This window comes from Capsicum annuum, chromosome 7 (genome assembly GCF_002878395.1).
Source record: "Capsicum annuum cultivar UCD-10X-F1 chromosome 7, UCD10Xv1.1, whole genome shotgun sequence".
Lineage (NCBI taxonomy): Eukaryota > Viridiplantae > Streptophyta > Magnoliopsida > Solanales > Solanaceae > Capsicum > Capsicum annuum.
In genome coordinates, this window is record NC_061117.1 from 195,527,177 (window position 1) to 195,599,265 (window position 72,089).

A 72,089-nucleotide genomic window follows, 5' to 3' on the forward strand; every position below is an offset into this window, starting at 1 on the left:
GATGATGGTCTTAGGGATGGGATAGGAAATCTATTCGAGGGATGGAATGCTGTACCAGAAGATTTCCCATAGTCCAGTGGGGTGAAGAAGATTGCACCAGGGAAGGCCTTGCAAAACTAGACCTCCACTCCATTCATAACCCATCATCCATCATGGTAGATGAAAGGGCAATTACTAATAGTTTTTCAAACCGGTGATGATCCGGAGGAGGCCCCGCGATCCACCCTTTACATCTCAAATTTCCTTTTCGTATTTTTACTGCTTTCAAAAGGAACGAGCTCGTGTTTGAGCGAGTCATGAGCCATATCTTGTAATTATCTCTCAAATTTCAATAAAAAAGCCTTCCCTTATTAATTTTTTTTTCAAAACACCACTATTCGTATATTTTATTATTATCTTGTTATCATATAACTTGGTTTGTTTGTTTATTACAGTAACAGTAACTCAAAACCTACCAATGTCATGTCATGTCAAAGCTTAGACGAATAAAATGAGAGAAATGATGATGATTGGAAAGAAGGTGATGAGAAATGATTAATTGAAGATATAGAGGATTTTGAGAACCGGGAGAAGCCCAACCTAGAGGAAACTGAAACATTCAACCTGGGAGATCATGATGAAATCAAAGAAACAAGTGTTAGTGTACACCTGGAGGAAACACAAAAGAGACAGCTCATTCACCTGTTGTAGGAATACATTGACGTGCTTGCTTGGTCCTATGATGATATGCTGGGATTGAGCACCAATATTATGTCGCATAAGTTGTCGATAAATCCTGAGTTTGATCCAGTTAAGCAGAAAATGTGGAAATTCAAGCTAGATTTAAGTCTAAAGATCAAGGAAGAAGTGACAAAATAAATCCAGTCTAAGGTTGTGGAGGTCACAAAATATCCGACATGGCTAGCCAATATTGTCCCAGTACCGAAGAAGAATGGCAAGATTCGAATTTGTGTTGACTATAAAGACTTGAATAAATCCAGTACTAAAAATAATTTTTTGCTGCCCAACATATAATTTTTCGCTGCCCAACATCCACATTCTCATTGATAATTGTGCAAAATATGAAATGCAGTCTTTCGTTGATTGTTTTGTCGGGTATCATCAAATATTGATGGATGAGAAAGACGCAGAAAAGATGACTTTTATTACGCCCTGGGGTGTTTATCATTACAGGGTAATGCCTTTTGGTCTCAATAATGCGGGTGAACATATATGAGGGCTATGCCGATAATTTTCCATGATATGATTCATAAAGAGATTAAGGTGTACGTGGATGATGTAATTACCAAATTCTGCGAGAGTTCGGATCATCAGACCCATCTGGAGAAATTCTTTAACAGATTAAAAAATTACAATTTGAAGTTAAATCCTACTAAGTGTGCTTTTGGTGTACTATCAGGGAAGTTACTGGGATTCATAGTTAGCAGGAGAGGCATCGATCTAGACCCATCCAAAATTAAGACAATTCAGTATTTGCCACAGTCGAGAACCAAGAAGGAGGTTATGAGTTTCATGGGCCTTTTGAATTACATTAGCAGGTTCATTTCTCAGTTGACAGTCATATGTGAGCCAATTCTCAAGATGTTGAAGAAAAATGCATTGAATGAGTGGACGGAAGAATGTCAGAGAGCTTTCGACCGCATCAAGAAATATTTGTCTGCACCGCCGGTTTTAGTTCCGCCCAGAGAAGGAATTCCATTGTTGCTTTACCTATCAGTCTCAGAAAAGGCTTTCGGATGTGTCCTCGGGCAATATGATAAGACTTGTAGGAAAGAGAAAGCCATCTACTACTTGAGTAAAAAGTTTACACCATGAAGCCAGTTACACTCTCGTAGAAAAGACATGTTGCGCTTTGACTTGGGCCGTACAAAAGTTGTCATTATCTGTCGTCATACACAACATACCTCATCTCGATATTGGATCCATTGAAGTATATATTCCAGAAAGCCATGCCCACGGGAAAGCCAGCCAAATGACAAATGTTGCTGAGTGAGTTTGACATTATGTGTGTAACTCAAAAGGCAATCAAGGGGAAAGCTTTAGCAGATCATTTGGCAAGAATCTGGTTTATGATGAATATGAGCCACTTCGAACTTATTTTCCAGATGGGGAAATTTTATTTGTACGAGAAGACATTACAAAAATTTACCCCGGATGGAGGCTATTCTTTGATGGGTCGGTGAACTTTAAAGGTTCAGGAATCGGAGCAGTTTTTGTGTCAGAAATGGGTCAACACTATCCGGTAACTGCTATGTTACGTTTCCCATGGACCAATAACATTGATGAGTCTGAAGCTTGCATCTTAGGTCTCAAATTGGCACTTGATATGGGTGTTTGTGAATTGCTAGTCATCGAGGATTCAGACTTGCTGATTCATCAGGTACGGGGAGAAGGGGTGGTAAAAAACTCTAAGATTACTCCTTATGTGGAGATGGTGCAGGAATTATGTGAAAAATTCAAAGAAGTTGATTTCAGACATATCCCAAGGACACAAAATGAGTTTGTTGACACTTTGACCACCATATCCTCCATGATTCAGCACCCAGATCAGAGTTATATTGATCCTTTGGAAATAAGCTTGAAGGAGAAACCCGCGTATTGTGTACATGTTGAAGAGGAGCCTGATGGAAAGCCATGGTATCATGACATCAAAAGGTATTTATAATCTGGAATATATCCTGAAGAGGCCAGTAACAACCAAAAGAAGACAATCCGGCGTTTGGTGCGAAGAATTATTTTCCCTTTTTTAGGAGGACTCCAGATTTGGGATTCTTAAGATGCGTCGATGCTGCGGAAGCCAATAAATTGATAAAATAAGTACACGCTGGAGTTTGTGAGCCCCACATGAATGGGTTCTCACTTGCTAGAAAGATCCTGAGAACCGGTTACTTCTAGATGACTATGGAAAATGATTGTAGCAGGTATGTGCAGAAGTGTCCAAAATGTCAGATACACGGAGATTTGATTCGAATGCCTCCACATGAGCTTCATGTGATGAATTCACCTTGGTCTTTCGTAGCTTAGGACATGGATGTTATCGGACCAATAGAGCCACCGGCATCGAATAGACATAGATTTATTTTGGTTGCTATTGACTACTTTACTAAGTGGGTCAAAGCTACTTCATATAGAACCGTCACTAAGAAAGTGGTTGGATATTTCATTAGGAATAGCTTGATTTGCCGATTTGGAGGGCCAAAATCGATCATTACTGATAATGGGGCAAACTTGAACAATCACTTGATGAATGAGATTTGTGATCAATTTAAAATAGTGCATCGCAACTCGATCGCATATCATCCACAAATGAATGGAGCCATGGAAGCTGCCAATAAGAACATCAAGAAGATCTTGAGAAAGATAATAAAAAATAATAGATCATGGCATGAGATGTTTCCTTACGCTTTTCTAGGGTATCTCACAACAGTTCGAACCTCCACTGGGGTGACCCTTTATCTATTGGTTTATGGGAATGAAGCTGTGATACCTGCTGAGGTTGAAATACCTTCCCTGAAGATTATTCAGGAAGCCGAACTAAGTAAAAAAGAATTGATTCGTGCTCGCTGTGAACAACTCATGTTGATTGATGAAAAGAGAATGGTTATCATGTGTCATGGTCAGTTATATTAGCACAGGATGATTCGTGCCTTCAACAAGAAAGTAAGAGCTCGAACATTTGAAGTTGGGTAGTTGGTTCTCAAACACATACTCTCTCACCAAGAAGAGTACAAGGGCAAGTTCACTCCAAATTGGCAAGGGCCGCACATAGTTCGCAAGGTACTATCTAGAGGGGCTCTGATTTTGTATGAGATAGATGGCCAAGAGTGGACCAAACCAATCAATTCTGATGTGGTAAAAAGATACTTTTTTTGAAAGACGTTCTTGTTTTTGTGTTTCCTTAGTTTATCTGTAATCGCCTTGTAATAATATATTTTATAATGTGTAATTTCCTAGAACCCCTTTCCTTTTATATACGAACTACGTTTGACCTGAATTCCTAAGAAAGGGATACGTAGGTGGCCTATGTCAGCTTCGGTCAACCCCTTAGGAAAATTTATCCTTTCCTTTTATGTACGAACTACGTTTGACCTAAATTTCCAAAAAGGGATACGTAGGCGGCCTATGTCGGCTTTAGTCAATCCATTAGTTTCTTTTTGTATATCCCTAGCGTAGTCTTGAACTATATTTTACCTGATTCCTGCTTCAACGGGATACGTAAGCGCCCCAATGGCTCGGTCATATAACCCCAGAAAATGGAAACTGGGGCAGAATTTTCGAGAAGGAATCTCAAAAATTCACAAGAGAAGATCAACATCCAACAAAGAGAATGCAGATCAGCAAAGACTTCAGATCCACCAGAGATGATATCATCTCAGACTACTTTAAACTGAGGTAGAAATTTTGAGAGACGCCTCAAAATTTCCACTAAATACTGGAATATATTTCAAATTCCCCGGCACCAGAGGTTAAAGCCAAACTCTTAAAGTCACCAGTTGTGACAAAGTCTAGGTGGACTCAATTTCTAGCTATGATAGAACTATTTGAAGAACCCTCCAACAATGATCATGAGTTTTGGAAATCATTTGTTGGATATAGTCAAAGCCACGAGGAAGACATTCGTTGAGATAGTACATGACATGACAGACAGAAATTTTCTAAAGCTTTTACAGATTCTTTCGAAACTATTTGCTAAAAATAAGACTACTTTTGAAAAAAAAATCTTAACAAATAATTTACTTAGTGATTTCCTGGGCGTCTATGAGAGCAGGGACCCAAGATGGAGGTACCAATGTGATGGGGCACTTAAAAGATGGCGAGGAGCAAATCAAGGATCAAAGAAGGTCAACATGGAGTAGTTTTATTCAAACTAACCATTTTTTTTGTGGATGCAGGGATTGATATACAAAATGAGCATTTCTTTCAAAAAATCCCCAAGCAAGTCGGGAGCTATGCCAGAGCATATAATGCTTAAGAACGGTATTTTTGGGTAGCTTAAAAATGGGTTTAATACCCATTTATCGAGGACCATTTGAATTGTCTCTCTCATTTCTTGAGATCATGAAGGACAAAGAAAGGCGTCTTCTTTTCTTTATGAACATTGTATTTAGAATTTTTCTAAAAAATGGTTGCTAGCAAAAGCGACTGTGTGTCTATTAATAGTTTACTTCAAGTACAGGTACATGTAGAAATCAAGACGTAGACAAACAAAATCAGGTGAAACTATTTTTTAAATTACCAAGAGGGTCATTTCATATCATTGCCAAGAGGGCCATTTTATATCATTGCCAAGAGGGTACTTTATGTTATTGCCAAGACGGCCATTTATGTCATTGCCAAGAGGGCCATTCATATTATTGCCAAGAGGGCCATTTCATATCATTGCCAAGAGGGCTATTTCATATCATTGCCAAATGGTCCATTGCATATCATTGCCAAGAGGGCCATTTTATATCATTGCCAAGAGGGCCATTTCATTTCATTGCCAGGAGGGCCATTGCATATCATTGCCAAGAGGGACCTTTCATAGCATCGCTGAGATTGCCATTTCATATCATCGCCAAGAGGGCCATTCATATCATTGCCAAGAGGGCCATTCATATCATCGCCAAGAGGGCCATTCATATCATTTGTTGAGAGGGCAATTTTATATCTTTTGACACGTAAGACATAAACACTGGCTTCGAGGATATCATTAGCATTTAATATCTGTTGACACACGAGACATAAATGCTGGCGTCGAGGATATCATCAGCATTTAATATCTGTTGATATGCGAGACATAAACACTGGTGTTGAGGATATCATCAGTATATAATATCTGTTGACATGCTAGATACAAATGCTGACGTCGAGGATATCTCATTATTTTATGAATCAACATCTGAATGCATCAAGAGCACATGATTTGAAGGGACGCCTTTAAGTCAGTGTCTAAAGCCGGATGGTATATGAGATTTCCTAGAAATTGATAATTTGAGGGTCATCTATAAGTCATATTATTTAAAATAGGATAGTGTGCAAGATCACCTATGAATTGATAGCCTGTAGGTTATCCGTAAGCCACACCAACATCCTAACCGGATAGTGTGCAATATCGCCCAAAAATTGATAGTCTGAAGGTTATTCATAAGTCGCAATTAAATTCTTATCGAAGAATAAGCGAGATTATCAAATTAATACATCCAAGGTTTCTCTAAAAGCCGCGTCATATCCAAGATCGATTATGTGTAGGATTACCCAAGGACTAACAATTTGATAGCTATCTATAAGTCATATTGTATCCAAGGTCAGATGATGTGCAAGAACACCTGAAAGCTAGCGATTGGAGGGATATCTATAATCCATCTCCTATCCAAGGTCAAATAATATGCATGATTTTCTAAAAGCTAGCAATTCAAAGGATATCTGTAAGACGCCTCGTACCAACATCAAATAATGCGCAAGATTATCCAAAGATTGACAATTTAAGGAAAATTTATCGATCATCGACTATAACCGAAGAGGTTATCATTCCATATACAACAAGTGATATAGGTAACCAAAAGGGTTTCCACACCAGCACAAGATTACACGGTTGTAGGGACCGTTCTGCATAAAATATCACCAGTGTCCACAAGGGCCACCCCTCTTTGAAGACATATTCAATCGATAAATGTCATAATTATACAATAACCAAGAGGGTTGTTGTGTTTGTTATTGCCAGTTATTTTATTCCAAATAGGTACATGAAGAAATGACTCCGTTTTTCAGGCCACAACTTACGTGGAGATATAGTAAAAAACTACATACCTCTTCCGTGAATTATGTTTATCACTAACACTTTTTGCTTGAAGCATTGTTGAGAGCATACGAGAGGATGAAAATCTCAAATCAAAAATCACAGGTGCGGACGATTTCAGGTAGGACGCAGCACAACGTGAAACTTTTTCTTAGCAGCAAAATAGGACATAGTCTAGAGAGAGACGTCAAACTCTCTGGACGCGAGCTAAAGGATGATCGCCACCACAATCCAACCACATCCCTGTTAGAACGAAAGCGGGTATTTTAGGATATTATTAGTCTCAGCTTCAACTCCGGGATATTTCTTAACTAAAGCCGAGGGTAACCTTCTCTTTCTTTCAAATTCGAGTGATAGGACTCCTAAAGTTTTGGAAATTATGCCCAGCTAAGTTCTTACCTATGGATGTGAAGAGCTCCACATTCATAGTTAAGAAGTTACAAGTCTCTTTTTCATAACTCGATAAACTTGTCACTCATCCCGAGCCAAAGATCGTCTGAAATAGAAGACTATCTTTTCTACCAGTCGAGTCAAACTACAAGCAGTCTGGTTCCCTAAAATCTCGGGGATATGTAGGCTGGGCTCTGTGTAGAAAATTCGACTGCATTCCAACCTCCCCCAAATCCCTTTATTCCCCAGCTTCTCAGTTTAACAAAAAACTCCAAACCAAGATAGCTGGTGAATTCTCTTAAAAATCGTGCTTAAAATCAAGCTTTATGAACTACAAGTGGCCTGAATTCTCATGTAACCTGAGATATGTAGGAAACCTGATACCGAGGTCTGGCCGTAACTCAATAAACTCATGTGAAAGCCAATCTCTTTAGAATTTGAATTTGTGATCGGACAAAAAATTAGGAACGTCAACCTCCCTTTGACTAAGGTTACTTGCATCTACCCTACCCAAAGGGAGGGGGCCATTGTTGACACCTAATTTTTGTCCTCCATAACTAAGTTTAATTCGAAGTTTCTTCAATTTTCAAATAAAATTTCAACATTTATTTTATCCGAATAATGGATTTTCAAAGTATTTATTTGGTAAATTGATCATTTTAAGTAGAGATTATATATTATCGTATTCAATTATACGAAATTTTATAATTTTGTTACTTAATAATTTATTTTTACAAAATATCGAATTTTAGTCAAGGCTTATCTTGAAAATAAATTCAAATGATTAAAATCTTGATTTAAATATAATTTGCTCTAAAAAATAATTTATTTAGATAAATGTTTGTTTAATTTTATCGAATCAAGAAGCTCAAGATTAAACAAGGTATTAATTCGTATCGAATCTGGATTAAATTTAGTCAATTTGACCATAATTGAAATCGAGTTTATCACAATTGCAATGTAATTGATCAAATTGATATCCAATTTGGTTAACTTTTAAGTAAAAATTGGCTAAAAATCAATTTAATTTGACATTTTTTTTTTAAATTATCAAATTTCTACCCCTGTTTGTTGGGCCGTACTTTCACCTAAGCCCAAATCTTAATTCCCAAAATGATTCAAGTCAGCGCAACAATTAAAACTTCACCATCCTTTAGTACAATTAAATTAACCTACCAACAAACCCAACAAGACAACAATTTTGAGTATCCCAACCCCTATCCGTCTGACCCGGCCCATCAATGTTTCCCCTTCTCCATTACAAGTGTACCAACAGCTGCATACAGTAATCACCAACGCACAACCAAAGCAATAAAAATTTGACCAAATCGACCAGATTTGAACCAATGTCAGCGATTCCAAATCGCGACAACAACCAGCCCGACCCGCGACCCGTTCTCAACTAACAATGACGTGTTCCCCATCTTTCCCCTCCCATTTCTCATAGAATAGCCTCAAATCTTCTAAAATATGGTGAGTTGGATCCTCCCAATGTTCAAATTCCAAAATTCTCAGATAGAGCTGTACGAATTCGTACATACATGGAAAATTTTGATTGGCTTGTGAAGATTATTCCCTTTCCACCAATTTCTATTGGCCACTTTTTGGAATTTCATTTAAGAAAATCAAAATAGAGGCACAGTTGGTTATGGTTTGGATCTTTTGAATTTCAAAAATAAACCCTTAATCCCCTTCTATAAGTAGCTCTCTTTAGAGCAAGAAAAGGGGATTTTTTTTTGGGATTTTGGGATTTTTTTCACTGGCCTCTCTTTTTCTTTATGGGTTCTCTTCTTCTTTCTATTTGGAGTTCGAAATTTTAGAGTCAAAAGGGGTTTGAAAGTCTTGGGTCAAAAATTCTTGGGTTTTAAATTTGGGTTGGAAATTCTTGGGTTGGAAAATTTGAGTGCGAAAATTTTTTTCTAAGAAAAGCTAGGTTTAAAAAGAGAGGAAAATGGGTCTCGTGAAAGAGAAACTTTCATTTAACAAAGATTTTAGTAAGAAGTGGTCATCTAATTCTAATTTACGTAATGACATCGAGATTTTCGGTGGTGGTGGAGTCCGACGTCAGTTCGTAGTCCTGTTTTACTTCTCTCGAATAGGTAATACCCTTTTTCGTTCAAGCTTTGATCTCTTCTGCTTCATATTGATCTTCTGTAGTTATGAATAAATTTTCAGTATGATTGTATTCTGGGTTGTTTGCTGGTAGATGGCTTCGATAGTCGTAGGTAATTATTGGTAGATTTTTGATTTGATACTCTTATTTTGTGTACTGCTTGTGGCTTGAATAGTTGGTTGCCTAGTTAAAGTTTATTGCTTTGACTGTATTTAATAGTCTTAACCTGATGTTGTTTTGGTCGTAATTGTTATTTGACAGTGTTTTATCTATTGTTACTATTGGATGGAGTCTTAATTGTCGAGCTAGCAGCGCTGCTAGCAGAGCTACCTCTCAAGCTTCTTTGGCTTCTCATATGCCAAAAGGACAATGAGCAGGATCCAAAAGATTATCAAAAAGTCCTAGGTTCTTTTAAAGTCCATTTTATTCGAATATGTCAGAATGGTCAGGAGGATTGGAATAATAGTCATTCTTGTTGTAGTTTTGTAGGGTTATTGTTAGTCTCATTTTCCTCGTTTCTATTTGGACGTGACTGTCTCTAAATCTTTGAATTGATGTATTTGCTCGTTATTGTTAGTCTTATATCCCTTATTTGAAGTCATTTGAGAAATCGTTGAAATCACTTTAGTCAATTTGCCTTTGAAGCAAAAGTTTTGTTAAGTCTCTTTGGTTTACAATGTCTAAGAGGCTTAACGAAATTAAAAACTCGCGATCTTGTGAAAACAGAACTAAAAATGAAATGTTCATGATATGTTTTCGTCTTTGAAAGTTCTTAATCTGAATCGTCTTATGGGTATTGTTGGGTCACAGTGAGTATTGTTCTCTTCCCTTTCTTTGCTCGTCTGCTTTACTTCGTGAGATCTTCAATCTTTACTTTTCTCTAATTACTTACTATTTTACAGCGTTATACATTCGATGACATAGCATTTTGGTACTTTATATAGGTGTATTGAGTGTTGTGTTACTTTGAAGTTTCTAATTGTGATTTGCGAAAATCGATTTTGCTGCTGAGATTTTTGATGTTCTGTTTTAAAGTTTTATTTTGTTTCATTTTATTGTATTTTTTTGTTTTGCTTTAGTGTTGTAGTTGGTGCATATTTAAAATGATGTTACGGGGAGTTTTTTGTGGTAATGATTAGTGAAAATGATTTAATAAAGATTAATGTCTTTGATTGATTTTTGAATAAGTGATCTAATGTGCTATCTTACTAACTCGGATAGACAAAATTAACCTAATTCTGTCATGAATAAGGTGAAATAAACTACACCGTGGCTTACTCTCACCTTCCAATTCTATGATAGAAATAGTAAGGTCACAATAATCTTCCCGTGGTTCCTTATGGCGTTATTGACCCATTTTTAGAAGCCAATGATCCTTCCTTTTCCTTTTGGTTGTGCTTTTCTGGATAATGGTCATAGTGCACTTCTTTTCTTTCTTCTTTTCTTTTTCTCCTTCTTTCCCTCTGCTTGTGATCCTCGGGAAAAAGAGGCTAGAAACGAAATACACCCTCGCTGTGATGTGTTTTCGTCTCTAAAGGGTCATAATCAGCCTTCGCTCTTTAGAGTTTCTTGATTTGATATTTTCGACAAGCATTTATTCTTTTCCGCTGTTGAATTATATGTGAAAAGTTTTGTCCTTGAAATTTATAGCCTTACTATACCTTCGCTTTATATAGTTTCGTCTTTGATGGGTTATATTATGTGAATTATGGAGTTTACGAGAAAGTGAAGAATGATTATTATTTAGAGTGGTTTGTGACATGAGTAGGTCAATTCTAAGTAAAATGCCCTTCCCTAGTGTTACGTTGGGTTTGTTTTTCCAGTAAGTATATTCATGAATTCTTACCTCATCCCCTGATTCTAGAATTTCACTCTTGGTCAAAAATCTCATTTTTTTTTATTTGGTTCCGTTCATGTTTAATTTGGTATGTCGTTCTGTTAAGTTCATTAGATTGCTTGTCTTCTTCCCTTAATTCCATAAATTGATAATTAATCCCTATTATTTTCTTTGATGCACGTGAAATAAATTCAGGAGGCAAATGGGTTCTCTCCCTGTTGCATTTCATGACCGGCCAATGAGGCCTACCTCTTATAGTGGATTATTTTTGAAGAAAGGAGCCCAAAGAAGAAAAAATGAGTCGAAGTCTCATCTTTGAAGCAGCAAAGGAAACTTGAAAGTCTCATTGTTTTGTTTATTTGTCCATTGTCTTCATTATTTATTTATTTATATTTTATTTATTTAGTTATTTATTTATTCATTCATTTAGGCCCCGAAGCCAAAGTTTTAAATTTAATACAGGTGGATCGAGACTCGAGTCAAAGGATCGAAAACTAGTTAGGACAGGTGAAATAGGGTGAAAGTCCAATTAGACTAGGACAGGTCTCATTGATTTGGGCCAATGGCCTAAATCCTTTACTTCCTCCCCTTCCCCTGTTCTTATATTTGTTTTCCTTATGTGCTTTGCGAACCTAGTTAAATCCTTAGTCAAGTCGCTAAAACTGGTTTTGCATAAACACCAAAATATTTCTAAAATTGCTTTTCTTTTCAAAAATCAACTTTTTCAAGGTTAATCAAAGACGATTTTCAAACAGTCCGGATAACCGCAAGTTAGCGGACGTTTTATGTGCCTAACACCTTCCTAAAACATTAATAGGAACCACTTATGTAGAATCTCTAACTTAAAACAATTTTTCTATTTTGAATCGTTTGAAGTAACTCTCTAAAGGTTTCTTAATTCCTTTTCAAAATTAAGTGGCGACTCTTCTCAAAAGTCAAAATTTCTCACAAAACAAACATTATGCCAAAATTAATAGTACCTTTGACATATCTAATCACACGTTTTGCTGCTTGAAAATGAATTTCGCTAGCACAATGCATATATCTTGAAAGTAAACTCACGCCATAAACAATATCCGGCCTCGTTGCATTCAAGTACATTAGGTAACCTATCATACTCCTATAGAGTCTTTCATCAACCTTTCCAGCTCCATCTTATTTGGAAAACTTCTCATTTTGATTCATAGGAGTTGCAGTAGACTTGCAATCTTCCATTTTAAACTTTTTTAGAATTTCTTTGGCATATTTTTGCTGGCATATGAAGATCTCTTTTTTTTGTTGAACTTCCATTCCAATGAAATAGAATATTTCACCAAGGTCTGTCATCTCAAAAACTTTCATCATTTCAGCCTGGAACAGAATGATCAAGTCCAAATTGCTACCTGTAACTAGCAAGTCATATCCATACAAAGAGACAATGGTTAAATCAGAATCTTCTTTTCTAATATAGAGCGTACACTCACTGAGGATTTTTTGAAAGCCTAAACTAAGAAGATAAGCATCAATTCTTCTATACCAAGCTTTAGGAACTTGTTTCAAACCATACAATGCCTTCTTTAGCAAGTACACTTTGTCTTCTTTGCCTTTGATAGAAAAGCCTTCAGGTTGTTCTACAAAGATTTATTCTTCAAGGTAACCATTTAGAAAAGCTGATTTCACATCAAGATGGTGGATCTTCCATCCTTGTTGAGCTGCTAATGCTAACAACATTCTTATCGTATCCAAACGGGCGACTGGTGCAAAATTTTTAGAAAAATCTACTCCAAACATTTGCGCGTGCCTTTTTGCAACTAGCCTGGCCTTGTACTTATTTATAGAACCATCAGGTTAAGCTTAGTTCTATAAACCCACTTGACTCCAATAGCCTTCTTGTGTGATGGTCTATCAACCAGCTCCCATGTGTTGTTCTTTTCTATCATTTTGAGCTCCTTCTACATTGCATATCTCCATTCCTCATCTTTCGCAGCCTCTATAAATCCTATAGGTTCCAGAACTGCAACATCACACCTTTGATAAATATCCGAAAGTGTTCTTGTACCTCTAACATGTTCATCATCAACATCATTAGCTAGAAATTCTAGATTCTTTTGCTTTTTATCATCTTGCCAGTTCCATGTGTAATTCTCTACGAACTTGACATCCCTGCTAACAATCAATTTGTCATTTTGAGGCTGATAAATCCTGTAAGCTTTTGATAGATTGTTGTATCCTACAAAGATACCAAGTTCAGCTTTTTTATCCAATTTATCTCTTTTCACCTGAGGTACATAAGAAAAATAAAGACAACCAAATATTTTTAGATTTGTTAGCAAAGGTTTGTAACCAAACCAAGCCTCAAATGGTGTTTTCTTTGGTAAAGCCTTAGTTGGCAATCTGTTTAGCAGAAATACTATAGTATTGGCAGCTTCAGCCCAAAATTTCTTTGGCAGCTCTTTCTCATGGAGCAAACACCTTGTCATCTCCATTAGTGTCCTATTTTTCCTTTTCACTATTCCATTTTGGTGAGGAGTATAGAGTGCCGTTAGCTGATGCTTCATTCTTGCTTCATTACAAAAGTTGTCAAACTTTTCTGAAGTATATTCAGTTCCATTATCTGTTCTTATCACCTGAATTTTGCAACCACTCTGATTTTCCACAAAAGCCTTAAATTTCTAGAATACATCAGCGACCTCAGATTTAAAATTTAAAAAATAAATCCAACAATATTTAGAACAATCATCAATAAAGGTAATGTAGTACTTACTACCATTTAAAGATAGTGTTTTCTGAGGTCCGCCTACAATTGTATGAATAAGTTGCAGCTTATTCTTTGCCCTCGATAATGAATTCTGAAAAGGAAGCCTTGTTTGCTTCCCATACTGACAAACTTCACAAGCAGGCAAATTTTTCTCAAGGTTCGGGAGACCTTCTGCGAGTTGATTTTCTTTCATGAAGAGTATTGTGTCATGATGATAATGTCCGAGTCTTTTATGCCACAACTCTGAATCATTTCCCAACCGAACAACTGTTTATTGCTCTTCGTCCAATAGATTTAAGGAAAAACTCCTTCCTCGCATCTTAACCTTGAATATCTCTATATTATCAAAATCCTTGATGACATATGCTTTTTCTTCAAACAACACTTTGAAACCGTTTTCAAGTAGCTGTCCAACACTTAAGAGGTTTTGATCAAGATCAGGAACAAAGAAAACATCAGTGAAAAGTTTCAAACTTATAGGACTTTGAATTACAACTGTTTCTTTTCCTTTTGCATCAAGATATTCTCTATTTCCAATTTTTACTCTGGAAATAACAGATATATCTAGATCTTTAAAGAGCTCTTGATCACTGGTCATATGATTTGTACATCCACTATCAATCAACCAATTTTTAGAAGTGCTTTTGCTAGCAAAACAAGTTGCTACAAATAATTGCTCTTTTTCATATTGATTAACAACAACCTTGGCTTCTTCTTATTGTGTTTGTGACTTGCATACCCTCTCCACATGGCTCAATTGACCATATTTATTGTACTTGACATCCGGTCTCCGCCAACATTTATGTTGAGAATGATTTGTCTTTTTGCAATGAGGGCAGGGTGGATTACTTCCTCCCTGATTATTATAATTAAGTCCTTGCATTTGCTTTTGGTTCTTTTTGGTTCCCTTGTATGACTCGTTCTGTGATTTAGCTTGAAAAACACCTTCAACTGAACCTTTTTTCCTCATTATTCTCCTTTACTCCAATGCCTGCAAAACATTAAGAAGTTCTGCCAAGGTAATACTTGACAGATCCTTAGAATTCTCTAAAGAAGAAATTATTGCTTCATATTTCTCAGGAAGTGTGACAAGAATTTTTTGAACAATTCTTTTATCAGTAAAATCCTTAGCAAACAATCTCACCTTGTTGGCTAAGTCAAGCAGTTGATCTGCATAATCTTTTATGGTTTTTGATTGTTTTATTCTCTTCATTTCGAATTCCCGAATCATATTCATCACTTGCATATTTTGAACTCTTTCGTTTCCTTGGTATTTCTTTTCAAGATACTCCCAAATTTCAGCGGACTTCATTTGCATAATTCTAGTAAGAATTGAAGGAGATACCGCAGAGAAAAGGCATGCTTTGGCTTTCCTTGTTTTCTCTCTTTGTGATGTCTTATCTGATTCACTGTTGGATTATCTCCAAGAGGAGTTACTTCATAGTCCTCTTGTACTGCTTCCCATAGATCCAGTGCTTCAAGATGAACCATCATTCTAATTGTCCAAGCTTGATAATTCTCACCATTGAAGACAGGTGGAGTTAGAAAGCTTATTTCAGAATTCATTTTCTATAAACTATTTAAGATAACAATTTAAAGAATGGTTATATAGAAAGAACTTGTGTTTTTTTTTATTTACTCTCTTCTCATAGGTCCCTCAATATAGCAATCCGTTGATATCAATTCGTTGGAAAGAAAGAACAGAACTCAATCTGTATAAAGAAAAAAACAGAACCTGAACCTAGAAGAGAAAGAGCAGAAAATCTAGTGATAATGGCCGCGCTTTGCGCTGTTAGAAATAACATTAGTAAATTTACATTAATAATACATATTGTCACAGATTGTTATAAAGAAAATTATTTGTTTTTATCTTATACGTGTGATAATTAATTGTATATAGTTAATTAAATTACAAATTTTTCCTTGTATTTATGTATTTTGTTGGATAATAAGATTTTTATTTCTCAAAATTTTTTCTATATATTTAAATGAAATAAAGATGAGATAAGAATTTAAAAAAAATTATGATCAACGAATAAAAATTAAAAGAAAAAATTTTATTTATTATTTTGTACTTCGTAACTAGTTATGTCAACTATTATTTAATAATTATGTTTTAGTGTTAGTTCTAGTTATTCATAGTTTAAAGAATTTGATATAATAAAAATTAGCATTGCTTTGAGTTTGAAAGTTCTATCTCAGCAAGAAAGATTGCCAGTTCTATTTCACTAAGAAAGGGGCTATAAATAACAAATATTGTTATCCTTCAACCTTTCATTGTTGATTGTTGCTCACATAAAATGGAACTCCCTTCCCCCGCTTATTTGAGAAGCTTAGAAAAGTTAGATAACGTTAAAAAAAAAGACTTTAAAAATTGTGTAATATATTTAGAAGAAAACATAACAAAGCCATTAGCATCTATCTACTTCTATTTCATCCTCTTCCATAGTTACTAAGTTGGGTCTATGTGTTTTATACACCATGTTCATGAAACTAATGAAACAAACAACAAAAAACTTAAAAAAAAATAAAGCGTTCTATGTGACATGAAATGATATCAAAACTAATGAAGTATCCCCTTTTAATGAAAGGATATCTAACTTCATGTACATCAATCCTTTTGATAAGATGATGATAATACACTTAGAAATTAAGGATATAAAATAAAATAAAAAGAAAGAAAGTAAACAAAAGAGAAAAAAAGAAACAACACACAATGAGATCCCAAAACTATATGAAGATATACTAAAATATGAATAGGCAGGACAAATGAATTGTGCACTTAATTATGAGAGATTAATTATATTTTAAAAAAACTATCTAGGCATACTATATAAATGAGTATTGATACTATGTGGGTGAAACAATGATATAATTAGACTTTATTGACTTTATTGCATATAGTAGATAACTAGTTTAGATGATATTTAATTAGTCTTTAGAGACATACATTGTACGTGTGTTTCACGTAGTAAATTTTTATAGATTCATAAAAATGATTAAAATTTTATAAAAATATGTGTGCAATGAGAAATACAATGCAACAACTGTAAATAATTCTTTATAAGTATGATAAAAAGCACTAAATAAGGGGTGCATTTGAATGTTTAAAATTAATTCATAATTTTAGCCAACAAATGCAAATTCTAAACTTTATTTAGTTATTAGCAATTCTTCAATAAAGTCAAAAATGACTAATTTGAGCCTAAATAAAAATATAGATTTACTGCAATTAAAAATTTATAACAACTTAAATTAAAGAAGTTTAATGAGAAAAAAAACAAAAGAAAATAACATAAAAGGAACCAAAAAAGATAAAAGGGTCGAGCAGTTAAGAGACTTAGCACACATTGAACTTGTATTAAAAAATTGAAAGAGTAAACAAACCTTTTCATGATAAATAACAATTGTTTCATTATAATTGATATTTATATTAATTATATTTTAAAACTTTGTGGCTTTAAATGTAAAAGAAATAAAAGTACCAAAAAATATAACCACTTTTGTAGAAGTCTAAAGGCACATATGACCATTTGAATAGATTAACGTTTATAATTTTTCATTTAAATTTATATTAGTTTCAGTAAGTACTTTATTTAATATTTAGTTTAATATGATATGATTACTATCTATATTTAATTAGCATTTTATAATATTTTGATTTAATGTAGGAGTAAAATAAAAATTCAACTTTTCGCTTTGAAACTTACATCATCAATCGACAATAAAAGCAAAGAAAACACCATTCTAAATTCAACATTTGAGAAAGAGAAGTAACAAGTATAATAGAAAAAAATGTAAATGAATGAAAAAAATAAAGAAATCCTAGCTTTATAATTTTTTTTAGGTTGCATATTACCAATTTCATATGGTGTTGTTGACTCAGAAAATGATTCCTCATGGACATGATTTTTCGAGCAATTTAAGAATGCTTTTTGGGAGCGTGAGAAAATGTATGTTGTATCACATCGCAATGAAACAATAATTAAAAGTGTCAGTATTATCTATGCAAATGTTCCTCATTTAGCATGCATTTGGCATCTTTGAAAGAACGTTTGTACAAATTTCAGAAGGAGCAAGGACAGACTTAGCGACCTGTTTTATTCGATGGCCAAAAAGTATAGAAAGGAAGATTTTGAATACCTTATGTCGAAGGTTGATAAAATTAATCATCGGATGAAAGATTATTTATATGATGCAGGATATGAGAAGTGGTCAAGAGTTCGTGCTCCTATAAATAGGGGGCGGATGATGACATCTAACATTGCAGAATGTATAAATGGTTATTTAGTGGATGCACATAAATTATCGATTTTAATTTTTTTGGAAGAAGTCAGAAAATTATTTGAAGCATGGAACTGTAAAAATAGAGAAATTGCTTCATATACAGAAATAACTTTAGGGAGAAGGTTTGACGAAATCCTCATATCTAATGGAGTTAAAACATCTAGAATAACGGTATGCGTAAATAATTACTCATTTTATGTTTTATTTATTGAATAAAAATTTCTTGTATGTTATATTTTTTTGTGTGTGTGAATTTTTGTTGGTTAGGTCAAGCCTGCATCAGAGTATCATTATTCAGTTTATGAATCTGGGAGAATATACGTTGTGGACTTTGATGCTAACAAATGCAACTGCTGTAGATTTCAGATTGATGAAATTCCATGTTCGCATGCAATTGCAGTGTTGAAGAGTAAACATGTTACGAAGTTTTGTCTGTGGTGCTTTGATTACTATAAGCCTGCGACATTGGTGAAGACATATAAAGCTCCAGTAGTACCTATGCCGGATAAGAAGGATTGGCATGTGCCTAAATGTGTTGAGGAGGAAGAAGTCTTACCACCCAAATACAAAAGACCAACTCATAGGCCGAAAAAGGGTAGGTGTAAGAAAGCAAGTGAAAAACTATCCTCCAGTACAAACTGTTGTGGTAAATATGGTCGAAAAGGTCACAATAGACGTACTTACAACTTCTTTCCAAAGGAGAATTGATGTTTTGGTTACCTGATACATTGAACGATCTATGTTTAGTTCATTACTGTTAGTTTGGTTTTGATTTGGCTATGTTTGAATAATGTTGAAACAATGTTTAATTTGAATTATTTTTTGTTTTTAGTGGCTTATTTTTTTTATTTTTATTTTAATTTTATTTAGTATTTAATATGTTTACAATTACTATTTAATTTTATTTAAACAACACTTGTATGTAATTGCTTTAAAAATCGGAAACTTTACAAAGATAAATGATGCTAGTTTAGGATTCATGATACAACGTAGCTTGTATTATGATACATTGCAAGAAGTAATTATAAACGTTGTTTATATTAGTCAACTTTATCATAACTGAATTATTGTTATTTGTACTATAACATCAGAATTTATGATAGATGATTATGTGATGTGTCATAACTAAATGTGAAATTTTTCTTAGTTATATTTGTTTTACCTATTAATTTGCTTTAAATATGTTTCAGATTTGATCTGAGACACTTTGAGTTAATATGATACATTGCATGTAGTTTTAAAAAAATTATGTATGATACATGTCTTTACAGTAACTAACTTATTGCATAACTTGTCAAAAATTTGCACATATATAATTCATCGATTTGAATGTGTCAAAGAAAACTTAACATATCATAAATTAAATTTTTATTGATGCAAAAAAGTTGATGAACATTTTCTGCCAAGAAAACATCACTACTAAAAGTAGTGTCTGAAATTACATTAATACAGTCCAATAAGATAGCAACAAAAATAATGTTAACAACATAGCTATGGAACAACCTAGAATCTACTCTATGGCTAGAATATTAGACTTATTAGTAGGAGGGACATAAAATGATCGTGGTCTTGGTGGATCGTCATGGTCACTGGAATAAATCTTCTTAGCCTTTTTAACTCTATAGTTCCATAAGAGTGTTGCATATCTCTTTTGAAGGTATTTTGCATCAAGATTTGATGAAGAAATCTGTCATTGATAGCTAAGAAATTCTGCATAAACTGCCACAAAAACTCCATAGTCCCTAAGCTTGACGAATCATTTAGTTAGATGCTTAATAATGTGGGAATTATTGTTGTATCAAAACATATACACATGGACAGTAAATGTATAATAATGTGTCAGCTTGAATTATGTAAATTTATAAAATTTGCAACAATAAAAAATGAGATGAAATATTTCTAGATATATAAAACTGTAAAGATATACTTACAAGCTTTCACTGACTTGTTGTGCAATATCTTCAACATATTCAACATCAAATGGGGTGTCATTCAAATCAACGACCACTTTACTCATCTTATCTGTGTAAGCTTCGAGACTTGATCATACAGTTTGTTTAGTGTTTTCCAGTAATCCACTGTAACTAATGTATGTTGAAAACATCACAGACAACCTTTTGATCTCATGTGATATATCTCTATATTGCGATGATAACATTGAGTCATATACCCGAATACATCTTTTCTTTAAAGATATCACAGCTAGCATCCAGTGAAAATTTTCATTGCAATTTACAGGAACGTATACATTATCAACTAAGTGCCAAGGCAAAGCAACCGGTATGTTGAACCCTTTGATGATGTTTATCAGTGATTCTTCATGGTTTACAACAAAACACGTTTTCTTATAATCATCTTAGGTTGAGAGAGAATCACCCATTGCATCCTCAAAGTAACGTTTGTATGTTGCATCGATGTATATTTTAAACAAGCAATTAACAGTGGTGTAACAATATGCTTGATCTTTTTGTTGCTTTGATTTCTTCTGAAGGTAGTAGAATATAACATCTACATGCTGCTTAAAATAACAAAATAAATAAGTTATTGATATCCATAAATTCTTTTCAAGTAAGAAAATAATTTGGTATATAAAATTTGAGAATGACAGTTATGCACTTTTTATATAAATTATGTATTAGAATGCATAATAATGTATATTTATGTATCAAAAACTGTTTATTGTACATGTAAGTAATATTTTTGATAATACCTCATCATTCTAGCAGGTGTTTGGCTGAGACCTTGTGTAGAACCAGTTCTTTGAATCTGGTTGTGCAACAACAAAATTCAACGAACTAAAATCAATTCCTGATTTATTAACTTTGTAGTGGTTGTCTTTCAATTTCCTACATGAGTATAATGAAATTATATTACTCTTTGTGATTTTAAAATTATAAAATAATAATGAAAAAAGTAAAAATATCTTACTTTTTTTTATGAAACTTTAATAATCCTTTGACAATCCAATCACAGTACTCTTCGATTAGTCCCGTCGGCATATCATGAGAAATAAGATAACCATCAAACGGATGCTTTCGAGAAAAGTCAACTGTTGCAGATTCTTTGCCTTTACAACTTGAACCAAATTCAGTTGTAAATGGTAACCTGAATATTGTAGTTCACTTCCGATTTCTTGGTGTACGTGTTTTAATGGTATGTTGTTTACCCATTTCTGCTTCAGGAAGAATTGATTGAAATTGAGTATCATGGATTTGACATTCATTGTCGTTGATTTTAGTGGGACTAACAGACTTCATTTTCATGGCAACAACTGAAGTGGAAATTCCAGTTATAATGTTATCTATCGATTCCTGAGACACATCAATTGAACTATCATTGGTAGACTCCTGAAAATGAAAAATTATAAGATATAAACTAAATGTGTATGATAATCCATATAACATCTATAGTGTAAATACATCATTAATATTATATCTGTGTGACATTATTATTAGAAAGTAGTCGTACGGTTTAGTGAAATGTTATGTATCATTATATTTAATAATGGTTTGATATGTTTTCTAAAGCATTAATTCGGTGTATTTAATGTATCAGGTAAATTATATAACATGCTTAATCTTTTTTTACACAAAGATATTCCTAATTAATAGCATATATATTTCAAATCTCGTGTGTTATCTGTACCCGTAGTTCATTTGAAACTTCAACATTGCCCATTTGTAAGGACGGATTAGGAAGATTGACTTTTTGTGAAAGATCGTCTGAATTTACTAGCATTGCATCGATTGGTGTGGACATGCCAGCTATGATATTATCTATGAATTTCTAACACGCTTCAGACGATATCACAGTGCAGGACACCTGGAAAATGCAAATTGAATTTATCAGTAATGTATCAGATAATGAAGTAATGTATCAAATACAACTACAAACTGTTACAACATTATACTAACATTAATTGGATGAAAGAGAACCCATATGAAATAATCCACAACCGTATGTTCTACGTACCTGCAGTTCATTTCGATCTTCAATATTGTTTGTTGGTAAAATGAGATCAGGGAGATTTTCTTTCTGTAAAAGCTCCTCAGATTGTATTGCACTAACTGGTGAGAAAAATTCAGCTATGGTGTTATCGACGGAATGCTGAAACGCAATATTCTTAACCTCCATTTCATTTTCCTGAAACATGAAATTAATTAGATATTAAAGAACTTGTAAGACTTATATAGGATGAAATAACAACACTGTTGAGAAAGAATTGACAAATGTATTCATTTTTTTACATTGAATGTGTTAGTTGTACAAGATATAATGCAATATCTAAGTAACATAATTATTTTTCACATTAATAACATAGACTCGATATAATTGTTGCATTATCAGTACCTTTTGTACATTTTGAACTTTAATAGTCTGTCTCCGAATAGCCTTATCATGAAAATTGAATTTGTGAGAAGACTAGTTGATGATTTTTCATCCTACTTGTGTTCTCTAGTATATATAGCATTTCCATCATCATTCTGAACCCCAAAAAATTCATTATATTATAAAAATAATATACGATAATTTAACATTCCTACTACTCTACCTTTTCTGGAACATCCTTTGGATGTTCTTTCGGAGTTTTCAAATCATCACCATGTGTATCTTTCTTTTCCACATCTTTATTTGAACTATCAATTTCAATCACAACCTAAAAACATATACTTGTAAACAGATAAATATATATAAAATTTAATAAAATATGATGTGATCATATTAAAAGTTACTTTTTGTGGAGCATCATGCTTCTCCTTCATAGCTAACATCATTTCTTCATGTTATTTTTTCATTTCTTCATGATATTTTTTCATTAATGCTTCAATGTCATCAAATCTTTTGTCAACCTGTATAAGTTTAACAAAGTAAATTAGATATGTTAATAAAGTCAACTTTTTTTTAAAAAAATCATGTTTCACTTACATATTTCTTGACTAATGATTCAATTGTATTCATATCAACTTTCATCAAAACTTGCTCATGATATGTTTCTCCAGACACATTAATTTTCTGTGTGGACTCACGCCCACTTTCGACAACTGGTGGGTTTTGTTCTGCTGGTAGTGTCCGTTCGCCGAAATTCTTTAGAGATGGTTTATGTGGAGCTTCTTCAATGATTGGGTCAATAATTGTGTTTGATGTGCCAGAAGGTGATTGATTGACTTCTTCAACAGAGGGTTGACCTTTAATCTTTTCTTGATCTGTCACCGATTCTTTTTGCTTAGCGTCTGTCTTTCTTCTTTTTTGAAGGTGGTGCCAATGATATATCAGACTTGGACTTTGACCTAGTTAACAGTACGAGCAGTGGTGGGGTAGTAAAATTATCAAAATCATTCAAAAGTAATGAACCAGCTGTCATTTTAGCTTTCTGATCAACTTTTATCGTCTGTCTACAAGATGTGGATGACAAAGTTGAATTAACAGAATCTTTCAAATCCATTCCATCATGATTTGACAGTTGAAGACCTTTTAGCTCATCAACTGTAGGACTTATGTTGGTATACAAATACTATAATTGAGATTAAAAGAAATAACAAATTCAGTTAAATGAATGTAAGGGCAATAATGTATCAGTATTCTACATAACATGTAGTGGTACACCATAAACTGTACAGTTATGTATGTGAATGTATCATATGAGTACTGTAATGTATCATGTAACAGTGAAAAAAGGTCATGATGTTGCATGAATTGATATGAAAGATGTCTGATCATCAAAATATACTACAGTATAAACAAGTTACATTCTTAATCATATATTGACAAGAATATATATATTAAAGACATAAAAGAAAATTCCATGTGTACAATATAAAATACAAAAAGATATTAAAAATAAATAGAAATTACCTTGCTAAACATTCCATTCATGAACTTTCTGAATTTAGGCTTTGTTTCAACAACAAACCAATAACATATCCTTGGGATACGATTATCAATACGACAAGAAATGTCTTTATCTACTTCAGAACAACATTCATACATCCAGATGTTGAGAACATGTGGCATTCCTCCTAACCGATAAAGCGGCTTTTCAACGAAAAAGTCCTGTCTCAACGAGTTCATCAACTTGTTGAAAGCAATCTTTTCCCACGGATATTGTTTATATCGACCATCCTCTACCATATTGAATTCTATATAACTAACAGCTGCATCATCAGTTTCAGATAACAAAAACGTATGAATGAAAAATAATATGATCATCCGCAATGCATCCTGGTCATTGTCAAAATTTTCCATCTTATACCGTTCAATAATTTTTTTTTTGGATATTTCATTTTTTGCCACTGGGAAATACTTTGTCATTAAAACAGAGCCATTTGAAGTCAAATACTGAAAGTCCTCAATGTTTGAGGTGCAATTCAGACCACTAATGAGAGAAAATTCAAAAATCATAAATTTTAGAACTGTTCCCTTGACATAAACATGAAATTCATTTGGATTATCTTGTTTACACTCAAGCATCAACAAATATTTGGTTATTTGACCTTGAAAATTTGATTTAGGCATATCAACAAACACACCAAAGCATGTCTCCTTAAACATATTTAGCACTTTTTTACCCACAAATTACTCAACATCAGTCACAAAGTTACTGTTGAATGAAATGCCAAACCTCAAAGGATGATGTGGAACAGTTTTGATCACGTATTTCATCTCCTGCATTTAAAAACATTTATGTATCATAACACATTTAATGACCTTATGATACATAAGTAATGTATCAGATTATAATACATAACTATAACATAAGTATCAAACATACTGATAAAATTCTAACTAATGTATCAAATTGTACCAGATATCCTGGTAAATTTCATACTTAGTTCTGAACAGTGATGTATCATAACATATTCGCTTATAGTTATGTACATAAGTAATGTTTCAGATTAATAATTAGCTTTAAGAGTTGTTACATCATAGATTATGATACATAACTACAACATATGTATCAGACATATTGATACAATTCTTACTTATGTATCATAATAACAAAATAGTGATGTATCATAATGCATGCACAAACATTATCTTCCTCGATATGTATCATACTAATTAGTAACACTAAAATTTGTTAATAATAATAAAAAATTATGGAGAAATTCATCAATCAAACACATAAATACCATACCTTTGGTAATGGATCTCTTTTCACAACTTCCTTTCTTTTTCCCTTTGAAATAGCAACAGCAGTCTTCTTCCCTTTAACACTAGCAGCATCCCATAACTTTTTCATGATTGTCGGATCGTTTCGATACTTAGATCTATTTTCACGAAAACCAATGTCTTTATAATCAAAATTACCAGGAACAAATCCAGATATATCAATTTCATTAGAAGTTGACTGAATTTGAGTAAGCCCAAAACTAAAAGAGGGTATTGACTCCATTAATAATGTTATAATGTTTAAAGAAGATAAAATTGAAAAGGGATTTGTTCAATTTCAAAACTAATAAATAAAATTATCAACTATAAACAAACTAACCTCCAACTAATTTTGAATAATTAAGATAATGGAGTAATTGTAATGGATGATAACGGTTGTTGCTTCAAGATCGGATTTTGGCATAATCTTCAGCAGCAATCCCGTGATTTTAGGCATTAGAATAGTATTTGGGGATTCTAGTTGAGCTGTGGGTTGGAATGTATCAGAAAAAGCGTGTGTGTTGCGTCTTAGAAGGGATTTTTGTAATATATTTAGTAGGATGGTATTTAAAGTAATATAGAAAAGTTAAGGTGTTTACTTAAGTAATTTTTCCTAAAAGTAATGCAATCAAGATTAAATGAATAATGAACAATTAATATGAGATAACTATTTTTAGTAAGATAAATAATTACTATAGAAAAGAAAGAATACATGCCAATCATTTTAAAACGGAGGAAGTAGTTGTCAATTAGATGTGGAAATTCATTATAACTTACTTGAAAGTGACCAAAAGACATCATTGGCTTAGTGATCACGCCTACTTAGTACAAGTTCTTTTTTGTTTAAGAGGATTTTTTATTTTGTATAGATAACACTTTTTTATCCTCTTAATTCTTCTTTACATCCCCATCAAATATGAGAGAAAAGACATCATTAGATTAGCCAGAACAGTAAGATTAAACTGAATCAAAATTTAACATTAAAAAATTGAGAAAGAGTAAATAATAATATATGTATAATTATAATTAATTTTTTTGTATGAAGTGGAGTATTTTTATTCAATAACTCAGTTATGGAGAATTAATAACAACACAATAGCAATATACATTACGAGGAACTAGACAACCGTAAATTTTATTATGTATTAATTAAATCCCCTATGAAAAAGATAAAGAGTTGCACTCTCAGTTTTTATTTACTTGTCACATTTTCAAGTTGCACATTTCCTAAGAAAAGCATTAGCTAGAAGGTAATTTGACCAAATTACTCTCTCTGTCCCATTTTACTCGTCCCAAATTTCCTAATTTGATTTCTCATGTTACTTGTCATTTTTCTTTAATCAGGACAAAACGATTTTTTTCTTTTTTTGCCCTTAGTATTAATTATTTTTTATTCAACAAAATGTAAATATTATTTAACAGAGGTACTATGATATAGTCATGTTATTAATTGTTTTTCTTAATCCATGTGCAATATCAAATTGGGATGAGTAAAATGGGATGGAGGGAGTATCTTTTTTTTATTACTCATCTTTATTTAATACTCCACTTTTTCTGCACTATATTAATATCTTTTCATATTTATTACTAAGGGTAAAGTAGAAACAAACAACTAATTATTCAACAACTTGTTTCAAAAATTTACTTGGACCCCTCAACTGACCTTTGTACCTATTTGACAACTAAACCACTCGACATTTGAACCATTTGAGTTTTTTTTTTTATCAATCAGCTTAAAACGCAAAGTGTGTGCAACACACTCTCACTGACATGGCACAATAACGAATTAAACGGTGACACTTGACATTGAATCTAAAAAATAATTAAAAAATACTAAATTGTAAGAAAAAGAAGATGTATGTATGTATATATATTTATATATATATGTATATATATATATGTATGTATATATATAATATATATTAAAAGTGTGAAGACCCTTAGTAAAGTATTTGAACTTTTTACCCTTCATTAAAAGATTCTTCTTTAGACAAAACTGTTTTTTCATTATTTTTTAATTTATTATTTAATTATTTTTATTATATTAACTAGACTTCTTAAAATACATGGTAGGAAAATTAATTAATATTTTTCTTTCTACTAGACTTCCTCAAATATATGGGACTCCTAAAATATATGGTAGGAGAATTAATTAATTTTTTTCCTAATGTTCAATTAAAAAAATACTCCTAAAATACGACTCTATTAATGAAATACTTCTATAAATATTGAGATGTATGTTATTGTCAGCATAATAGAATTCAACATGTGTGTATATATATATATATATATATATATATATATATATATATATATATATATATATATATATATATATATATCTTCTTTGTTTTCATTCAAAATCATTCTTTAGAGTTAAAATTTTTCGCCCAAACAAGAATTAGTTGGATCAAACTCGATGCTTTGTGATCACTATTATATTTTTTTTAATAGTTTACAGGTCGTAGATGAATGTCGGTTGACTTTGAAGAATTCCTTGTGTGAAGGTTAAGTTTAATTGTATTGTTTGATATCTTTATTATCTTATTATTTTATTTTAATTTACAGATGCTAGATGAATGTGAGTTGACTTTGAAATTTTTTTCTAGGTAAAGATTAGGTTTAATTATATTAACGTAATATCTCTATTAGTTTGTTATTTTGTGGTAGTTTACAGTTCGTAGATGAATCTAGATCGGCTTTCAGAAATTTTTGTGTATAAAATTTAAGTTTAATTGTATTATTTTGATATCACTTTTATCTTAATATTTTATTGTTGTTTACAGGTGATAGATAAATGTTGGTCGGCTTTGAGAAATTGTTTATGTAAAAAGTTAGGTTTAGTTGTATTATTTTGATATCTCTATTATCGTATTATTTTGTTATTATTTACAGGTGGTAGATGAGTGTCAGACAATTTTGAGAAAATTTTTGTGTGTAAAGATTAGATTTAAAATTTTTGTGTGTAAAGATTAGATTTAATTGTATTATTTTGATATCTCTATCATTGTATTATTTTATTGCAATTTACAGATGGTAGATGATTGTCGATCGACTTTTAAAATATTTTTGGTAAAATTGAGTTTAATAAATAAATTCTCCATCTTTACATACTCAAAAGATATTAAATTTAATTATTATATTCATCTTTATTAATTAAACAAATAGCCTATTTAATGTAATGTTTGAACTCATTAAAGTGAGGTACACGCGCAGGGCACGTACACCTAAACTAGTATATATATATATACACACACACACACACCAAAATTCACCATAAAATCACACAAAAACCTTAACAAAAGCACACAAAAAAGTTGAATTCAAACTTTGCTCCGTCGCGCTTCCAAGAAAGCTCAAATCCATAACTCAAGGCACCTTCAATACTCTATAGATAAGTATTATCCCTTGAAAGTCCACGAGCAGAGACCCAACCCACCATTTCCACTATGCAATTCTTTGCTAAGTCTGAAATCGACATGTACTGTCCTATGGAAACATAGCTATGACTTTGGGAAGAATTCTTGTTCTGTGGTCAACAAAAACTAGTCTTTAAATAGCACGAAGAATTTACGGTGCCTAAACAATTGCATTTTCACCAGAAGCGGCAATGCATTACCAATCTCGCCAACAAAAATGAAGTTCATCGGAAAACTTTGATTAGTGATACTTTGATTCTACTTGATGAAATTGAAATTTTTTATTTATTAAAATTTAATTTATTTGCTGAAATGTTTGCCCTCGAACCCATTCTTTACCAATCTACACTTAATTATACAGAATTTTCTCATTTTTTCGCATCAATTTCATCAAAATTTCAATTCCAAAGATATTTTTTCAACAAATTTTATCTAATTTACCACACTCATTTAATCATAGGTTCAATATTCAAAATATAAATTTGTAATTTCTATAAAACCTGTCATGAGAAGGTAGATTTTAAATATTTGATGTAGAGTGGTGGACTTGGGGTGGTAAAATGGTGGCAGAGATGCTGTAGTTTTTGAAGAGGAGAAAGAAAAAAATATTTTAAAAAATGAGAAATAAAGAGGAAGAGATGGCAGAGAAAGATGAGTTTATGAAAGGAGAAAGAGAAAAAAATTATTTAAAAAGAAAATGAGAAAGAAAGAGGAAGAGATTGAAAAAAAATGAAGAAGGTGTGATTGTTATATTTAAATTTTGGCTTTTTTTAATTGACATGTCAATTTTTTATTGGCTTGTCATAAAATTTGAAAGGCTTGACGCGCCTACCTTGAGTATTAATCACTCAAGGTGCCATATGGGCGGAAAAGGTTTAGGTGAATCAAATTTCGGGTGGTTTAGGTGTCGGATGGTAATTCTTCTCCAATTATCATAAGAAATGATAATGGAGTGAAGGTTTATATTGAGTTGAAGAAACAATGTTCTAGACTTATAAGTTTTCCGCTATGTATAACAACTTCCAACAAATCGATTAAGGATGTCGAGTTTGATAGCGAATGTGTATTCAAGGTAGTGAATCTGATTCAGTTGCTTTAACTATTGTTGAAACGCAGAATCAGTATTCGTTATACTTTCCAGAATTTGAAGTTAATAATTTCATTACTGATTGCAAGAACACTGAAATAAAACTGAACCAACTTTATAAGAATAAGCAAACTTTGGTGTCGGTTATGATGAAATATGTGATATCGAATGTCTTTAACACCTTTACTAAACGATCTGACAAACAAAGGTATGGAAAAAATTATTATTTTTTATTTGTAGATGTTGTGAAGGATGTTGTTGTGTTGTAATAGCGTTTGTTTAAGGAGTTTTATTATTGACTTTAATTTCTGGCTTTGCTGTTTGCACAAAATAGAGTTACATTTACGATGTATAATATTCCATCATACATTCATTCGAATGTATAATAAAACTGTAACAATTTAGTTATGATATTTTTATTTAAATTATAGATTTTATATATTTATCATTGACGACATATTATAAAATGTAACTGTAGCTATATGTTACATTGCCGTGTAAAAGATTGTAAATGGGTACTGAAGGCGTATTCGATGAATCATTAAAAAATCTTTGTGATAAAGACATTTGATTCAGAACATAGTTGCAGCCTGAGTGATAGAGTATTGAATAATTTAGTTGCAACAACAACTTTTGTCAGTGAGTTTACTGCACCAAAGTTAATTAATTACAAGAGAATACACACACCGACGGACATAATTGAAGAGATGAAAACCGTCTACGATGTTGATATTAACTACATGATGGCTTGACGGGCAAAAGAAAAGGTAATTGCGATGCTTGGAGGTGGACCAGCTGATGGATATCGAAAAATGTCTCGTTATATATATATGTTGAACCAGGTATATCCTGGATCATACATTCGGATGTATAAGGCGTTAGATAACAAGTTAAAATACTTGTTTATTGCCTTACATCCCATGATAAAGGGGTTTGAATTTTGTCGTCCAGTAGTAGTTGTAGATGATGCACATTTAAGCGGGCCATATCAAGGAATGTTTGTATCAACAAGCACTCTTGATGGTGCAGGTATTATACTTTAAAATATTTACATTTGGTATTTCAGCATTGTGCATGCATTCTAGCTAATTATATGTTGCTCTAGTATGCATAATAAAATTGGACTTGCTTAATAAGTACATATAGTACCAATATACGCCTTTTATTTTGTGTTATTGATGTTTTCTATAAAGTAGATGCTAGTTTCTATTTAAACAATCTTAGAAATTTCATTTTCATTTTAAAATTGAACGAGTAAAATGTAAGTAGATTTTGCTTTATGGGCTATGTGTATGATTAGCTATTATACTTTATGGTGTATGTATGATGTTGTAAAATATCCATACATTCTTATCAACTTTACGCTTAATGTTTGATACATTTACTAATAATTAAATCTATAATTCCCTAACAGTATGTTTACTGTGTATGATGTATTGTTATACGTTATTAAAATGTGTGGAGTTATATATTTTTGTTGATTTCAATTAAGTGGTAAAGATGGGACAACATGTATGATGTCATGTTTTACCTAAATGTAAAATAATTAGAGACCTGTTCAGTGGCGTACATATATTATAGAAGTTTGTTTTTGTTAGGATGTATTCTTCCATTAGCTTACGGTATAGTGGATTCCGAAAATGACAATTCGTAGACTTGATTTTTTCATCAATTTAGAGAATCATTTGGAGAATGGGACAACATGTGTGTTGTATTGGATCAAAATGAGAGTATCATAAAAGGTGTGAGCATTGTTTATCCTAATGTTCCCTATCTTGCATGTATTTGGCATTTATGAAAAAATGTTTGTAAATATTTTAGAAAAAGCAAAGATAGACTTAGTGACCTTTATTATTCCATGGATAAAGCGTATAGAAAAGAAGATTTTGATTACATTATGTCAAAGGTTGGAAAGGTTGATCCAAGGGTTAAGAAATATCTGGAAGAAGCTGGATATGATAAATGGTCTCGATGTCACTCCCCTGTTAATAGAGATAGAATGATGACCTCTAATGTAGCTGAATGTATTAACAGTTGTTTGGTAGAGGCTAGTTAGGTTTCCTTGAAGAAGTTAGGATTCTATTTGCTGCATGGAATTGTAAGAACAGTGAAATTGTATCTTATACAAACACAAATCTTGGGAGAAAATTTCAAGAATACTTACTGATAATGGGGTTAAATCGTTGAGGATGATAGTATGTATTATGATAGTTGAATCTACTTTATATTTGTTATTAATTTTTATATTTTTAACTGTATAAAATTAATCATTGCTAACAGGTTAAGGCAACTGGTAGTTATCTGTATTGTGTGTATGAATTATGAAGGAGGTATATTGTTGATATTGATCGTGGCACGTGTAACTGTTGTCGGTATCAAATTGATGAAATTCCATGTGCACACGCAATTGAGTATAAATATTGATGTAAAAGAGTATGGGCATTACTGTTCATAATTGTACCGTCCAAACACCATTGTCAAGACATATAAACTCCCCATAATTCCTATGCCAGATATGAAAGATTGGATTATTCCAGATTTTGTTGAGGCCGAGGAAGTTTTGCCACCCAAATACAGAAGACCTCCTGGGAGGCCAAAAAAAGAAAGACATTTGAAATCTAGTGAATCACTTACAAGTTCAAACCACTGCGGTAAATGCGGGCGTGCAGGCCACAACCGTAGGACGTGTGGTTTCTTCCCAAAAGAAAGTTGAAGATTTTAGTTTGTTGTTCTAAATGCCAAGTGTTCGTTTGGATATAACTACAGAACCTCATTTTTTTGGTTTTTTGTTGATTTGCTTGTTGAAGTTTATGTTATGTTTTTATTTGTTATGTGTTTTTTAATTATGACTTAATGTATGCTATTTCGGAAACAAAGTAATACAGTTTTGAATTATTATATTTTCTGACTTTACTACTCATTATTGCAGCGTAGTAATATGTAGTTATAATGTATAATACATTTAACATGTATGATATTATACATTGACAACATGTATGATTTTAAAGTAAATGTCTTTAAAAAGCATAAGAACTACCAAAATATGAAGCAAACAAATTTGTGTGAAGATTATGGATTATACATTAAGATATATGTATGATAATAAAAAATATTCTTGTTTTGTTATCAATATTAGGTCTAAAGGTTGACACATTGAGTTTGTTTACAATTTACGATCTACTGTTATTCTTCTTAATTTTTTTTGAATACCGAAGTTGTTTTCAATTAAGCAATGAGAGTGTTTCAACATGTATGATGTTATCTACTGAATTTATCAAAAATAATTTGATACCTGTTCAATGTATAATTAACTCATAATATAGTATTAACTTCTTTAATGCTGGAAAAACATACAATGTTTTACATATATATAATTTATTAATATGTAAATTGTTGTTATACAGTGTTATTAATATCATGTTAGGTAAAATGAGTAATTAACAAACAATGTAGAATAAGCAGAAAAGAGTTTATGTAAATGTATTAGAACCAAAAAGTGCCATCCATATAATGTTACCTAAAAACCAACATTCAAAAAAACATTACTGTATATAACTATTTAGCAGAAACAACAAAAAAGGCAATTGCAATATTTTTTAGAAGGAGCTACTCCAAAGTAACAATTGCACTTTCATCAGGTGATTGGAGAAAAGTATTCTTTGGCCGAGGAGGATCGTCATTATCACTTGTATAATCTTTTTTTGCCTTCGTCACTCCGTAATGCCATAGTAATGAAGCATACCATGCACGTTGACTAGCAGCTTCAAACTCACATAAATGAACTTGCTGCTCTTCACTCAATATTTCTGCATATGCAGACACAAAGACCCCGCAATCCCTGAATTTTTAATAAAATAAAAGACCGATAAGTTTAGTAATTTATCATGATTATACATGTGAAAATTTAAAAAGTAAGAGACACTTACAAACTATCAGATGCTTGCTGTGGAATGTTTTGGACGTATTCAACATCAAATGGGCTGTGACTTATCTCACCAGTTTGCAGACCAAGCTTCCTTTCGTATGCTTTAAGTGTTGACCAGTCAATTCTTTCAGTCTTTTAAAAAACACCACTATTCGACAAGTAAGTAGGCAGCATGGCTGCTAACTTTCATATTTCAGTTGGTGGTTCACTTTTCTTTTTGCTTGACAATGAGTCATACACGCGTATTGTTCTCTCCTTTAACACAATTACAGCCAATATCCAGTGATATTCTTTTCCCAGTTAACAGAAACATATACCTCATCAACCAAATGCCATGGTAAACCCACAAGAATACAGAATCCATTAATTATATTTGTTATAGCAATTTCATTAGAAGCACAAGCAACAAATTCTGTGTAGTCTTCTTACGTGGATATCTGATCTGTTTTAACTGATGAAAAATATCGTTCGTATGTTATTTCCATATATGTTTTGAAGAAGCAGCTGGTTGTTGTATAGCTATGTATCACACTGCTGCAACTTCGATTTTTTTTCAAATGGTAGAATATCACATCTAAGTGTTACATGTTAAAATGTGTTACGTTATGTTAAGAACTGAAAGAAAACTGCATAATAATACGTTATTAATATGTATTGCGCAAGAAGTTGAATGAATGATCTGTTACCATTACATTTATATAATGTGATTATACACTTCATAACATGTATGATATTTATTCATACAACAGATGCTAATGCATATGTTTTAATTATTATTATGTGTTGGGAATGTTAATTAATGTATGATATGTTAACATAACATGTATAAAATCTGATTATATGTAATACTACATGTATAATTTTTAGCCATAAAATAAATTCGAAGTCATATGTTTTAGTTATTATTATTTTGCATCAAAGAACAGAAATGTATGATCTGTTAACATTACCTGTTTAAAATGTGATTATACATTATGCCACATGTATTATATGTAACTATACAATAGATTCTGTGTATTATGTATTTTAATCGTACAACAGATTCTAATGCATAAGGTTTAGTTATTAGTATGTATTGATAATTGACATGAATGTATGATATGTTAACATAACATGTGAAAAATGTGATTATATATCATACCGCATGTATGAAATTGTGTCGTAAAATAAATTCGAAGTCATATGTTTTAGTTATTATTATGTTTTCAACAGAGAACACCAATGTATGAGCTGTTACAATTAAATGCATAAAAAGTGATTGTACATCACACCATATGTATGATATGTAATCATACAATAGATTGTATGTATTCTGTAACAATTAGAACATTTTTAGTAAAAGTTTAAACAAGCATGATATAGTTTAGTTTAATTTACCTCATCATTCCAACACATTTTGGGTTGCGACATCAAGTAGAACCAATTCTTTGAGAGTGCTTGTGCAACAATAAAGTTCAATAGAGGATAACCTAATCCTGGAGCATTTTTTAGATAGTAATTGTCTGTTTGTTTCCTATAACATAAACAAGTATTAGACTTAAACAAGTTTTATTCTTATGTACTGTTTTCAATTATTTAGTAATCTTTCTAAATAACTTACTTTGAAGCATGATATTTCAGTAACCCAATTTCAATCAACTGTGAATAATCGCTGATCAATTGATTAGGCAAGTCTTCAGAAATGGTACTACCATCAAAAGCATACCTCTGCTTCTCTTCATTATTAGAACTGTCCTCGTCTTTAGAGCTCGATCCAAATTTTGTTATGTATGATGACCTGAAAATCTTTGACTTTTTTGTCCCTTTTTATAGATGATTTCTATTTTACTTCGCGTTCTTTTGATGCTTCAAGCTCCCTTACTTGTGCACCGGGAAAGTCAGGTGAAAACTGACTATCTGGAAGTGACCACTGACTTTTCGTCACTAAATTTGGTGTAACAATATTGAATTTGTTTGTATTCAAAGGTGTTGACAACCCAAATATTCGTGCGTCTAAAGCATCTTGAACAGACTCCATTATTGTGGCATTCACATCATCCTACATATTAAAGATTGATGTGTTATGTGTAAAATCAAACATATTAATGTTTAACGTAAGTGATACCTAAACAGCAGCTACATTTATGTAGATAGTTTTTTAGTTTAAAAATACATATGAACTGTCAAAAAAATACCTGCAAATCTTTCAAATTAGTACTATGATGTTTGTTCAATTCGTCAGCACAACATGATTCTTTTGCAGAAATATGCTCATCCTATTTTAATCAAAATCATTATGTAAGAAAATAAATATGTCAAGGTGATTTGTAATCTCTATATATAAAAATTGAACATGAATGTATAATAATCTTTATGAATGTATAAAGTACTGTTATACATTTAAATGAAAGTATAAGGAAGCTGACACATCCCCAAATTCAGATAGTATTGCAATGCACATTATACATACTCAACTATACTTGGGTATAATCAGTTCATATATTGTTAAATATTCGTCATGAGCTAAAATTAATAAATACCAATATTAGAAGTGCATAATATGAAATAACAACACAAAAATAAATCGATGTAGAATGAAAATCCAAAAATTTAGATATGCATATAGGAATATTATGATCATTTTTAACAGTACTATGTCGTAAGTTACTCTTAATTTAGATTTGAAGTGTTAAATCAGCAGGAGTAAAATAGAAAAAATAACAAATGTACCATCACAGGACTGTGCTTTTTTTCCAAATCTTCGATACTAGCTTCCTCTTTATCGGACATAAGCACATCCTAAATTAAGAGTTAAGTAGAATGTCGGAACACATTTATTAAAAGTAAGACATAGTTCAACGGAAAAAAAAATTGTAATAGTGATTTGAAAAGTCATACAATGGTGAATGAAAAGCTTATTATATAATGTGATAGCTATTAGGCATGGGTGTGAATGTATAAGCATGTAAGTTTTGACTTAAAAAACAACATGAACAACCAAAAAAATACCTCAAAATATTTCATATGAGGTGGTCTATTCTGTATACTGAATTCTTTAGTACAACCTGCTACTATTGTAGCATTATGCTCATCCTACATTCAGTAACAAGCATCATGTATGAAATCTTATTCAAAGTGATACGTAGATAAATGAAAAAAATATTTATCAGTGATTTAAAATTGTTATGTATAACAAATGCAGATGTAGTTGTTATATAATGGTTTAATGTATAACATTTCATTATACATTCAAATGAATGTATAATGAAACTAAGATAGTCTCAAATAAGATAGTATTACGATGCAAATTATTCAAAGTAAGACATAGTTCTAGAGGAAAAAAATTTGTAATAGTGGTTTTAAAAGACATACAATGATGAATGAAAAGATGTTTATATAATTTGATATCTATTAGGCATGGATGTAAATGTATAAGCATCTAAGTTTAGAGTTGATAAACAACATGAACAACCAAAAAAGTACCTCTAAATGTATGCTTAGTTCTGCAGTACAACCTGCTTTTACTGCAGCATTATGCTTATCCTACATTCAGTAACAATCATCATGTATAAAAATTCATTTCAATGTATAACATAGTTTTATACATTCAATGTATAATGAAACTGAGACAGTATCAAAATAAGATAGTATTACAATTCAAATTATTCAAAGTAAGACATAGTGCAAGAGGAAAAAGATTTGTAATTGTAATTTGTAAAGCCATACAATGGTGAACGAAAACCTTTTTATAAAATTTGATATGTAGTTGGCATGGATGTGAAAGTATAAGCATGTAAGTTTTGAGTTAATAAACAATATGAACAATCAAAAAAATACCTCTAAATGTTTCATTTGAGGGCTATGTTGTATGGTCAGATCTTCAGTACAACCTGCTTCTATTGCATCATTATGCTCATCCTACATTTAGTAACAAGTATCATCCATAAAAGCTTAGTCAAAGTGATACGTAGTTGAATGAAAAAAGTATGAACCGGTGATTTAAAATTGATATGTATAACAAATGTATTTGTTATATGCTGATTTAATGTATAACATAATGTTATACATTCAAATGAATGTATAATTAAACTGAAACAGTCTCTAAATAAAAGAACATTCATTTTCTGAACTATACTATTATTATTAATAATGTATAACATATCAATATACATTCAAATGTATGAGTAATAATACTGTAATAGTGTACAAGTAAAGAATTTTAAAATATTGATATTCATCCAAGAACAAACCAATATGATAGACAAAAATGTACCGATATATCTTCCATATCAGTAATGTGAGTGTTTTTCGATTCTTCTTCATGTCCCTCTTCTTGATCATTCATATGCTCATCCTACAAAAAATTGACAAGTGGATGTTTGTACATTTAATTAAATTTATATAATAATGAATGAAAATATTTTTATAATTTGATATCTACATTGTATAACCATATTTATACATAGCATATATATACCTTCTGATCGAATTGAACCTCAGCTATTGTTGGACATTCAGTATGAATGTGGACACAATCTTGGATCTCTGTTTCCAAAGGTTCAAGTACTGATGGTTCATCATTTGTTATGTGAATGGCTAGTCCCGTGTACTCACATGTTATATAAGAACCAAACAAAAATAGGTTAAGATGTTGGAGATATACAGATTTATGGTAACATGCCAATTTAATTTAGATTAACATTACTGGAAAATCATTCTTATAAACACAGCCATTTATTTTTTATCCTTCTTCTGAAGCTTCTTGTTGATGAACAATTTTCTCCTCCTACATTTCATGAATAATACTAATTTATGAGTATTTGTTTAAAGTATTAAAAATTTGAATGAAAAATTATTTTATACCGGAGATTCTTTATTCTTTTTTTTCTTTAATGCTTTAACGACCTCAGCAGGTATATTGGAGATTAGTGTTTTCAGCTCAACAATTTGTTCATTCACCTTATAACGTACAGATAAACAATAAGATATTAGAAACAAGTAATGGTTTTTTAAAATTAAAATTTGTGAATAAGAAAATTAACTTACATATGTTTTGATGTAACTCTTTATCTGCTCCATATCTAAATTAGACTTAGAAGTCCCTTCAGGTGTTGCAGAAGACGAAGAAACAAACTTGAGCTGTTCGCACTCAGGAGACACACCAATTTCTACTTGATAACGATGATCAAAATCAGACACACGAATTTGTAGTTTATCTATTAATTGTTATTGTTTTTTTAAAAAAAAAACGGACACATGATGTACTGAATGAGAACTTGTTGATTTCTGTCCATCTGTCGCAGCTGGACTAACTTCCTGAAACATAACTGTTTTTCTTATTTTGGATGGTTGTTCAGTTGATACAGGTTTAGCCAAACGAGCCTTTCTTAGAAATTCTTGAGTAGGTACAGTGGTGAAATCATCATAGTCGTCATCTCCAGTGACAACACGTGATTGATCTTCATTGCCTGATATTTGCATTTATGCAGCAATAGAAGTGGAAACAGCATATATTGGATAAAAAACCACAAAATCCTCAGATAAAGACAAATCTAAAGTACGAACTTCTTCGTTTGTAGGTTGTAAATTCTTGAAAGAACACTGAAAAATTATTTTCAAAATGAAATATTAGAACTTCTATAAAGTGATTATAAAATAAAAATATTTAACATGTTATACAATTACCTTACTGAACATGCCTGACATAAAAGATTCATACTTAGGCCTTGTACACTCAACAGACCAGTTAAGTATTCTTGGGATGATGTTTCCATGTCACAAAGCAGTTTTTTTATCTACCATAAAGCAACACTCAAATATCCAGACATTTAGAGCGTGGGGCATTCCACAAAAAGAATATAACTACTTTACAGCTCTGAAATCCTGCCGCCATGAGTTGATCAACTATTTAAAAGTTATCTTTCCCCATGGAAAGTGTATATACCGACCATCCTCGACCATTTGAAAGTGAGCTACACTGATTGGTGCTTCTTTATGCTGAGATAACATGAATGTATGAACAAAATATATTATCAAAAGGTTCAAAGCATCTTCAGAGTTCTCAAAATTTTTCATCTTCACACGTGTTATCAGTTTTGACCTAGTTATACCACCTCCAGATTCAGGAAAATACTTCGACATCAAAGGGGATTTTGATGATGAAGTATACATAAACTCATCAATATCACCGGTGCATTTCAGGCTAGTGATAATAGAAAATTCAAGAATAGTAAATTTCAAAATCTTCCCCTGCACACACACATGCATCTCGTCCTTAATATCTTGTTGGATTTATAGCATAAGGATACATTTTGAAATCTGCCCAATCCAGATGCACTGTGGAAGGTCAAGAAAAATTCTAAATAACGTATTTCTAAATACCTCCAAAATATCTTCTTCAAAATAAGACGTTATGTCTCTAGCAAAACCACGGTTGCATGAGCTCAAAATATGCAAAGAGTGCTCCAGGACTTTATGTAATGCCCCATACTTTCCTAAGCTGGAAAACGAACCGTTGTTCGTATATATGAAAAACTCAATTTTTGTAAACTATATTTAGGAACCTAAATCACCAAGAGTGCCCTAGTTATAAGAGAGCATATGCGGTGCCTATGGAAACATAGGCGATAGCATATGCGGTGCCTATGTATTGGTTTCAAGTGACTTAAATACTCTGTTTTGCGTTATTTCAAGGATAAATAAACCTTTTAACATTCCTTACACATCCCTAAACATAACCCTATGAATTTAACTGCTCCTAAACACATCATAACCTTATTATCAGTCTAAGTTCATCATCCAAGAGCACTAAAGGAGAAAAACAGCTAGGGTTGCACAATCAACGTTGAGGGTCCAATATTTCAACGAATCCATTACCATAAAGGTATGTGGGGTTTTCAACAAGAGCCTTCTTTCGTTCTTGTGCCCCAATTTATGTTTACGTTTACAAATATACATGAATTTATATGCTTTACTATGAATTTGAGATGGAAACTTATATATTATATTTTTTTCAAGAAACTATGATATTTTGATGTCTTGAAGTTGAATTCCATGAACTTTGATGATAATATCATGTTTAAAGTTAAAATTTCAGATTTTGTATGAATTATATATGGTTGCTACATAAAGTATGAATCTTGAAGTATTTTGCTCAAGTGTTGATATATGGGATTTAAACCCTCTTTGAGATTATAATCTTTGGTGAAGTAATGTGTTATACACACCTTGATATTTGAATGATTTGACCTTTTGGTCTTGAAAGAGTTATTTTGAACTCGAATGAGAAAAAAGATCCACATGTTGATTTTATTATGAAAAAAGGGGTAGCATGACGACTCCCGATATGAATTGTTGAATTGTGTTGTTGTGGGTTTTCTTTTGAAATGATCTGAGCTAAGTTTGGGAGTAGTCTTTAGCACCAAGTGGGAGGTATAGCTGTGATTGGTACTTTCCTAGAACTACGTGCCCTCGTAGGATGTGAGCCTAAGGTTGCTTGATATAGTGATCACTAGTGAACCAAAGGTTAAGGTCCTACTCCGATGGCAAGGATAGGATAGCTCTCCCCAACGTGGGTTGGACATTGGACTCCATGTAGCTCACATGGTTTATGTCGATTGTAAGAGGCTCCTAGTATATGTGTGTATTCTTATGTCTGAGACGAAAAGTGAAATGATTTGAAAGTTGAGTTGTGAAAGTTATCATTTTTGAAAAGTTTTAATGATTTTATATTATCCAAGATGGATTTCATTACGAGGTTTGATCATCTAATGAATTGGAAAGTGATTGAGAATTTATATGATGACTCACATGTTTTATTACACTCTCTGATTATTACAGTGATCTTATTCGATCGATGTGAGTCTTTCATTACATCATGCATGGCTTCTATAAATGCTTATGATATTGATTTTTAGATTTGCATGCACCCCCATATGCTCGGTCCATTTCTATAGTACCGATCCACATCTTCGGATGTGGGCTACATTTTCTCAGAATATAGGTTTAGGTGCTTAGTCCTAGGCTCGACAGTGATTTTTCGGGCACGCTGTTCTACATCCTCTGCTGTGGTGAGTCCTCATGATCCGAGGATGTGACATCCAGATTTCTGTTCTGTTGAAACGAAGTACTTTTGATACTGAGTATGAGTCAGTTGGGGTATGTCCCAATGGCTCTCTGATGTTGTTGACTTTTAGAGGCTTGTTAGACTAGACTAGATATTTGGAGTTGTCATGAGACATAGTATTTTGTTACTTTCCGCACTATTTTCATCTTGATTTATGATATCATGGAGAATATTTTGGGGTTCGTTTGTTGTAACCCGGTTGATAAGTGATGAATAATGCGAATACGTCTCAAAGGGTTAGCTTGAGGTTACTTGTAGACTTAAGCACCGTGTGACGCCTCGGGACCCGTTTTCGGGGCGTTACACTTTATCTATACGATATTTCATGCTCTGAAATTAAAAAAAATACAATAATTACGGAAAAAGTTACACATGTTTGAGATGCAATAATGTATAATGTTGCATACTAAAATAGTTTACATTAAAAACATGTATGACATATCAGTTATTCAGATGTATAATGTCACTTTATACACTATGAAAACTCACTAAATGTATAATATAAACTAAACCATACAATGCTTGTTATGTATAATAAGAGTATGGAGAGAAATGTATAATAAGATTTATGTAATAATATTATACATTAATAATCAAATATATGCAATGTATAATGTCAGATTGTACATTTCACCTTAAACATATATGACATGTAATGTTGTCAGAATGTATAATAAAACATTATATAAAACAAAAACTTCATAGATGTATAGTAACACACCCAGTTTTAAATGCCTCTTATATGTAATAAAAACATCCAATGTATAAAAAAATGAAATGTATAACATACTATTAATATTATACATTAGTGTTGCACAAAATTGTATGTTCCACTATATTATACAATAATGTTGCAACGTAAGTAAAGTATAATGTTTAATCAATACCTTCGGAAGACGTGGTCTACCGAAATCATCAAACTTCTTCTTACTGGCCGTTTTTGAACTTGATTTCTTTGATTTGGAATTAGCCTCTTCCTTCAATCTCTTCATTGTGGTGGGGTCGTTTCGATGCTTTGAACAATTCTCTGCGAAATTGGGTTCTTTAAAATCAAATGTACCAGAAACAAACTCAACATGTATATCTTGTTTTTTAGTATCTAACTGACTAAGTCCTAAACTAAAGTTAGCACAAGAATCCATTAACAATTTTTTTAAGTAACTCGATTAACCCGAATCAACTACGAAACTTGAAAATACTTGCTAAAATATGGTAAATCCTTAAAAACAAACATGCATTCATAAAATAAACTGAAAAATACAAAAATAGGTAAATTTGAAAAAAAAAAATCTACAAACCAAGAATCGAAAATGTATTATATGAAGAAAACATAAAAATCAAACTATGAAACTTGAAAATACTTGCAAAATAAGGTAAAAACTAACATGCAACAAAAACAAATATACGGTCAATTTCATAAATTGAAAAAGTTGAAAAAAAAATAATAAAATAAAAATCTTCAAACTTACAAATTGTAACCCCCAGATACACGATTCTTCAATTTTGCCGAGAATAAGGGGAATCAATTATGGAGTAAATATCGGGTGTTGTGGGAGGATATGGGGGAGTAAAATACGGAAGAGAAAACCTTTTTAGAGATGTATAATGTTTAAGAGAGAGAAATTTAAAAAAAAAGGGATTTGTGTAAATATTTTGGGATATGTGTAACTACTTACCAAATTGGTATATTATGTAAAAAGAAAATTTTATTTAGTGTATTTATGTAAATATTTGTCAAAATAATTGACCCATATTTGGGCTATTGGACATTAATGGTTAGTTGATCCAAACAAAATTCATATTATGTTCATTTCATTATTTGGGTCATTTTATTCCAAATAATTCAAATTTAATTCATATATCATATTTATACAATTCATATATCATACTGATACAGTTCGTACAGGACCAGATCCATGGAACACAACAAATGGTTCCACAAAGTTCCACAGAGTTCTTCATCTCCTTCAAAAGTGGATAAGAAGGGTGTGCATTCCCCAATGAATGCAGAGAAATCCATTGTATCAGATAAACATACAACTAGTCTAGTTCAAACGATAACTGATAAAGACGAACCAAATCCATTGATGGCTAAAACTTTGCCAAAAAGTGTAGGGAGAATTCTCCCAGCTAGTTTTCAGACACAAGACGAAGACACTTCTAATCAAGGAAAGAATAAGAACTATATGAAGAAAACAAAAAATGATAAGAAAAATATACAACAAAGAGTTGCAGAAACGGTTAAGAAATTATTAGAAGAACAATCTAAAGAAATGATCATGAAAAACCCAGAGCCTGAATCAAGACCAAGCACAAGACGAAGACACTTCTAATCAAGAAAAAAGTAAGAAGGGTTTCTATATGAAGAAAACAAAAAATGATAAGAAAAATATACAACAAAGAGTTGCAGAAACGGTTAAGAAATTATTAGAAGAACAATCTAAAGAAATGATCATGGAAAACCCAAAGCTTGAATCAAGACCGAGAACTTCTTTGATCCCAAATCCAGAGACAAGACCAAGACTTTTGTATTTAGATAATGAAGATTATGATCCTGCAATGGATCAATTTGCTCAAGACCCTAACGAAGACGCTAATTCTGGAATGAGTTTCTCTCCAGAAGCTTTACACAATCTGAATGATAAAAGAAAACAAGATAATTGAGATACTTAGGAAAAGTGAATTAATTTGTTTTTCAAATACGTCTAAATTCCTATCAATACTCCCTCTTTCAAAACCCTTAGAATACTATAATATAACAATATAACACTAATAACTCTAAATAATATAATATAAATATAAAATAATATAATTATAAAGATTGATAATAATAATAATATAAAGACTGATGATAAAAGAAAACAAGATAATTGGGATACTTAGGAAAAGTGAATTAATTTATTTTCAAATATGTGTAAAGTTCTACTTAGTACTTCCTCTTTCGAAGTCATGTGTAATAGTGAAATTATCAAGATCAAACTATAATAATATAATATAACAATACAATATAATACTAATAACACCAAGTAATGTGTAATAGTGAAATTATCAAGACCAAACTATAATAATATAATATAACAATATAATATAACACTAAATAATATTATATAAATATAAAATAATATAATTATAAAGACTGATGATAAAAGTAAACAAGATAATTGAAATACTTAGGAAAAGTGAATTAATTTGTTTTTCTAATGTGTAAAGGCCTACTCAGTACTCCCTCTTTCGAAATTCTTAGTCATGTGTAATAGTGAAATTATCAAGATCAAACTATATTTTCTCCCAAAAATATTTTTATTTATTTAGACCCCATTCATCTCTTTCTCTCTAGTTTTAAATATTTAGCAATTCTTTTTTTAATTACTCCGGAACAACACAATAGTCCTTTTAAATTTCTTCAAACTTTTTAATTCCCTAAAAATTTACAGATTAATCCATCATTACTACTAAACACTGAGAGAAAAATCATATACCAGGGGTATATTCACAAGCAATTTACAAACTTTACATGAAATTTATAAAGTAAACAAACATAATTTACAAAATAGGGAGAAAATACAGTGATCTTAATAAAGACTACTTACATGTCTTGAGACAAAATAAGGTTTCCCTTTCGAGAGTCCCCTAGAAGATTTACAACTACTAACAGAAAAACTTAAAAATTATACACGCACTCTTACTTTTTTTTTTTTTTAACTTTGGAAACAAACTAGAAAATTAAGAACTCTTAAACTTGCACTATTTCTGTAGTCTTTGCTCTCTTCTTTTTTCTCTTCCATTCTAAGATTTACACAATCTAGATATGTAAGCAATGACAATACCCACAAAACACAAGACTATAGACGTAAGCAATGACACAAGAAATAAATAATTGGTATCAAGTGAAAAACAAGTGGACGGGTATTAATTAAAGAAGAAACTTAATCATGTGACAATGCTATATATATATATATATATATATATATATATATATAGGGAAAAAGGAAAAAGAAAGGAGGCAAGTTAATGAAAGTTTAAATGTAAATAATGCAAGTATATAAAGAAAAATGTAATAAATAAATTAGGTGACAGGTCCAATTATATGCTAATGATGCAATTAATTAAATAAAGTAGGTGGTGGTGCCAATCATGAGTGATAATTATAATAAAAAAACAAGTTAGTAAAGTAATAAAAAACACAATTAGAAAAATTGAACTTTGATATTAATATCAAAATTAAATTTAAAAATTACAAAGAGAGAGACAGCAAACTCTAACCAAAATTTTTAGTGAGAGGGTTTCTTCCAAGGAAAATAATGTGTTCTCCTCAAGTGGAGAAGTAGGCTATTTATATTCTCCTCAAGTGGAGAAGTACGCTAATTATAGCCAAAAATATGCTACAATAAAAGTGCTACAGTGAAGCTACAAAAACACTTTTAATTATTATTACAGTGAAGCTACAGTAACACCTATAATAATTTTTCAGCAATTGGTTATTGATGTCATTCATGACATCGATTTTGATGACTAATTGGTGATGTTAAATTATTTGAATGTCTTCTTCATCATCTGTGTCAGATTTTTTTGATGAACGTTGATTGCTAGGAACTTCATCTTTGATTCGTTGGAGAATTTTTTTCATTTATTGAATAAAATCTCCTCTGTTTTCTGACTTTATTAATTGTGTAGCTGCAATTAATTTTTGTTGTAAAAATGAGATTTGGACAGTATCTGTTGGAGTCAGATATTCAAGATTGCGTTGGAATTATTTTTCTACGTCTGACACGTCAGCCTCCATTGAATTTCATTGTTTGTACCATTTGCAATGGCCTTGGAGAGTAACCATGGAAGCCCCTTTTGCCCATTCGTCTTGTGGAAGGTAACTTTTTTGAAAATATCCATGAAATGTGAAATCTGTGAAAAAAATATAACAGTAAAGGAACTTAGTGATCATTATGAAATTTTTGTATAAAATATTCATATCCTTCTCGAACTGGGAGAGAAAGGATCTCAAACTTGTGATCATAAATCGGCGATCATTGGTGTAAGAACCACTGAGAAAATTTCGAACCCAGTTGCTTTCTCCAGAGGAAAAATCAAGAATGTTTGCTAGTTTTATTTTGGAAGGTTAATACATTCATACACGCTCTTTTGATAGTCAAAATAGTTATAATATTGGAGATCAAAAGCTTTAGTAAGTTTTTGATATTTTGCTGGGTGCATACCCCATTCTTTGGGTGAGATTATTTTTTTAACATAAGATTGATATTGTTTATATTTGTGAGGTTTGAATAGACAGAACTCGGTATCTATGAGGATAAATGCATAAAACTTCTGGGTATAGGTAGAAGTTTTTTGGATAAATTTGCTGAAGGGCTAAGTATCTTCTTAGCTACCTCCTGGGGGTTGGAATGTCAATATTCAGGTTCAATTTAGATTAGCGGTAAAACACTATCATTTTTTAATTAAGTTGGATCATCCGAGGAGGATCCTCTACTAGAGAAAATTGGTTGTGCTATAGGCGAAGAAATTATTTTACTTGGTATAGGACAAACATTTGAATTATTTTATGAAAAATAAAAGAAAAAATTAATGAAATTTTCTACCTTCACTGTATCTTGTATGGTGCTTTTAGCAACCACAGAATGAGAAGATGATGCGTGGATTGAGGCCTCCGCTCTTGAAAATATTTTTTGGACTATAAAAAAATCTCTTATTAAATCTTTCCTACTGGCTCCTGTTATGGTCGTTGGATATTTAAGACCCATAAGTAAGCATCATTGTTTAAAATCATCTTCCGTCTATGGGACAAACACTATTTGGATCAACTAGGTTTCTTCTTCTTCTTCAATCAAATCAACCCATTTTGGGGGGTTGGAAATTGGTATTGGATTTGGACTTGTTTGCATCATATAGGATTGAGATATTCCCTGCATGGCATAGTTAGCTAGAGTATAATATCTTATCTGATTTGCTTCAGCCGCTACAGTTGAAAGTTACTTGGATGCAATCATAATTTTTTAATGTGGGGTAACAAATTTTTGGGTGGTCTCGTCCGGGGATGTAAGAGCCGAAATTTGTAGAGGTGCAAGAGTTTTTGCTTTCTTTTTTCTGGTCATTTTATCTTCCCTGCAAGAATTTCCTTATAAAAAAGTCTGGTATAGAGTTGGAGCTCTCTTTGATATATTCAATATCAAAATAAAAAATAGATAAAATAGCTTGCCATCTAGTAAATATATGCTTAGAGGCTAGATTTTACAAATCTTTTTGTAAAACAAATTTTGCAACCTCACAATCCATTCTTAATTAAAAAAATGTAATTTAATAAATCAGCTTGAAATTTAGAGATGCATAACACAATTGCAAAAATTTCTTTTTTAATAGTTGATAATTTTGTTTAGCTTTGTCTCAATGGTTAGAAGCAAATGCAACAATATGTTCTTTATCATTTTTCTTTTGTTTTAAAATGCCACCATAACATATGTCTGATGTATCTGTTTGGACTATTTTGAATGCAGAAGGTTCAGGAAGCGATAGGTAAGGGAAATCTTTTGCCTTCAATTTGATCTCTTTAACAACATTGGTGTGGATGTTAGTCAACGAAGGAGGATGTTTTTTCAACTTGTCATTGAGCGATTTTAACAGATAGTTAAGTCCAGAAATAAAATCCACTATATAATTGACACATCCTAAAAATCTTTGGAGTTGAGTTTTATCAAGAATTTGATTAGAAAATTGACTAGAAAATTGAATGGATCATTGAATGAGAGTAATAGTACCTTGATAGATATTATGTTCGAGAAATCTAATATCGACATGGAAAAGACTATACTTAGTTTTGGACAAAACTAAGTCATTGTCCCTGATGACATTGAAGAAAATTCTCAAGTATTTAAAATGCTGGTTAATGCTAGTGGAAAAGCCTTGAGAATTTTAAACACTTGAGAATTTTCTTCAATGTCATCAGGGAAAATGACTTAGTTTTAATCAAAACTAAGCATAGTCTTTTCCAGGTCGATATTAGATTTCTTGGACATAATATTTGTCAAGGTACTATCACACCTATTCAACGGTCCATTTAATTCATTGATAAATTTTCTAATCAAATTCTTGATAGAACTCAACTCTAAAGATTTTTAGGATATGTCAATTACATAGCGGATTTTATTTCTGTACTTAACAATCTGTTAAAACCGCTTCATGGAAGGTGAAAAAAATCTTCTCCTCCGTGGATGTGTAATGTTGTTAAAGAGATCAAATTGAAGGAAAAAAATCTCCCTTGCTGTAATACCCCGGGAAATTTTTCGTTGAAATTTTGTGCGTAAACGTGTTGGGTTCTATCTTCTAGAATGAATTATAAATTTTTCACGCGGAATGTCTTAGATTATGACCAATTGCGTAGTATCGAATAAGCTTTCCAACGATATGTGGATCATCCAAAACAGACACCCGAGCGACGAGTTATGAACATTTTGATCGAACCGTGAATAGTAGTGAACAGCAAAACATGCAGGAAAAAGTACAAAGGCCTGACGTATTTTTGCTCCAACTTTAAACGATCATAACTCCTTGTACATAATGATCTGGGTGATCTACTATATGTCAACGAAAAGCTCTGTGAGTCCTCATTCCAATGAAATTGGTTTCATCCAATTTGGATATCACAGTAAAATGTTATGGTTGATCTACTTCTAACTATCAAAACAGTCCACCAAAGAACAGATTCGAGATTTTTATGATTTTTAGGGGCATTTTGGTCATTCCCCCTCACCCAAAATCCGTCCAAACCCTATATTAAGCCTATTAGAAGCATTATATGTTATATTTCATCAAATTCCCTCAAAAAAAAAAACCCTAAACTCCTACATCCAACTTCAAGAACCTCCAAAGTTCACCATTAATTGTGCAAATTTATTCAAGATTCCAAGTTCCTAGTTCAAGAACTCCAAGAACCATCATTCAAAGGCACGATTAATATCTCAAAAATGAGTATCTATTTAAAGTTCATCATTCAAGGCATGTGGGGGATTTTTCAACAAGAACTCTCTTTCGTTCTTGTGCCCAAAAGTAATTTTCTTTACAAAGGCATGATTTTTATTTGATTTTTATGAATTTGAAGCATGAACCCATATCTTATGATGATTATTATGAAATCTTGATGTTTATGATTTTGAAAGATGAATTTACATGTGTGGAGATATAAAGCATGAATCTTAAACGATATTTATCATGATTTTGATATTTGGGTCATGAATCCCCATTGAAAATTGTGTTTTTTTAAGAAAGTGTGTGCTATAAGCACGTTGATGTTGAATATTTGAGAATTTTTGAATGATTTGACCTTTTGGTTTTAATGGAGTTGTTTTGAACTTGAGTGTGAAAGAAATCCACAGCGTGGTTGATTTTGATAGATGGGAAGCATGATGGCTCCCGATGTATATTTATATATTACTGAAATTGTTTTGTTGTGGATTGTCTTTGAAATGATCAGAGCTAAGTCCGAGAGAAATCTTTAGCACCGATTGGGAGGTATAAAACGACCTTACTTCCTTAGAACTGCGTGCCCCCGTAGGAGTGAGCCTGAGGCTGATTTATATAGTGATCACTAGTTTGTGTGGATTTGATATTGATAGTCCTACTCCGATGGCAAGGATAGGACGGCTCTCCCCAACGTGAGTTGTACGCTGGACTCCATGTAGCTCACATGGTTTATGTCAGTTATAGGATCTCACAGTGTGTGTATGTTTCCTTATGTCTATGGTGAATGGTGAAGTGATTTGAAAGTGGAATTGTGAAACTTATACTTTCGAAAGATTTAAATGATATTTACATTATGAGAATTGATATTCTTGATGAACTGAAAGTGATTGACAAATTATATGATGAATCATATGTGTTATTGTACTTATTTCATTCTCTCATGATTATGATGATTTTCTTCGGGCTATGTGAGTCTTTCATACATCCTGCATATTTCTTATAAATATTTATGATGATGATGTTTATACAACTGCATACACCCCCATATACTCGGTTCCTTTCCATGGTACTGACCCACATCTTCGGATATGGCCTGCATTTTCTCGAAATGTAGATTCAGGTGCTCAGTTCCAGGTTCGACAGTGATTCTTCGGGTACGCTGTTCTACATCCTCTGTTGTGGTGAGTCCTTATGTTCCGAGGACGTGATGTCTGATGTTGGTTTCACGGAATTGTTTACATTTGATAACTGAGTATGAGTAAGTTGGGGCATGTCTCAATGGCTCGCTGGTTTTATTGATTTTCTTAGAGGCTTGTCAGACTAGTATAGATGTTGGGAGTTGACTAATAAGTCGTATTGTGTTATCTTTTTGAAATTCTTTTATTCTTGGATAACGATTACTCTGCTGATATTTGAGGATTATTTATGGAAACCTCATTGATTTGTGTTAAACTGAATGAAAATGGCTCAAAGGATTAGCTTGGGGCTATTCGTAGCCTCAAGCACCGTGTGACGCTCCGGGACCTATTTTTCGGGGTGTTACAAACTTGGTATCAGAGCCTAAGGTTTTAAGTTGTCCTAGGGAGTCTGACAAGCTGCGTTAAGTAGAGTCTTGATCATCGGTGTGTAGCATGCCACATCTATGAGCAAGAGGCTACAAGATGTTTTAGGAAAAAGTGTGATTCTTTCTTTCAGAAGTCTATCGTGCTTAAAGTGTCTCTCTCTGCTATTGATTCTTTCTCTTCTCTTTCAAAATATGCCTCCACGTCAAGCGAGAAGAAATAATGATGGTTACCAACCTCAACCCGCTGACCCATTGAATGAAAACGTGTCTTATGCTAAATTTCGAGGAGCCTTTCAGGCGCTGGCCTAAGTTGTTACTGTAAATATTCAGGCCAACCCAGTCCTTGATCCACAGCAGTAGGGAGGTAATTAAGTTGCTTCCAGGATCCATGACTTTATACGGATGAATCTGCTGGAATTCTATGGGTCCAAGTCTGATGAGGATCCACAGTTATTTTTAGAAGAGGTGCGAAAGATTACTCAGGTGATGCATGTATCTAAGGAACATAGTGTGGAGTTGGCTGCGTATATGTTGAAAGACCTTGCTTATGACTGGGTTGTTGATTGGAGAAAAGGTAGAGGTGAGGGAGATGTCCTTACAACTTGGCAAGAGTTCCAGGATGCATTCCTGGATAAGTTTTTCCCTTTGGAGATGAGGAAGGCGAAGGTGGAAGTGTTAATGAACCTGCGATAGGGCTCTATGACTATTAGGGAGTACTATCTAAAGTTCAATCAGTTGGCCAAGTATGCTCCTGACTTAGTGGCTGATAATCGGGCTAGTATGAGTAAGTTTGTGACTGGAGTATCTAGTTATATGGTTAAGGAGTGTAGGACTACTATGTTGAATAGTGAGATAAATCTTTCTAGGCTGATGACTGATGCCCAATAGATTGAGGCAGACAAGATTAAGGAGAGAGATAGAATAAGAGGGAATAAGAGAGCTAGGTCTGAGCAGCACGAATAGGGTCAGACTAGATCGCAGGGAGAGAGTCTTCCTCAGTATCAGGATCGTTCGTCTATGCCAGCACCATCATCTGCTAGTGCTCCCGTGCCTAGAGGTAAGCAGGAGCAAGGTAGTAGGTCATATGCATCCAGGTCCCAGTACAGTGCTGGCAGTAAGCCAAATCGTCCCCTGTGTCCTAAGTGTGGTAGGGCTCATTCGGGTGAGTGTTGGGGTGAGAAGAAGGGTTGTTTTTGGTGTGGTGACATGGGTCACAGAGTTAGAGATTGTCTACAGGATGGACAAGGGCGTCGTGACTATCGCCCTCAGACCCAAACTCAGATTATTAGTGCTCCAGTTCCAGTGACTCGCCCAGCCCCAGCTCAGGGCGCCTCTTCTAGAAATGCTGGAGGGCGGCGCCAGAATAGATTTTATGCTTTACCATCCCGCCAGGAACAGGAGGACTCTCCCGATGTTGTTACTGGTATGTTTCATACATTTCAGTTTGATGTGTATGCTTTGTTGGATCCTGGATCTAGTTTCTCATATGTTACACCTTTGATTGCTATAAATTTTGAAATGAGTCCTGAGATTATTCCTGAGCCTATCCTAGTTTCTACCCTAGTGGGTGATTCGATTATTGCTTAGAAAGTGTATAAAAAGTGTCCTGTTACCGTTCTTCATAGAGTCTTGTTGGCTGATCTGATTGAGTTAGACATGGTAGATTTTGATGTGATTCTGGGTATGGACTGGTTGTATTCTTCTTATGCCTCTATTGATTGTCGGACCCGAGTAGTCAAGTTTCAGTTTCTAGGTGCATTCGTGTTTGAGTGGTTTGGGAATTCTGTGTCACCCAAGAGTCATTTTATCTCTTACCTCAAAGCTAGAAAGTTTATTTCCAAGGGGTGTATTTACCATTTGGTTAGAGTCAAAAGACACTAAGTCTGAGATTCTAACTCTCTAGTCTATTAACATCGTCAATTAGTTTTCTGATGTCTTTTCGGATGATCTCCCAGGGATACCTCCTGATAGAGAGATAGAGTTTAGGATTGATCTTCTTCCCGATACTCAGCCCATTTTTATTCCTCCTTACCGTATGGCCCCTGCAGAACTTAAGGAGTTGAAAAAGCAACTCAAAGATCTACTAGATAAGGGTTTCATAAGGCCCAGTGTTTCTCCTTGGGGTGCTCCTATTTTGTTTGTGAGAAATAAAGATGGCTCTTTGCGTATGTGCATTGATTACCGTCAACTGAATAAAGTCACCGTAAAAATAAGTACCCCCTTTCAAGAATAGATGATTTGTTTGACCAATTGCAAGGTGCAAGTTATTTCTCAAAGATAGACCTTCGTTCCGGCTATCATCAACTAGAAGTTAGGGAGTGTGACATCCCGAAAACTGCTTTCCGAATTCGTTATGGCCATTTTGAGTTTCTTGTTATGTCTTTCGAGTTAACTAATGCCCCAGCATCTTTCATGGACCATATGAATCGAGTGTTCAGACCATATCTGGATATGTTTGTCATAGTGTTCATCGATGATATACTAGTGTACTCCCGTAGTGAGGATGAACATTCTGATCATCTCCGAACTGTCTTGCAAACCCTTAGAGATCACAAGTTGTTTGACAAGTTCAGTAAGTGTGAGTTTTGGCTAAGGTCAGTTGCTTTTCTGGGTCATATCATTTCTTTTGAGGGTATTAGAGTTGATCCCCAAAACACCGAAGCTGTTAGAAATTGGCCTAGACCTATTTCTCCGACTGATATTCAAAGTTTCTTAGGTTTAGCTGGCTATTACCGTCGTTTTGTTGAGGTTTGATCCTCTATAGCGTCTCCTATGACTCGGTTGACCCAAAAGAAAGTGAAGTTCTTGTGGTCCGAATCTTGTGAGAAGAGTTTTCAGGAGTTGAAGACTCGACTCACTTCAGCCCCTATTTTGACTTTGCCTGATAGTGTTGATGGTTTTGTGGTGTACTGTGATGCTTCGAGAGTTAGGTTGGGTTGCGTATTGGTGCAGAAGGGTAAGGTGATAGCTTATGCTTCTAGATAGTTGAAACCCCATGAGAAAAATTACCCCACCCATGACCTTGAGTTGGATGCTGTTGTGTTTGCTTTGAAAATTTGGAGACACTATTTGTATGGTGTCCATGTTGATGTTTACACTGATCATAAGAGTCTGCAGTATGTTTTTACCCAGAGAGAATTAAATCTTAGGTAGAGACGATGGTTAGAATTGTTAAAGAAATATGATATGAGTGTGCTGTACCATCCGGGAAAGGCCAATGTTGTGGCGGATGCCCTAAGTAGAGTGTCCATGGGTAGTGTTTCGCATGTGGTAGAAGGTAAGAAAGAGTTAGCTCGTGATGTACATCGTTTGGCTAGATTGGGGGTTAGGTTGTTTGACTCTGCTGAAGGTAGTATAGGCGTTCAGAGTAGTTCCGAATCCTCCTTGGTTTCGGAAGTAAAGGAAAAGCAATACTTAGATGCTAGTTTGGTCAGACTGAAGGAGTCAGTCAAGGACCAAAAAGTAGAGGTTTTCTCCCAAGGGGGAGATGGTGTGTTGAGATTGTAGGGTAGATTGTGTGTCCCGAATATTGATGATCTAAGACAAAGGATTATGGCTGAAGCGCACGGGGCACGATATTTTATTCATCTTGGTGCCACCAAGATGTATCGAGACTTGCGGGAAATTTATTGGTAGAGTGGCATGAAGAAAGATATAGCAGCATTTGTATCTAAGTGTGCAACATGCCAACAGGTTAAGGTTGAACACCAAAGACCTGGTGGTATGATGCAAGAGTTAAGGTTTACCTCCTTCCCGATGCCATCATGATTCCATTTGGGTTGTGGTTGATAGGTTGACTAAGTCTTCTCATTTCTTTCCTGTTCATACTTCATATACTGCTGAGGATTACGCTAGATTGTATATCCGAGAGCTAGTCAGACTGCATGGAGTTCCCTTGTCTATCATTTCGGATAGGGATACTCAGTTCACTTCATAATTTTATAAGCTTTTCAGAAGGGTCTTGGTACCCAAGTGCTTTTGAGTTCTGCTTTTCATCCGCAGACCAATGGTCAGGCTGAGTGGACCATCCAGACCTTAGAGGATATGTTGAGAGCTTGTGCACTTGACTTTAAGGGAAGTTGGGATGATCACTTACCGTTGATAGAGTTTGCTTACAATAACAGTTTCCACTCTAGTATTGGCATGGCTCCATTTGAAGCCTTATATGGGAGGAAGTGTAGATCACCCATAGGTTGGTTTGAGGTGGGTGAAGCAGCTGTGAGTGGTCCTGATTCGGTATTTGAGGCTATAGAAAAAGTTAAGTTGATTAGGGGAAGGTTGAAAACTGCACAGAGTCGTCAGAAGTCATATACGGATGTTAGAAGGAGAGACCTTGAGTTTGAAGTTGGTGACTTAGTGTATCTGAAAATTTCACCCATGAGGGGGGTGAAGAGATTTGGAAAGAAGAGGAAGCTTAGTCCCCATTATGTTGGTCCTTACAAAATTCTTAGCTGTGTTGGTAAGGTAGCTTATGAGGTCGAGTTGCCTTCTGAGTTGTCCTCTGTTCATCCAATATTCCATCTCTCCATGCTTAGAAAGCATATTAGCGATGCTGTGGTAGTGGATTCCTCTGTAAGTGCTGATATTCAAGAAAATCTTTCTTTTGATGAGATTCTTGATTTCAGTGTCCGAAGACTAAGGAATAAAGAATTTCTCTTGGTCAAGGTGTTGTGGCGAAACCAATCTGTTGAGGGTGCAACTTGGGAAGCTGAGGTGGATATGCGATCCAAGTACCCGTACCTATTTTCTGCGAACTCCGATCAAGTTGAAGGTACCATTCTTTCCTAAATCATGCACTTTTGATAAAAGTTGCAGCAGTTCAGCTGTTATTTATTATGTGTTCAGCTGTAGTTTCTTGAATTTATGCATTCTATGTTGCATTCGGAGTGAGAAACGATGTGGTGATGAGTCTAACGAATGGTTTCAGCTGTATTCTCCATTCCCTATCTAATCTTGGCATGTCTAGCGTCATTCGAGGATGAATGTTTTCAAGGGGGGATGATGTAATACCCCGGGAAATTTTTCGTTGAAATTTTGTGCGTAAACGTGTTGGGTTCTATCTTCTAGAATTAATTATAAATTTTTCATGTACAATATCTTAGATTATGACCCACCATTGCGTAGAGTATCGAATAATCTTTCCAACAATATGTGGATCATCCAAAACGAACACCCGAGCGACGAGTTATGAACATTTTGATCGAACCGTGAATAGTAGTGAACAGTAAAACGTGCAGGAAAAAGTACTGAGGCCTGGCATATTTTTGCTCCAACTTTAAACGATCATAACTCCTTGTACATAATTATCTGGGTGATCTACTATATATCAAAGGAAAGCTCTGCGAGTCCTCTTTCCAATGAAATTGGTTTCATCCAATTTGGATATCAGAATAAAATGTTATGGTTGATCTACTTCAGACTATCAAAACAGTCCACCAAAGGACAGATTCGAGAATTTTTTTGATTTTTAGGAGCGTTTTGGTCATTCCCCCTCACCCAAAATCAATCCAAACCCTATATTAAAGTCTATTAGAAGTATTATATGTTATATTTCATCAAATTCCCTCAAAAATAAAACCCTAAACTCCTACATCCAACTTCAAGAACCTCCAAAGTTCACCATTAATTCTGCAAATTTATTCAAGATTTCAAGTTCCTAGTTCAAGAACTCCAAGAACCATCATTCAAAGGCACGATTAACATCTCAAAAATGAGTATCAATCTAAAGTTCATCATTCAAGGTATGTGGGGTTTTTCAACAAGAACTCTCTTTCGTTCTTGTGCCCAAAAGTAATTTTCTTTACAAAGGCATGATTTTTATTTGATTTTTACAAATTTGAAGCATGAACCCATATCTTATGATGATTATTATGAAATCTTGATGTTTATGATTTTGAAAGATGAATTTACATGTGTGGAGATATAAAGCATGAATCTTGAACGATATTTATCATGATTTTGATATTTGGGTCATGAATCCCCATTGGAAATTGTGTTTTTTTAGAAAGTGTGTTATAAGCACGTTGATGTTAAATATTTGAGATATTTTGAATAATTTGAGCTTTTGGTCTTAATGGAGTTATTTTGAACTCGAGTGTGAAACAAATCCACAATGTGGTTGATTTTGATAGATGGGAAGCATGATGGCTCCCGATGTATATTTATATATTACTGAAATTATTTTGTTGTGGATTATCTTTGAAATGATTTGAGCTAAGTCCGGGAGAAATCTTTAGCACCGATTGGGAGGTATAAAGCGACCTTACTTCCCTAGAACTACGTGCCCCCGTAGGAGTGAGCCTGAGGCTGATTTATATAGTGATCACTAGTTTGTGTGAATTTGATATTGATAGTCCTACTCCGATGGAAAGGATAGGACAACTCTCCCCAACGTGGGTTGTAAGTTGGACTCCATGTAGCTCACATGGTTTATGTCGGTTATAGGATCTCCCAGTGTGTGTGTGTTTCCTTGTGTCTATGGTGAATAGTGAAGTGATTTGAAAGTGGAATTGTGAAAGTTATTCTTTCGAAAGATTTAAATGGTATTTACATTATGAGAATTGATATTCTTGATGAACTGAAAGTGATTGACGAATTAGATGATGACTCACATGTGTTATTGTACTTATTTCATCCTCTCATGATTATGATGATTTTCTTCGGGCTATGTGAGTCTTTCATACATCCTGCATATTTCTTATAAATATTTATGATGATGATGTTTATACAACTGCATACACCCCCATATACTCGGTTCCTTTCCATGGTACTGACCCACATCTTCGGATATGGCCTGCATTTTCTCGAAATGTAGGTTCAGGTGCTCAGTTCCAGGTTCGACAGTGATTCTTCGGACACGCTGTTCTACATCCTCTATTGTGGTGAGTCCTCATGTTTCGAGGACGTGATGTCTGATGTTGGTTTCACGGAATTGTTTACATTTGATAACTGAGTATGAGTAAGTTGGGGCATGTCTCAATGGCTCGCTGGTTTTATTGATTTTCTTAGAGGCTTGTCAGACTAGTATAGATGTTGGGAGTTGACTAATAAGTCGTATTGTGTTATCTTCTTGAAAGTCTTTTATTCTTGGATGATGATTACTCTGTTGATATTTGAGGGTTATTTATGGAAACCCCATTGATTTGTATTGAACTGAATGAAAATGGCTCAAAGGGTTAGCTTGGGGCTACTCGTAGACTCAAGCACCGTGTGATGCTCTAGGACCCATTTTTCGAGGCGTTATACTTGCCTATCACTCCTTGACCCTTCTGCATTAAAAATAGTCGAAACAGATGCATCAAACATAGGTTATTGTGGCATTTTAAAATAAAAAATATAATAAAGAACATATTATTTCATTTTCTTCTAAGTATTGAAATAAAGCTCAAAAAAATTATCCAACTATTGAAAATTTTTTTAGCAATTGTGTTATGCATCTCTAAATTTCAAGTTGATTTATTAAATCAAATTGTTTTTATTACGAATAGATTGTAAGGCTACAAAATCTGTTTTACAAAAATATGTGTAAAACCTAGCCTCTAAACATATATTTGCTAGATGACGAACTATTTTATTTATTTTATATTTTGATATTGAATAATCAAAGAGAGCTCCAACTCTATACCAGACTTTTTTATAAGGAAATTTTTACAGGGGAGATAAAATGACCAGAAAAAAGAAAGCAGAAACTCTTGCACCTCCATAAATTTTGGCTCTTCCATCCTCGAAAAAGACCACTAAAAAAGTTTTTACCCCACAACAAAAAATTATAGTTGCATCCAAGCAACTTTCAACTGTAACGGCTGAAGCAAACCTACCAAGATATCAAACCCCAGCTGACTATATCATGTAGAAAATACCTCAATCCTATATGATGCAAACAAGTTAAATCCAACACTAATTTTCAGCCCCAAAAAATGAGCTGATTTGATTGAAGAAGAAGAAAAAGAAGAAGAAGAAGAAGAAGAAGAAACTTAGTTGATCCAAACTTAGTTAAACAATGGTGCTTACTTATGGGTCTTATATATCCAACGACCATAACAGGAGACAGAATGAAGGATTTGATAAGAGATTTATTGATCTTTCAAAAAATATTTTCAAAAGTGGAGGCCTCAAGCCACGCATCATCATCTCATTCTGTGGTTGCTAAAAGCACCATAAAAGATATAGTGAAGGTAGAAAACTCAATTTCTTTTTTTAATTTTTCACAAAATAATTTAAATGTTTGTCCTATATCAAGTAAAACAATTTCTTCACCTATAGAACAACCAATTTTTTCTAGTAAAGGATCCTCCTCGGATGATCCAACTTATTTAAAAAATGATAGTGTTTTATCGCTAATCCAAATTGAACCTGAATATTGACATTTCAACCCCCAGGAGGTAGCTAAGCAGATACTTAGCACTTCAACAAATTTATCCAAAAAGCTCCTGCCTATACCCAGAAGTTTTATGAATTTATCCTCACAGATACCAAGTCTTGCCTATTCAAACCCCATAAAGATAAACAATTTCAATCTTATATTACTCATACCATGGTTTGGATTAACAAAATAATCTCACTCAAAGAATGGAGTATGCACCCAACAAAATATCAGAAGCTTACTGAAACTTTTAAGCCCCAATATTATAACTATTTTGATGATCGAAGAGCATGGATGAATGCATTCATCTTCCAAAATAAAACTAACAAACATTCTTGATTTTTTCTCTGTAGAAAGCAATTGATTTTGGAATTTCCTCAGTGGTTCCTACACCAATGATGGCCGATTTATGATCACAAGTTGAGATTCTTCCTCCCCTAATCCAAGAAAGATATGACTATTATATACAAAAATTTTATAATAATCACCAAGTTCCTCTACTATTACAATTTTACCACAGATTTCACATTCCGTGGATATTTTATAAAAAATTATCTTCCACAAGTCGAAGGGGCAAAAAGGGCTTCCATGGTTAGCTCTCCAAGGCCATTGCAAATGATACAAAAATTAAGATTCAATGGAGGCTTACGTGTTGGACGTAGAAAAATAGTTCCGACGCAATTCTGGATATCTGGCTCTAACAAATGCTGCCCAAATCTCATTTTTACAATAAAAATCAATTGTAGATGCACAATTAGTAAAGTCAAAAAACAGAGGAGATTTTATTCAAAAAATAAAAAAAAAATCTAACAAATCAAAGCTGAAGTTCCTACCAATCAACCATCATCAAAAAAATCTGACACAGATGATGAAGAAGAAATTCAATCAATTTGACATCACTAATTAGTCATAAACATTGATGTCGTGAATGATATCAACAACTAATTGCTGAAAAATTATTGTGGTTGTTACTGTAGCTTCACTGTAGCAATAATTGAAGGTATTACTGTAGCTTCACTGTAGCATATTTTTGTCTATTATTTTCTTTGGAAGAAGCTCACTCACACTAGAAATCTTGGTTAGAATTTGCTCTCTCTCTCTTTGTAATTTTTAAATTTACTTTGATATTTATTACATCATATATATATATATATATATATATATTTAAGATGCATATAGAAATTGTATCTTTATTGTATAGAAACATATTTGTGTAAGATATGTAAGAAATATATAATGTTGTATAAAATGTGTATCTGAATAATTGTTGCAGCATTGTATAGAATCTGTTAAAAGCATTATAATTGTTGAATAAAATATGTATTTATTTATAATGTGTACATAAATTATATAATTATTGTATAGAATATGTATATATATAAGATATCTATAGAAACTGCATAACTATTATATAGAATGTGTATCCAAATAATTATCTATATATGTACATTGTTTATATATTGATTATACATTTATTACACACAAATTATATAAAAAATAAAAGCGAAGAGTTGGGGAAAAACTACAAAATCACACTTGATTGCTAAAAAAATTAAAAGAGCAGATTTATTTATTTTGTAAAAATAGAGCAGCAAAACAAAAAAAGAAGAAGAAAGAAGTAGAGAGCAAAAAAGCCTAAATAGCTATACAATGGAAATGCAAAACTAGTGGCTACTCGGTTAGTAATTGTTTCGGCCGAGTGGCTATGTGTCCAATCCCCAAACCCATAAATACTGTTCGGTCGGTTGCTGCCGTGTTTAGCCCATGATTCTGAAGTGTACAAGCAGATTCTTTAGTGATTTATAATAAGGAAATACAACATAAGTCCCGACAGTTTAGAGTTTAATTGTTGAAAATCACAATATTTTATATAATTACTGAAAATTTTGATTTTGAGTTGTTGAGATACGCAATTATCACCTACGTTCAATAAAGATATATTTTTTCCTTGTAAAGATACATAATTAGCTTCCAATACATCCAATGAAGATACATTTTTCCCTTGTATATATAAATAATTAGCTTTTAGTATATTTTTTTATTTTGGATCTATCGAGAAACATATAAGAAACATAATTAGCTTCCGATATTTTTTTTTATTTTGGATTTGTCGAGATACACAATTAGTTCCTGATACATCCAATGAAGATACATAATTAGTTGAAAATTTTATAATTACTTTGTAAGGGTCAAGATTTGTGTAAATATGTTAATTTAATGTGTATGTTTATGTTATTTTTCTTATAATAATAGTTTTAGAGGTGGTTAGTCCTAAACATTTAATCTCTTTAGACCAATGGCAAAAGCTTGAAAATAAGTTTTGGCTTTCGACCTTAAAAGCTTATCTGTGAAATGGGTTGAAATCGGAAGTTTAAAAGCATTCATTTTCATAGTCATCGAATGTAATTTCCTGGTTAAGGTTTACGATTATTAAAGTACCTCAGTAAAAATTGTATTTGAATTTGCAAACTAAAGAGCTTCTTAGATCTAATGTTGTGACTTGAGTCAACGGATAGCTGAAGAGCTTGGTCGCGGAAGACAATAGATGAAGAAGTTTCTAACACAGTAGCACTATCCTAATTGAGCATCAGTGTAATGTTTTGTTTGTCTTAAGTCGGGTTTGGGTTTATATTTGGTCCTATTTTGTTATTTTAGTTTGGACAAGATGTATATATTTGAAAACTGTTATGAAAAAGAATTTGATCAATTGGAGTATAACACGTAATGCATGTACTCTCTTTATTTCTAATTGTTTGTTTGTTTTTATTTAGCATTGAGTTTAAGAAAGCCAAATTGGTGAGTGTTAACCCATTGTTCTTGGGGTTGGCACAGGGCTCTGGCACGATTTGGACTAAAAATCAATCGACGGCTCCTTGATGGGTTGTGAAGCGGCTCAGGGTGACCCGACGAAGTCGATGGAACCATTTGGGTGGTCAAACGATGAAACAGCGCGAATGGTTATTTTCAGACCAGAGCTCGAATGCAATTTAGGTTAAAAATCAACCTGCGCCCCCTACTGGGCTATGAAGTATCTTACGATGGCCCGGTGGGGACATTTGGCTGGTCAAACCGGTGAAACAGTGTGAATAAACTATTTTTGAGCCAAATCGATGGGTATTAGCCCACAATTCTCAGGGTGGACCCAAACCTGAGTGCAGTTCAGACTAAAAATTAACCTACGGCCCTCGATGGGCTAAGGAGTGGCTCAGGGTGGCTCGACAGGCTTGGTGTATTTGTTCGGGTGTTCAAACAGGTAAAACAGCGCGAATGGACTATTTTTGAGCTAAATCAGTGGTGTTAGCACACAATTCTCTAGGTGGGGGAGTCCGAGAGCGGTTTGGGTTGAAAATCAATCGGCAGCATCAAGCGGGTTGTTGAGCAGCTCATGATGGTCTAACAGGTTCGGTGGGGCTATTTGGGTGGTCAAATGGGTGAAATGGCTGAACGAGCCATTTTTTATACCAAATCGGTGGGTGTTAGCCCACAGTTCTTAAGGTGTGCCTGGGGCTTGGGTGCGATTTGAGTCAAAAACTGATTGGCGGCCCACTGATGAGCTGTGGAGCAGCTTAAAATGGCCTGATAGGGTTGCTGGGGCCGCTTCGATGGTCTAACGGGCAAAACGGCGCAATCGGGTCATTTTCAGGCCAAATCGTAGGTGTTAGCCCACGATTCTTGAAATGAGCATAGGGCTCAAGGGTGGTTTTGGTTGAAAATTTATTGATGGCCTTCTAATGAGCTGCGGAGCATCTTAAGATGACTCGATGGGGTCGGTGGGGTCATTTGGGTGGTCAAATAGATAAAACGATGCGAATGGTCCATTTTTGGACAAAATCAATGGGTGTTAGCCTACGGTTCTTGGGTTGGTTCCGGGGCTCGAGTGCGTTTTGGGATGAAAATCAATAGATGGCCCTCTGGTGGGATGTGAAGCAACTCAGGGTGGCCCAATAGGGTCGGTGGAGCCGTTTGAGTGGTCAAACGGGCGGCGAAACGATGCATACAGACCATTTTCTGTCCAAATTGGTGGGTGATAGCCTATGGTTCTCGGGTGGCCCTAGGGCCCGAGCTCAATTTATGTCACGGCCTAATTTCTTAGTTCATGATTTCACCTACTATAACTCACCAGTAGGCAAGCCAACCTGTAGTTCGGAACGGTTAGTAACGAACTATCCAATTATATCTAGAAAGGAATGCGGAATAGATGAGCTAAAAGAATCAAATATATAATGAAATCTCAAAACCTGGTGGTATCAGTACAAGAGCTTCTACAATAATAAAATTTCAAAGTGAAGTACGAATGACTACACTAATATAACTTATCTCCGAATACAACATAGAGACTAGTCTAATACATAAGATAAAGATAGCAATACTCCGAGCGTTAAGAGTTCACTCTAGTCTTTGAACCATGGCTACTACGCATGACACACATATCAACGGCAATAGCTCATACTTATGATCTGCAGGATGCAGAAGTGTAGTATGAGTACCAAACGAATGGTACTCAGTAGGTAATTGCCAATTGAGCTCCAATGAATGAGAACTACACCCAATGTCTAGAACCCACATAAGACAGCCAATGAGATAATAAGGATAACCTATCCTATTCGTATCCAAGAGACTTAACATATTAAGGTTAATGAAATAATAAGGGTGCACCATCCTATTCCAACCATACTTAGAAATCTCAAAACTGTATTGTATATCCCTGGTCAATATACAAATAGAGGACGAAAGAAGGATATATAACAATATACAAGGCCAAGAAATGAATATACAATCTAAACAAAAAAAGAAAAGGATATACAGTAATACCACAGCTACATATAACTAAATATACACATATATAGCTATAAGTTTAACTTGAAGCACAACCTAGATCATTATATCTTTATTTTGAGGCATCATAATAATCCTATTAGTATTTAGTACTAACTTGCTCAGGGTTTCTAGTTCATATACCTTATCATGGATTTAATCATGCATAATAATAAAATCATAAGATAGAAGAGGCCAGAATCATACCTTGAATCTTGACACCAAAATAATAACCAATTTGTCACAAACTAGCCATAATAATGATCATAACAATGACAATAACAATATCAATAACAACATGAGTAACCGGCTATATTGGATAACCAAATATCTAACTGAGCCTATGTGTTTTCCCTACCGTCTTAGGCTCGGAAGGCTTAATCAGCACACAATAACACAAGGTATAGTCATCACCCATATCTATGCAACATTCCTATATCGGCTGATAGACGTAAGAGCATACTGGTGATAGGCGATGCGCATGTAAGAATAAATGAGAGGTACACAATAAACATCATAATCTCATCATCATAACCATCTTGATCATCATAATCAACCTCCGTCCTTGCCGGGTATCAACATATCATCATAGCAGTATCCTCTGGCCTTGCCAGGTGTCAATATCATCATACCAATATCCTCTGACCTTGTCGGGTATCAATATCATCATAACAGTATCATTTGGCCTTATCGGGTATCAATATCATCATAATAGTATCCTCTGGCCTTGCCGGGTATCAATATCATCATAACCATCAATAATATAAATATAGATATATAATAAGTACACGGACTTAAGTTGTGGTTAAAAGAACGTAAATTCATAAGTCTATTCCCAAAATGACCTTTGGGACTAAATCATTGTAGAAATATAGAAAGGGTCAGAGTATCTCACGATCGAAGTAAATAATAGTGTCAAGTCATGGACCAAAATCTGTCTCGGTGAAATCTTTAAAACAATATTTTAAACCTTTTTTATACGTATAAAACTTATCCATTTAAGTTAGACATTTATTATTTTAAAGAAATCTATTTTTAAGATGGAAAGTGGGCTTTTACTCTTATTTAGGAAGAATAGTCATAAAGTCATATGTTAGCTAGAATCACATCACTCATAGATATAATATTCCTAAATGTACTGAATCTATACATGTCATCACTGGTATTCAATCAATGAAATCATAAGCAACATGAACATATATGTATCCATGTTCTACAACTGTATCCTTTACAAGGATAAATATCTCCCGGATATCCAATCAATATCGTAACATAGCCCTCAGCTTAATAATTTGTATAGAATAATCATAACATCATAATCACAGCCTTAGGACCACATACGTATCTAGAACTCATATCAATAATCATGCATATATAAATCATCTCATATCTATAGGCCATAACATATTCATGAGGAATAACATCTCTATAAGCTATTAGGCATATCTATAATCATCTCACATATAGGAGGCATCTCACTTCTTGGAGGCATAATGCATCAATGAAGCATACCTCACAACTACGAGGTGTATCATATCTATAAGGTATCTTGTATCTATATGTTATATACCATGACTATGAGGAATATCATCTCTATAGGATAATTTCCATATCTAAGAGGACTATCATCTCTATGAGCCAAATATCAAGCCTAAGAGAAAATAGCATCTCTATGGGCCAAATATCAAGTCTAAGAGGAAATAATATCTCAATGGGCCAAATATCAAGTCTAAGAGGAAATAACATCTCTATGGGCCAAATATCAAGTTTAAGAAGAAATAGCATCTTTATGGGCCAAATATCAAGTCTAAGAAGAAATAACATCTCTATGGGCCAAATATCAAGTCTAAGAGGAAATAACATCTCTATGGGCCAATAATCATAATCCGGGGAATGTCATCATAATTTATCAATTCACCAAGAAAATCTCATAAACAAGGCTCATTAATCACAACTAGGCCTAATATCCGCAACTAAGCCCACAATGGCTAATACAAGTCTTGGCCTAAGTGAGCTAGATGGTCCTACTTCTATCCTCAATCTCCATATTTAGGTAAACTAGGCTAAGGTATCTAGTTCTACTTCTAGATATCAAGTAAGTCATATTCAATCCTAAAATAGGAAATTCGTCTAGAAACATGGGCAATTATGTCAATTCTACCTCAAGATACATTTTCAAGATCACTAGATTAGCCCAACTAAGGTCAATATCACAACCATGATTCCAACACTTGGACCACATCCCAACCTAGCATTATAACATTTTCATACTACAAACTAATACAATCTAGGTAGAAGGCAATAGGATTCTAAAAGGGTCATAAACATACTACCTTACGGGTCTAGAACCCTCACCCAATTCCCAAAACATCAATAATTAATACTAGGTTATTTATTCATAATCAAGCCTAACAGTCATATTCACATGTTTATTCATAATCAAGCCTAACAGTCATATTCACATGCCATACATAATACACATCATCTTTAAAGAAGAGTAGGTAAAAGGCTACCTCAAGGCCGAACTGTAAAACCTCACATCATGCACCACATGCTCGTCTACACTTCACAATCCCCAAAATGATATCATGCTATTAAAAACATAATCTATTAATCAATATGAGTTTAACGATACCCATATTGCACTATTGTGCTCCAAGTGGGTCCCACTTACGAAAATTGTATTTTCGAGGTCAACCCAATGCTCATACATCACAAGGGAATCATAATCCTCAATTAATGGGTGCAAAAAAAATCAAATTTGGTATAAATCAAGCCATAAGCTAAATTAGAATTTTGGGTCAAGAACTTAAAAATTCATTAATAAAGTGATGAAATCTTACCTTAATCCAGATGATAATCATGATAAAAGATGTTTACCAAGCTCTCTAGACACTCAAAAGACTCAATTTTGAGTTATCATAACCATTTAGGGTTTTAGGATTTCAAAGGTGAAGGAAAAATGCCCAAAATTGAGACCTTGGGGTCCATTTATAGCCCCCCTCGGCGAACAGATGTGGTATCTCCGTGACAACAAAGTCAAAAACTTGTTTTTGACCCTCGAAACTCATTCGGAATCCAAATAACATGATTCAATAGTGAAATTTGAGTGTAAACCACATTTCAAATCCATTAGAAACATAAAAACTTTCATCCAAGATCATTTAGGCAAAAAATGGGGCCCATACCAATAGTTTCATTTTTCATAAAATCCGCTCAATAGACCAAAATAAGTTTGGAAGTCTTGGAACCTAAACCAAGGGTCCTCCTAGCCTAAAATACACATTACAAATGCGATGTAGAAGTCAGGTTTTCAATTCGAGGTCATTTAAACCAAATGTGGATCCCATACCCATATTTCAATTTTCCAACTTTTCAATCGATAGGTCAAAATGAGCTCGGGTGAATTGAAAGACGAACCAAAGGTCCACCCAAAATAAAATCGACATTTCAAATCTGTTGGGACAGTCAAAATTTGAATCCGAGATCGTTTTATTGAATTTTTTCCCCGATGGCCATTTGAAACCAACGAAGACTTCAAAACAGGGAATTAGCTTTAAAACTCAAATGAACTGTTCGATAACTAAATGTCGATATCAAAAAGTCATAAATGACTTGGGATAATTATGGAGAAGCCTTAATAGCGAAGATAAGCGAAAACATAAAAACTAACCTAAAGGGTCATTACAATTTAGGCCGAAAATTGATCAACGATTCTCTGGCAGGCTGTAGAGCGGCTCAAGATGGATCGATGGGGCTGTTTGGGTGGTCAAATAGGCAAAACAGTGCAAATGAGCCATTTTCAGGCTAAATCGGTGGGTGTTAACCAATGGTTCTAATGGTTGGCTTAGGGCTCGGGTACGGTTTGGGTCAAAAATCGATCGATGACCCCCCAATAGGATATAGAGAATCTCAAGGTGGCCCGACGAGATCAACGGAGCCGTTTGAGTGGTCAAACAGGCGAAACGACATGAATAGGTCATTTTCAAGCTAAATTAGTGAGTGTTAGCCTATGGTTCTTGGGGTAGGATAGGGTCTTGGGGCATGGTTTAGACTAAAAATCAACCAACAACTCTTTGATGAGATGTAGAGTGGCTCAGGGTCACCCGATAGGGTCGGTGTGGTAATTTGGGTGGTCAAACATGAGAAACAACACGAGCGGGCAATTTTTAGGCTAAATTAGTAGGTGTTAGACCACTATTATTGGGGTTGAGAGGGACAGAGCATGGTTTAGGTAAAAAATTAACCAACGGGCAATGGAGCAGCTCAGGGTGGCTCAACGAGGTCGGTGGGTCCGTTTGGATGGTCAAACAGGCAAAATAGCATGAACAAGTTCTTTTCGAACTAAATCGATGTGTGTTAGCCCATAATTCTTGAGGTGGGACCAAGGTTTGGGTGTGTTTTAGGATAAAAATTGACCAGCAACCCTTTGGCAGGCAGTGGAGTATCTCATTATGACTTTACGAGGTTGGTGGGGCCGTTTGGGTGGTTAAACAAGCGAAATAGTAAGAATAGGCTATTTTTAGGCTAAATCAGTGGGTGTTAGCCCATGGTTCTCAGGGTGGTCTCAGGGAATGGATGCATTTTGGGCTAAAAGTAGATCGACGGCCCTCTGGTGGGCTATGAAGCGGCTTAGAGTGGCTCGACGTGGTCGGTGGGGGACATTTAGGTAGTTAAACAGGTGAAACGGCATGAATGGGCCATTTTCGGGCTAAATCGGTAGGTGTTAACCCACGGTTCTCATAGTCGGCCTATTTTTATTCACCTTGATGATGGATATTTTGACATAACATATTCAAGGAGAGGTGTCTTGGTGTATGCTATTTGTGGATAATGTAGTTTTGATTGTTGAGACTTGGAGGCGTTAATGAAAAATACTGGAGGTTTAGAGAAAAATTCTGAAGTTTAAAAGGGTTCTGTTTGAGTTGGACCAAGAAGGAGTACTTGGAATTCAAGTTCAATAATGTGAAGCATGAGGACGGGGTGGTATTGAAGTTGGATTCACAAGTTATTTGTAGGAGGGGTAATTTTAAGTATTTCAGCTTGATGATTCAAGGGAACAAAGGGATTGACGAGGATGTCACTCACCAAATTAGGGCAGGGTAGATAAAATAGAGCTCACCTTAGAATTTTTTTGTGATAAGAACACGCCTCCCAAGCTAAAAGGCAAATTCTATAGAGTGGCAGCCCATCCGATCATGCTCTATGAAGCTGAGTGTTATCCAGTTAAGAACTCTCACATCCAAAGATTGAAGGTGGCAGAAATAAAAAAGTTGCATTAGATGTATGGACTTACTAGGGGAGATAGGGTTAGGAATGAGACTATTCGAGAGAAGGTGAGAGTGGGTTTGGTGGAAGACAAGATATGGGAAGTGAGTTACGATGATTTATGCATGTTATAAGGAAGGGCACTGATAACACTCAAATTACACTCTTGAATGGGTGTAAGCGATCTTTGTCAATATAATAACCCAACTTAGGTTGGGGTTGAATCCATAAGGAGTGCAAACACGAAATTTAAAACTCAAAACTGTTGATATTCTACTAAAAGATGAACCCTAATGTGAATGAAACAAACATAAATGTAAAATTGGGGGAATTAGTTTGGACGTGTTAATAATGACAATTACTTTGCTTTTAGAGTTCTATCTTGACGTTGAAAAAAGCTACGAGTAAATTCAATTGGGAATAGGCCTTGAGGTTATGCTCTAGGTGTAGGTTCACACATGGGTAATTGTCAATTTATACAAATTCAGCTAACAGTTATGGGTAGGCCAGAATTACAGGTATTGATGTCAATCTTTCAATTATGACACCAAATTTCACACATTGGTTATTTCGAACACCTCACAAGTGTGATTATTTTACACATGTATTGTCTCAACTAACATCCTTATGTCTAAGAGATGTCATTAACTGAAATGATTCAAGTTATTGGTTGCATTTATTCCTAACCCATATCCCCCCTTTCAAGGATGATGTGGGTTCAAGGGTGGTTGTGTTTGCAACCCCCAATTCTAGTTAAATCATGGAATAAATGCAACACCCATCACAAATAACTAATTAGAAGAATAAATAGCTAACACTCATGCACTAATCACAACCTATTCAAGCATAACCCCAACATTTAACATTAGCTACTCATAGACAAAAAGGATAGAGATATACCAAAATTATCATTGATTTCATCCATGAGAAATGAAGAGAATATAGTTTTCCAAGGTTGGAGTTTCAGTTAATCTTCAATGAAAAATCGCTAATTCTTCTTTGGGAATCACATATATAATTCATTCAATACTATTACAATATTGTTCTAAGATAAAAGATAGATGATAAGATGAAAGATAGAAGCTAGGTCTTGAAAATGAGCTAAAAATCCTCTTTTAAGCTCCAATTCTACATTTGTCAAAAATTACAAAAATACCACCTTACTCTTGATCTGCTTGAGCAGATCCATTGTAGATGAAGAGCAGGTTGAAAGCAAATGAAAAGCAGATAACTTTGTTCTTTCACATTTGGCCTCTTGTTGACTTGAATGACTTGCTCATCTCCCCTTTTCAACTTTTACCTACACAAATGAGCATTAAGTAAGATATTAACATCAAATCAACAGAAAAACATAATAATTTAGTCTTAAAAGGTGCTATCAATTCATCAAATTAATGACTTATTAGGCACTGATGCCCCAGTTCCTAGGTGTGAGAGATTGGTTTTGGATGGTTTCAGGCAAGGTAAAGGTAGGCCGAAGAAATACTATAAAGAAGTGATTAGACGTGACATGGAGAAGCTATAACTTACTGAGGATATAACCCTAGATAGTAAGTATGGAGTATGCGAATTAGGTTACAAGGCTAGTGCGTGCAGGCGTAGCCTTGCTAGTAGTTGTAGGGCTTTGTGCATAGGTTGGAGTTTCTAGCTAGGAAGGTTTGGACGAGGCGTGTGCTTTCGATTTGATAGTGTATAGTGATACTTTGTGGCTGTTTTATTTATGTTATCTCATCTTGTATAATGTTTTACGTCTTTACTTACTCTTTTTGTCCTGAGTCGGGTGTTTATCGAAAACAACCTCTACCTCTTCGGAGGTAGTGGTACGGACTGTGTATATTTTATCCTCCCAAACTCCACTATATGAAAATACACTGGACATGTTATTGTTGTTGTAATATTAAATATATGTCAATATCACTTTTTAAAATGTTCTTGCTAAAGCCCGATCTGATCCCTTATAAGAAACAAAAAAAGTTTTTATTTTTCAATTACATTAATACAATAATATAAATTTCTAAATCGCTCCTATTTCAGACTCTTAAAAAAGGATTGGATGGAGTATAATATTTTTTGTTACATAATTTTTAAATATGTAAATTTTATTTCGAGACAAATTATAAATTTTATATTCAAATTTACAATCCAAAGGTTTTCCTTGATGTTTATAATCAAGAACATTGTGGTAAACCTCACTTTTGTTAATAATATTATTGAATTGCTATTATTCTTATATCTTATACTGAATTACATAATTAAAGGTTGCTATTGGGCATGCGCCGGTAATGCGAC

At 33.5% G+C, this 72,089-nt stretch overlaps 4 protein-coding genes across 4 annotated transcripts; 1 reads left to right on the forward strand and 3 right to left on the reverse strand.

Annotated features, from left to right (window-relative positions):
* Positions 1–14,834: 14,834 nt before the first annotated feature.
* LOC107876748 lies at positions 14,835–15,421 on the reverse strand. The gene is made up of 2 exons (XM_016723606.2): positions 15,266–15,421; positions 14,835–15,161 (listed from the first exon to the last, which is right to left on the reverse strand). The coding sequence occupies exons 1-2, from the start codon at positions 15,419–15,421 to the stop codon at positions 14,835–14,837; spliced, it is 483 nt and encodes a 160-aa protein (XP_016579092.2).
* A 2,541-nt stretch (positions 15,422–17,962) lies between these two features.
* Positions 17,963–18,850, forward strand: LOC124885854. Its single transcript, XM_047394106.1, has 2 exons — positions 17,963–18,313; positions 18,410–18,850. Exons 1-2 carry the CDS (start codon positions 17,963–17,965, stop codon positions 18,848–18,850), a joined length of 792 nt encoding a protein of 263 aa, XP_047250062.1.
* A 2,411-nt stretch (positions 18,851–21,261) lies between these two features.
* Positions 21,262–24,385, reverse strand: LOC107876749. Its single transcript, XM_016723607.2, has 6 exons — positions 23,996–24,385; positions 23,495–23,654; positions 23,069–23,430; positions 22,695–22,799; positions 22,115–22,285; positions 21,262–21,489 (listed from the first exon to the last, which is right to left on the reverse strand). The coding sequence occupies exons 1-6, from the start codon at positions 24,383–24,385 to the stop codon at positions 21,262–21,264; spliced, it is 1,416 nt and encodes a 471-aa protein (XP_016579093.2).
* Positions 24,386–33,403: 9,018 nt separating this feature from the next.
* Positions 33,404–42,968, reverse strand: LOC124885855. Its single transcript, XM_047394107.1, has 16 exons — positions 42,714–42,968; positions 39,812–39,950; positions 38,978–39,169; positions 38,748–38,917; positions 38,607–38,660; positions 37,975–38,055; positions 37,539–37,619; positions 37,185–37,244; positions 36,711–36,794; positions 36,432–36,500; positions 35,897–35,977; positions 35,551–35,760; positions 35,323–35,429; positions 35,100–35,235; positions 33,724–33,854; positions 33,404–33,635 (listed from the first exon to the last, which is right to left on the reverse strand). The coding sequence occupies exons 1-16, from the start codon at positions 42,966–42,968 to the stop codon at positions 33,404–33,406; spliced, it is 2,082 nt and encodes a 693-aa protein (XP_047250063.1).
* Between the last annotated feature and the right edge of the window lie 29,121 nt (positions 42,969–72,089).

What these genes read in the sequence shown, in the direction of transcription:
- LOC107876748 (XM_016723606.2), bottom strand. Translation starts at nt 15,421, where the DNA reads ATGAATTCTGAAATAAGCTTTCTAACTCCACCTGTCTTCAATGGTGAG. An exon ending in CTCTTGGAGATAATCCAACA is followed by an intron (nt 15,162 to 15,265) that starts GTGAATCAGATA and finishes ATGCAAATGAAG; the next exon opens with TCCGCTGAAATTTGGGAGTA.
- LOC124885854 (XM_047394106.1), top strand. Translation starts at nt 17,963, where the DNA reads ATGGCCAAAAAGTATAGAAAGGAAGATTTTGAATACCTTATGTCGAAG. An exon ending in TTAAAACATCTAGAATAACG is followed by an intron (nt 18,314 to 18,409) that starts GTATGCGTAAAT and finishes TTTGTTGGTTAG; the next exon opens with GTCAAGCCTGCATCAGAGTA.
- LOC107876749 (XM_016723607.2), bottom strand. Translation starts at nt 24,385, where the DNA reads ATGGAAAATTTTGACAATGACCAGGATGCATTGCGGATGATCATATTA. An exon ending in GAAAGCTAAAATGACAGCTG is followed by an intron (nt 23,431 to 23,494) that starts GTTCATTACTTT and finishes ACTGTTAACTAG; the next exon opens with GTCAAAGTCCAAGTCTGATA. An exon ending in AAGATCGAAATGAACTGCAG is followed by an intron (nt 21,490 to 22,114) that starts GTACGTAGAACA and finishes TTTCATTTTCAG; the next exon opens with GAGTCTACCAATGATAGTTC.
- LOC124885855 (XM_047394107.1), bottom strand. Translation starts at nt 42,968, where the DNA reads ATGGATTCTTGTGCTAACTTTAGTTTAGGACTTAGTCAGTTAGATACT. An exon ending in AAATGTGTTGGAATGATGAG is followed by an intron (nt 33,855 to 35,099) that starts GTAAATTAAACT and finishes GTTTTTTAAAAG; the next exon opens with ACTGAAAGAATTGACTGGTC. An exon ending in CAGCAAGCATCTGATAGTTT is followed by an intron (nt 33,636 to 33,723) that starts GTAAGTGTCTCT and finishes TTAAAAATTCAG; the next exon opens with GGATTGCGGGGTCTTTGTGT.